The sequence below is a fragment of the Asparagus officinalis genome, chromosome 7, assembly GCF_001876935.1.
Source record: "Asparagus officinalis chromosome 7, Aspof.V1, whole genome shotgun sequence".
NCBI classification, from domain to species: domain Eukaryota; kingdom Viridiplantae; phylum Streptophyta; class Magnoliopsida; order Asparagales; family Asparagaceae; genus Asparagus; species Asparagus officinalis.
In genome coordinates, this window is record NC_033800.1 from 143859365 (window position 1) to 143931453 (window position 72089).

At 36.1% G+C, this 72089-nt stretch overlaps 5 protein-coding genes and 1 long non-coding RNA gene across 6 annotated transcripts; 3 read left to right on the plus strand and 3 right to left on the minus strand.

Moving 5' to 3' along the window:
* Positions 1852-12501, plus strand: LOC109847893 (threonine dehydratase biosynthetic, chloroplastic-like). Its single transcript, XM_020417123.1, has 10 exons — positions 1852-2021; positions 3588-4206; positions 4488-4667; positions 4753-5022; positions 8278-8484; positions 9812-10060; positions 10371-10444; positions 10523-10640; positions 11212-11346; positions 12075-12501. Exons 1-10 carry the CDS (start codon positions 1852-1854, stop codon positions 12213-12215), a joined length of 2163 nt encoding a protein of 720 aa, XP_020272712.1. The 3' UTR covers positions 12216-12501.
* On the plus strand, positions 14320-17728 carry LOC109850177 (GDSL esterase/lipase At5g03810-like). Its single transcript, XM_020420122.1, has 5 exons — positions 14320-14790; positions 15399-15529; positions 15615-15854; positions 16504-16759; positions 17446-17728. The coding sequence occupies exons 1-5, from the start codon at positions 14556-14558 to the stop codon at positions 17637-17639; spliced, it is 1056 nt and encodes a 351-aa protein (XP_020275711.1). The 5' UTR covers positions 14320-14555; the 3' UTR covers positions 17640-17728.
* Positions 19038-29672, plus strand: LOC109847894 (GDSL esterase/lipase At5g03820-like). The gene is given in 10 exon segments (XM_020417124.1): positions 19038-19229; positions 19691-19841; positions 20155-20300; positions 27633-27836; positions 28617-28676; positions 28738-28807; positions 28913-29036; positions 29153-29222; positions 29423-29569; positions 29571-29672. Coding segments are annotated over 10 exon segments (1266 nt in total).
* LOC109849859 lies at positions 43694-53297 on the minus strand. Its single transcript, XR_002249250.1, has 3 exons — positions 53254-53297; positions 49215-49264; positions 43694-44238 (listed from the first exon to the last, which is right to left on the minus strand). It is a non-coding gene; the product is annotated as an uncharacterized LOC109849859 (long non-coding RNA).
* Positions 63652-66388, minus strand: LOC109848431 (protein RDM16-like). Its single transcript, XM_020417912.1, is given in 6 exon segments — positions 63652-64646; positions 64648-65025; positions 65103-65260; positions 65348-65542; positions 65617-66027; positions 66104-66388. Coding segments are annotated over 6 exon segments (1836 nt in total). The 5' UTR covers positions 66347-66388; the 3' UTR covers positions 63652-64195.
* On the minus strand, positions 67909-68686 carry LOC109847895 (splicing factor U2af large subunit A-like). Its single transcript, XM_020417125.1, has one exon. It carries the CDS (start codon positions 68605-68607, stop codon positions 67909-67911), a length of 699 nt encoding a protein of 232 aa, XP_020272714.1. The 5' UTR covers positions 68608-68686.

Genomic DNA, 72089 nt, shown 5'->3' on the forward strand with positions numbered 1-72089 from the left:
CAAATCTCAATGGAGTTGTTCATTGAAAATATTCTAATATCCGGTGTTACCCAAGTTTCATATGCTCCTAGAGAGTTCTCCCGCATGCTTGACTTAGAAAATAACTCGAGCGAATCATTTCATCTCCAAGTGCCTTACACTTAAAAAATGACCCAGGTGCAATGTCAAGTGACGTGTTCCATAACTCTTTGGGTCATGTTTCAGTTAATTTATAATTGGCTCTATTGTAGAAGAGGATGAGGATTCAGATGCATATGATGATTATAAAGATGCTAAAGAGGAGGAACGTCTTGATAGTATGCAATATACAATTGGAGGAACCAATGAGAACACCTGTTGGATGGATGAATATTGTGTAAACAACAATTATGTTGAGTCTGAAGAACCGTTGCAATATGAGTTTCAAAATGAGGAGTGGATAAATGTCTCACAAGCTGAGTTTATTGAGCCTGGTTCTAATTTCAAACGACATGAGGAGTTCATTTTTAAAAAGGAGATATTTTTGAGAATTAAGGAAATTTTAGTTTTCGCTATACGTGAATGGTTAATCAAGAATCAGGTCAAAAATTCAAACCAGTGAAAACTTACAGCCAACTACCATGTAAGTGCTACTTAAACGAGAAAGTTCAAGGAGAGTATGCAAGTGCTCAAGACAATACAAATTCAAAGTGTCCATGAAAGCTTAATGCAGCTGTTAGGAAAAAATCTAATGGGCAATTTATGATTTCTAGTTATTGCAGACTTCATACATGTTGCAATCCGACTATCATTGCTGATCATAAGGCAACAACTTCCTCTTATATCTTGAAGCTAATTATGCCCAAAGTTAGGCGAGAACTTGATCTTACTCCAAGTCAGATAAGTACAAGGGTATGTGATATGAGAAAAATAACTATATCCAAATATAAAGCATATGATGCATAGAGGAAGACGTTGACTAAAATCTTTGGAGATTGGGAGAAATCTTACGAATTACTTCTGCAATATCTTGAAGCAGTTGTGAGTATTTTGGGGTATATTGTCTAAAATCAGGGTATCGAATACGAAATATTGTATAAAGCGATTGCACCGGGAACGAAAAAGTTCATGCTATTTTGGGCATTTGGACCCGCTATCAAAGGGTTCTCTTTTTGTCGTTCGCTCTTGAGCATTGATAGCACACATTATACAACAAGTACAAATGAGTGCTCTTGGTTGCGATCGGTGTAGACAAAAATAATGGTCTATTTCCATCAGCTTTCGCAGTTGTGAAGGTGGATGATACATCAAGTTGGAGTAGTTTTGTAATATATTTATAGATTCATCCTTATTGTTCAAAGTCTTAGAATGATTACTTTTATTTCTGACCGGATGAAAGGAATTCCATGAGCCTTGCACGAGGGGTTTCGAGCACCACATCATCACCGGTATTGCTTGCAGCATATAAGAGAGAATTTTAAGAAAACACGAAGAGGTCAATTTACAATCTATTGTGGCAAGCGGGGTGTGCAGCCGACACACTGGTATATGAGCATTGTAGGGAGAAAATTAAGTGCTTATTAGTTGAAGCACACAATTGGATTGAATAGAACTTGAAGCCGCAATACGAAGATCGATTGACATTATGTAAAGATGGTGGAGTGCGCTATTGTATGATGACAACTTATTGCTTTTGGTTGCTTATATATATAATTATATCTTTTTATATGATTGCAGATAGACTCTATGGATGAGATAGATACGATTACAAATGAAGGCATAACTACCGCCATAGGAGATTCAATACATGTATTGGTATTGCAGTAGATAGTGGGGAGGATTCGTAAAGCTCTTCATTGAACTCACGAGGATCGGCATAATGGTCGCAAGCAAATGGCGCATGAGGAGAGGGTATATGCACGCCGACAAAGACAAGGTGAATCTTGCTCGCACGACAATAAAACTGGTCCATCACAGCAAGCTGGTCCGTTATGCCCCACGCAAAACCGGAGAGCGAGCAAGTACAAGCTCAAATCGAAGGAGGATGCCGATGATCGGAGCGGGTACAAAGAGGGAGACAACGGGGGAAGGACGGACTTTTAGGTTGCATGTGATTGTTTATTAGTTTTTTTGTTTAGACTATATTTTTCATAAAATAGACTTGATATATTTGGATTTGTTTGGACTATTTTGTCTTATGGATATGTATATGACATAACTATTGTGTCGTGATGTTGTGAATTCATTAAATATGTTTTTATCCAATGTTTATTTCTTAAAATTTATAACTATATAAATATTATATTGTATAACAATTGTATGAAGTGGATATTATATTTTTGTAGCCCAAATATGTCTGCCAAGCAATGTATATGAAATGATATAATATGTGCATGTTTTGTGCACATTTGTGGTGTGCCCAGTAAATCCACGGGACTACTAGTCTTATAGATTTGCTTGGTGACATCGCCCAGGTCTCTACTTAACATAGAGACTAGTAGTCCAGTGTGTTTTGTTTGGGAGTTCAGAAAACGCACGGGACTATTCCCCACTGGACTAATAGTCCCGTGGGTTTTCTAAGCTCAGATTAGTGAAAAATTACTGGTCACTAAATATACGGGGCTACTAATCTCGTATGTTCCATCTCTGCGAAACCGACCTCTTTTTGGTACCTAGTCCCATGGGTTTTCTAAGCTCAGATTAGTGGAAAATTACTGGTCACCAAACATACGAGACTACTAAACCGACCTCTTTTTGGCACCGATTTTGCTAAATAATTAACAAAACGATCGGTTTTGCCAATTATTTAGCAAAAAAAACCTCTTTTGGGAAAAAAAAAACACCGACTTGCCAGCGGTTTGGAAATGCCTTAATACTGTAAGTTCAACACTTTAATTTGTTCTCGTCGTTTTTCTCAATGGTTGTAAAAGTTGACGTTACATCAATTTTGGTTGTACGAAAATATGAAGGGGTAATTGCATATAGAATCCTACGGTATGGTATTTGTGCCTCGTGGCACTTACTATACTTCAAATCTGTAATGTGTAATAGAGTGAATTACATTAAACCCCAAAAACGTTTAGCATCTCGGAGTAAACCCCGTTAACTTTCAAAACAGCACTAAACCACCAATAACTTTTGCAAGAAACCCCCCGAATATATTTTAGCGTAAATTATACTAAACTCTCAATAACTTTCAAAATGTCTTTTCATATTGTTTTGTCGACTACTAATGAACATTAGTAGGTGTCACACGGAAAGTAGCATGAGCCTAACTCTTTCTGCAGAGCATGTTTCACGTTCACAAATCCAAAATTAGAATACTATTACATCACTGTTCAATATCACTGTACCTTACCAACGTCCTAATAGGGCTTTCGCATAAATACCTCCTAATCGTTCCTATTTGTAAATAAATCCATTATCTCCGTCGGTAATTTGATAGTGTTAGAATCGGAGGTTTACCATATGTGTAACTTTATTCCCTCCGTCGTTAAATTTGACATGCTTCAGAAAATCAAAGTTTTGTTCACGTGTCAGCGACAGTGCAAGGTTTAACATATTTTTAGGGAGACAGTTTAGGAGAACCTAGGGACAAATAAAGATTATCTTGGAGGGTACATTTGCAGAAAACCCAATCTTTATATTAATATAAAAACCCAAACCCACGACTTCCTTCTGACAAAAACTCCCCACTTCCATCTCCCCTCCACAAATGGAATTGAACACTACCCTCGTCCCCTCTCGCTCTTCCCTCCACCTCCCCTCACCGTCGCCCGCCGCGGACCGCTCGCCCCCCTCACTTCCTCCCCTCGCCCCTCACGGTCTCGCGCGTTCCCGCCGGCGAAGATCCTCCCTCTGCTCGCCGGCGTCGCCGCCTCCTCCTCATCTTCATCAGCAACAATCTCCTCGATCGTAGAGTCGAACGGCACCGCTTCTCCCTCTCCTCCTCCTCCTCCTTCCTCGACTCCATTGGTTAGGGTTTCGTCGGATTCTTTGCAGTACGAGAGCGGGTACCTCGGCGGGATCTCGGAGAAGACTCCGCCCTCGGATGACGGCGAAGGAGGCGGCGACGGAGTGCGATTGACGAAGTATCTGACGAGCATATTGTCTTCTAGAGTGTACGATGTGGCGGCGGAGTCGGATGGATCGGAGTGTTTCCGCTCAGAAGGTGTAGCTGTGGGTGATGAGCAGCTGTCGGAGAGGCTCGGGGTTAATCTCTGGCTCAAGAGGGAGGACTTGCAGCCAGTTTGTTCCCTAACCCACATTCTCTAATTCACTTGTTTCTCACCGCAAAGTCCCAATCTTTTTTCCCTGAACTTTTTGTTTTAAAGGCTAGAAATTTATTTGTTTTATAGCGAATTTTGTTCTTAGTTTGATGTGCAATTAAGACAATTGATGCCATTTGCATTGAGCTATCCGAGCAATTTCTTCTTCTTTTTTCCCCTCCTCCTAAAGTTATTCGAATGCATAATCAAAGTTATGTTGTTGGTCAGAGTCACTACTTAAGCATGTACTACAAAGTGTAGGTCTTTTCATTCAAGCTGCGAGGAGCATATAACATGATGGCAAAGCTTTCGGAGGAGCAATTGGAGAGGGGTGTTATCTGCTCATCCGCCGGCAACCATGCCCAAGGAGTAGCCTTGTCAGCTAAAAGACTAGGATGCAACGCTGTTATCGCAATGCCGCTCACTACTCCAGAGATTAAGGTTTCATATTGTTCACTTCAGGTTCAATTTTCTTACCATTATTTGGCTTCAAATGATGAAGTATATGGTTTCTTGGTTTCTTCAGTGGAGATCGGTTGAGAGATTAGGTGCCAAAGTTGTCCTGGTTGGGGATTCTTATGACGAAGCACAGTCATATGCGAAGCTAACAGCAGAGCAGGAGGGTCGAACGTTCATCCCTCCTTTTGATCATCCAGATGTCATCGTGGGCCAAGGGACGATTGGAATGGAGATAGTTCGCCAATTCAAGGCTCCATTACATGCCATTTTTGTGCCTGTTGGAGGTGGTGGATTGGCTGCGGGTATTGCTACTTATGTCAAACAAGTTTGCCCAGAGGTATTTGTGTTCTTGCATAATTTAATTTTGTTTCAAATTGATAACTTTCCTATTGGTTTATCATCCCCATTCTTTTCAAAGCAAGGATATGATATAGGATGAGATAGCTCTAAATGAATGGAAGGATAATATTCATGGAGCTGACCACATAAAATTGGGATAAAGGTGGTTGTTCTTGTTGATCCATTTCAAAGCAGGGTGTTATTCATTTGGGATTATTTGGTAAGGCTAGGATTGTTGTCCAAGAATCCTATATTCTAGGATTCAAATTAAGACTAGGATATTCTGGACTTTTTGGAATGATTTTTAAACTTCTGAATGGATTATTGGGCTCAGTGTTAAATAATTATTAACAAGGATAACTATTCTTTTATTAAAATTTTGTTATTATTTAATTAAGAAACTTTTATGACTATAATTTAAGATTAAATTTTACTATTAATTTGTATATTTCAATATATAAACATTAAATATAATAGAAAATTTTGTCAATCATTAAATATCAATATCAAATTATTAATTATTTAATTATTTTTTATTTAACATATTAAATATTGTTTAATATTACCTATTTGCCATTAGATATTTAAATAAGTATTAAGTATATAAATATGAAATATAAATTGTGATTAAGATTAAGTATATATTTAATATTTGACAAATTATTTTATATATTTAAAATAGAGCTTTGCTACAGGGACCCAAAATATGGGACCAATAAGGAGGACAAGTGAGGTGTCCCCTTCCTATTGGATAATGAGTTGGCCATCATTAATGATGACCAACTCATTATCCAATAGGAGGGGGACACCTTACCTGCCCCCCTTATTGGACCCATATTTTGGGTCCTTGAGGATTTTTTTTTAAAATATGATAAATCATTAACACATTTAATATCAAATATATTAGACTATTAAATATATCATGCTAATTATTTAAGCAACAAATGATCAAATGATGTTAAATATTAAATAGTATTAAATATTAAAGAATTTTATTTTAATTTATTAAATATATTTTAGGAATCTGATTAAAAAGTATTTAAAGCTTAGCATATTTAATGAAAAATATATTAAATAACTAAAAATAACTATTTAAGCTATTTGATATTTAATATCTAACATTTCCTTAGTTAATTTTTAAATATTACTTACATTTAATATTATTTCTTACTAATGTTTAAATAAATATATATGTTCTATATTAATATTAAATATTTAAATATTTTTATATGTTTAAGGTATGATAAATAATAACTGTATTCAATATTTAAAAATAAATATATTAAATATAAAAATTATTAAATAATATTAATTATTAAATAATATTAATTATTAAATATATTTTATTTTATGTAATTAGTGTATTTATTAAAAATAGTTAAAATTGAATATGTTTAATATTTTATTAAATTATTATATAATATTTAATATTAACTAGAAATGTCTTGTAAATATTAATTAGTAGTGTTTTTTTTATGTGGACTCATTAAATGAAAGGGGAGAGAGAAAATCCTCGGTGGAGATCACAATCCTCTAATTTTAACATGATTTTTTTTCTTGGAATTTTATCACTGGAGTGTATAGAGTTGGGTTGGAATTTGGATTTTGAAATTCTAGTCCTAATCACAATCCTAGACAACCAACAACACCATCAAGTTAAAATCCAAATCCTTATCCTAAACCAATAACACCTTAAAGTTAAATACTTGGAGAAGTTCTAATCCAAATAAAAATTAGTTAAATCCTTGGAGAAGTTCTAGTCCAAATAAAAAATCCACCCCCCCCCCCCCCCCCCCCCAAAAAAAAAAAAAAAAGAAAAAAAAGAAGGGAAGTGAACAAGTTTGTTACTGGTTTCTGTATAATGCTAGTTTCTGCTATTTGCTATCTCTATTTGAATATTAATAGGTTCTTTAAGATACAGTAGCTCATCTTTTTGCAGTTTATAAAGTAACATGTTTTTTAAGCTCATGTTTGCTGGGGAGTTGCATATGCCTATGTTGCATGGGTACATGTACCGATATAGGTATGGGTGCCTGCGTAGGACATGACAAATTTATAAAGGTAGGGGTATAGGGACACAACTATATAAATATTTATATACACATGTTATATATTGGAACTAAAAGTTTACATTAGATAAATATTGTTTTCGTTCATTGTTATGAAAATTTAAATCCCTTATTACATTTCTATAATTTTATTTTTCTTTTATTATGTGGACTATAAATTGAAAATTTGCTAGTTTTAGAAATAGACAACCAAATGTCCTTTAAAATCATAGTTCATAACCCAACCTATCTCCAACGGTTTCAAGAAGTGAGTGCGAAGTGTAGGATATATGTTCAGAAAATGTATAACAAATGTTTTAAATTAAAACATGTATGGCACTCAGATATGCAAGGGGTGTCCATGGAGTTTGGGTACAGGTACAGGTACATGTCAGGTAAATGGGTATGACACTCAGATAGAAGTACCCATGTAGCATAAGTAACAACTAATATGTTTATGGGAATAGAACCACAATTCAAGAAAGAGATGAAAAATCCTTGAACAATCACACTTTGCAAGGGTATTTGCTTATTCTTTGGAGAAGGTCCCTGCCCCCTTGTTTACATGACATTCATTGATGATTACTTAAAGTATTCAGTAAACTGATGAATTGAGACAACTACCGATTCTTTGTTTAGACCATCTCAAGTCATACATTTGCTAGATAAAAGAGAAAGAAAAGGTGAAATCACTCTGGTTTTTCTCTTACCTTGACTTACCAATTTGTAAATGTGTAATCTTTACTATTTTAATTCTTGTTAAAGGACTGGAAGATCTTCATTTATGCTCAAGTGAAATTTTATTAACTCGAGCTGGCCTGGTACAGTGCATGCCTCCAGAAACAAACATTCATTAGGCTGATTTGGCATACAATTTCAAATATTAAAAGACATAAAACATTCGTCTGAATTTAAATCATACATAAACTTTTTTTCTTTCATGAAGTCACACCCACAGGCAGGGGTCCTCTATACTTTTCTGTATTTCCTTCTTTCCCCTAATCAAACATATGGAAAGGGAAATGTTGTACGCTTAACTCTAGGTTGCAGATATTCCTAATTATTATATGCCTGATAAAGGCTTTTGGCAGAAGCCGAATGATTGTCACAATACCTACTTGGTGCTCCTTCTTGTAAATATTGCAAGTAATATAGTGCTTTAGGTTATCATAGGCACCTATTTCTTTCTATCACTGTTAATGCAGGTTAAAGTTATCGGGGTTGAACCAGTTGATGCTAACGCTATGGCATTGTCTTTGCATCATGGACAAAGAATCATGCTCGAACAAGTAGGAGGCTTTGCAGATGGTGTAGCTGTAAAAGTAGTTGGTGAAGAAACTTATCGGTTATGTAGGGAGCTAGTAGATGGTGTAGTTCTCGTCAATCGTGATTCTATTTGTGCGTCCATAAAAGTAAGTTATATTGTTCTTCCTTTCACTCCTGTGATAGTACATTTTCGTGCACATATTTGTTTCTTAGACTTTATGCAGCACATATACATCTCTAATCAGCTCATATACAAATTCATAAGAACAAAGTGTCAATAGCGTTGACTCCTAAGCAACTCTATTGAAATTGGCTCCTGAAACTACTAATACTGTTCATATTTTTATACAAACATATGATAGATGAATTAGCGCTAAGTATAATTAATAGTTGATAAGAAATGCAACCAACAATAGAACTTTTCTCGGGTAGGGATTAAAATCTATCATTACACTCCAAAAGCATCTACAATGCAAAGTGTCATATGCTTGGAAGCATGTCTAAAGTTGGACTTAGCTATTTCCCTCATATTTGCATGTTTATTAAGTTGGCTTCATGGTATGACATCTAATATCTCCAAATTAGTTGAAGTATCTAACATTGTTCACATAAGCTTTTCACTAAGTGTGATACCACCACTCCTCCAAGCAAGATTTGGACGAGAATGTTATGTTTTGCTTTATTCAGCAAGCTGTTTTATGCAAATCTTTGCACTATTGTTGGTAGGAAGTAGGTGAAAAGCGTTTCTATGTTTCACTTCATAGAAGTATCATCACAACCCCAACTTTATGGATATATCAAGTCTAATTACACTTTATGGATGGATCATCTTAATGCAAATCTATGTGCGCACACACTACTGACACCGAGTTTTTAGTGAGAACTATTTTGTGTGCAGAAATTTTGATGTGGAACTGTGTAGCTATTCAATTTCACTCCTACTTTGAGTGATTTTGCTGGCCTTCTTTGGGTAAGAGTTAAATTTCTTCTCTCGTTGCCCTCTCTCTTGCAATATGCTCGGAGATTAGTGCAACTCTCTGCAGAAAATTGTCACCTTTGGCCATTTTCTGAATTCTTTTTGAGTCAAGGAGAAATTTGTGAACTTTTCTTGCTGATTGTACTACAAGATTCTTTTTAAGTCTGGGAGAATTGCGTATAAACACCCTGTACTGTCACCAAATTACAGATTGACCACCTGTAGTTCTACTGTTGTGGGTAGACCCCTTGTATTATTGCCCAATTGCGGATAAACGCCCTGAGTGAAATTTTTTTGACTCTTTTTATCCTCAGAAAGTCTATTTGTCAATTTTCTTCTTCTCTGAGGATAAAAGAGTCAAATATTTCCACTTAGCGAGTCTATCTGCAGAAATAGCACTGCATGAGGTCTATCCACAACTGGGGAAATTCTAACATATCTAGTTGAAGTCAATGTTTCTTGTTGATGTGTAAATATCTGAGTCTAATTACACACAGGATATGTTTGAGGAGAAGAGGAGCATTCTTGAACCTGCTGGTGCTCTTGCCCTGGCTGGGGCTGAGGCTTACTGCAAGTACTATGGTTTGAAAGGGGAATCTGTGGTTGCATTAACCACTGGGGCTAACATGAACTTCGATAGATTGAGGTTAGTAACTGAGCTTGCTGATGTTGGTCGGAAACGAGAAGCTGTTCTCGCAACATTTCTATCGAAAGAGCGAGGTAGCTTTAAACAATTCTGTAAACTGGTAGGCCTCAGTTTTTATCCTCTAAGACTCTAAGTTTCTTTTCTTATGGGTTAATTGCGGATAGATCCCTAGTACCATAGCCAAAAGGTCCTATATTGCAGATAAACACCCTGAAAGAGATCTATTGTTACAGATAGACCCCTAATGAGGTCAACAAGTTTTCACTCAGGGGGTCTATCTGCAACAATAGAACTACACGGGTAGTAAGTTCAAGTGGGATATAGTACAGGGGGTCTATTCGCAATTAACCCTTTTCTTATTTGTATCAAAATTTGCTCTTGGATCTCTAAGAATTTGGACAATATGGCAGGTGGGTCCTGTCAATATAACAGAGTTCAAGTACAGACATGACCCTAGCAAAGAAGAAGCCACAGTTCTTTACAGGCAAGAGCCTGCTTGATTGTAAGATGGTTTCTTGTTCATATGCATCTTGTATTAACTTCTTTTTCTTTAATATGTTAGTGTTGGAGTTCATACTGACAGTGAGCTTAAAGCGATGACAAATCGCATGGAACATTCACAGCTACAAACAGTGAATCTGACCAACAATGACTTGGCGAAGGATCATTTAAGACACTTGGTATGGTTTTTTGCCTATGATATATATTTTTCTTCTGTATTGGTTTCTATTTGTTCAGATCTTCAAACTAAGAATACAGCTTTATGTAGGTATTGAATATAAATATTGTGTTTGTTTGAATTTCTTTCCACAAGCCTACACGGAATATCCCTCTCATGGTTTCTCTAAAGGGGACATTCTGCGTATCTGCATTCACTCTCCTAGTTTTAAATCCTTTCTATATTACCAAAATTACCCCTTCATTACTATCATCAATTGATTGATGTTTATGATAAACAAAGCAAACATGTTCATGGGTCTTCATCTTCAATATTCCTAGTAATTACATCCATAGGTTCTGCAAATAGAGGAGGATTTAATGTCCATCCTTTGTGCAAGTATATGATAATAAGGAATGACTATCTCCCTCTAGTCATTCTCACTTGTTTATTTAGTTTTTACCAACTCCGGATGTTTTTCTTAGTACCACTTGTTCTTTTTCACCAATTTGCATTATGCTGGCTAGAGGTAAATACAGAATATTTTTGCCGCTTTGTCTTAAAATATCTGAATTTTTTTGGGTATATAATAGATGGGAGGCCGTGCAAATGTCCAAAACGAACTTCTTTGCCGATTTGTCTTCCCTGAGAAGCCAGGTGCTCTTATGAAATTCTTGGATGCCTTTAGTCCGAGGTGGAATATCAGCCTGTTCCATTACCGGTCACAGGTCTGTCATTCTCTGATCTATTTTCACAGAAATTGTTTTGAAATTAGGTTATAAATTAGACCAAGCAAAGCATTTACACCTACATGCACAATTACTAGCTCGCTGAGATACAAACACAAAAAGATGACAACAATAACAACAACCAAGCCTTTATCCTAAAATTTTGTGGCTCGCTACATGAATCCTATTTTTCCATTTGCTTATGTTTGGGACTATCATCTCCATTAAGTTAACCACAAGATCTCTTAAGCCTACCTTTATTCATCTTTTCTCTGTTAGTTATGACATTACCGCTGATCGTAATTAGTGCATTTAGTGGACTCCATTTGCATGTTTCGAAACAAATTTCAACAAAGTCTTGTTCATTTTATCCTTGATAGAAGCAATCTCTAATCTTGATGCATTCATTTTGTATCCTATCTCTTAGGGTATACCACAAGTTCAATGCAATATTCTCATTTCTGTACACACTTTTCTTTGGCACATGTTTTTAATTGTCCAAAATCTGATTCATTAAGTACTTTTTGGTATTATAGATGTCACAAAATCCATCCTTCAACTTCATAGATATTCTACAGTCACATTGAGCCTCAGAAGTACTCCTTCGATTTGATGAACCATATCATCCACAATCTGTCAAAGACTTGTTTTCAATTGAACATAATTTTATCAGGCTGATTGTTAGCACTATTACCTTCTCCCTCAGTATTAATGATCTCTCTTTACAGGGCGAAATGGGTGCAAATGTGTTGGTAGGCATCCAAGTCCCTGATGAAGAAATGGAAGAATTTCAGAATCAAGCCAAAGATCTTGGCTATGAGTATGCATTTGAGATGAACAATGAGGCATTTAAGCTTTTAATGCATTGACAAAAAAATGCATTAAAAATTCTAAGTCGCTTTTTCTCCGGTTTCAATAATGCCTGTGCCTCATGTTCACTTATGTATTCCTCCTGTAACCTGTTTTTAGAAAAGATTAATTGGAGGATCCTGATTTGTTTATCTAATTCAGGCAGAGCGAAGAGTTATGTAGTATTTAGTACGAATAATGGAGAGCTGTCTCCTTTTGTAGTGTGTATTTGATCGAATCCAATTTTCTCATGTTATATTGTGGGAATTGCTGAAATGAAGTGAAATCATTTTTCTTTCTTTTTCCTTTGGGAAATGTCAGTTTCTAAACTTTATTGGTAGTAAAGAATAATTGACTTATAAGGATGGGAAACTCAAAGTGGGGTGAGAATCAACAATTGAAAGTTGTGTGAGCTTAGCTGTTTCTATCCAGCAACAGATTATTGAGCCACAAAATCAATTTTATGTTCCTATCTTTTTGTAAATAATACATTAATACCTCTACAATTGATTGAGGCTTCCCTCTTATTTTCTTTTTTTAGGTCCCAAGTCTGTATTATTTATTTATTAATTTATTTAGAATGGATTAGGTCTCACATACTTAATCTCGTATCTGCCTCAAATTGTGATTGTTACACAATGATCTAAGGAGAAGGAAGACTAGAGCTAGTAAAGCACTCCTCCAAGTTTCTTGTTGTCACCTTTTATATTTCTTTTTGGTGTTTAATTGGGTAAAAAAACAGTCCACATAAATCAATTACAGCACAAAAAAGTGTAGGACAAAAAAGAGCATGGAAGAAAATTTTCAAGACTGATAAATCAATCGAAAACTCTCTAAGGTGTGAATTTTACCTGATATAAGTGCATCATGGTCCCCAAATTCAAATAATTATGCCCTCAGTTTTTTTCCCCTGTCTCCACTTTACACTTTCCTAAATTTAAAATAAAAATAGAAAGTTGTTTCTACTAATTTCTAACCGTAGGCGGAGTCAACATTTGATTATAATGAATGATTATGCTGGGCACGCGAACTTTGGAGTGATCCAATGTCAACTTGAACCAATAGAAAATATAACGTCATGATATTAAAAAGATCCCTGCTTCAACTGTCGAAAAATGCACAAAATCCAACTAACACAACACATATTTGCTTTCACCTATTAAATTCATGCGCATGTATTAATCAATCTGGTTTCAGACTAATGAATACCAAAGCACTGAAACTTCTTGACGAAGTTAAGAAACTAAATGGCTTAATGAGAGAGTTACTGGAACGAGGACTTTTGTTTCTCTATCATTTGTCAGTCGAAGATGGGTAAACCAGTAACTAACAATAATTAGGTAAGATAAGTAATAACAACTGATTTAAGTAAAAGAAAAATCATTATGTCTCCCAAACGAGAAGGTATCCACGGTTCATGGCATTTAACGTGTATCAAATATCCATGCACGGATCCCCAAGTTTAATGATCCAAAAGTTGACATTTTTTTAATGCGCATTTAACACCATGAAACGCGAGCCGCTTGATACTTAACAAGTACGTAATTTGAGGCTTAACACTTGTTAAGAATAAGATATCAAATTTGTATTTTAAAAAAAATACCAAAGTTCGGCAAACACTTGTCAAGACTAATGAATACCAAAACATTGCAGTAAGGTGACCATTATAGGTGACGATATTAATGAGAATGGACCAATAATCTCTCATGAGCCAGTTGTTATTCATGAAGTTCATCAAGAGTGGAGATGCAAAACATGCATCAAGCAAGAGTGGAGATGCACAACATGCACGGAAAGAACTTCTCTTTTTTGGAAAGGAAAGAGGCTTTTTGAAGGCTTGGGCCTCCACCCACAACTAATTATTGCACCTGTAAATCTTTAATCATTTGCCTTTTGCACCCAACAATTCTTTGAAGACTAAAGTGCCCCATTGTCTAGTATTCAGTAAAGTAAATCCAGTTCATTGTACTAATAGTGCATAAAAAGACTGTTCATTCTTGAATTAGTGCAATGTGATCCAAAAGAAAAAAAGTATGCAGGAGCTCGATCCATAGCTTAACACCACGCCAAAGATGATATCAGCCATCAGATCACTAGACTTAGGGATCCATGCATTGATCACGGATCGATATCATTTTAATGCATCATTAGTGCAATGGACCTGGGCTACTCAATGCTCTTCTCAACGCAATGACTATTTTCGTGATACACCATTAACAGAATAATTGCACCACTTACTCTCATGCATTAAGAAATCCCTCACTCCCACCACTAATGCCCACATAACATCACTCATCTAGACCTGTCTCCCACTACTAACTCCCTCGATCATCTTCTTCTCCCACTTTCACTTAGGAACCATGACGCTGTCAATGGTAGTTGCTCAAGTATTTCTACTAGGACTTGTAGGAGTTTTAGAAGGTCAAAGCCTTGTTCCTGCGGTTTTCTTCTTTGGTGACTCCATCTTCGATGCCGGCAACAACAACCACCTCCCTACTCTTGTTAAGGCCAACTTCCCTCCATATGGCAGGGATTTCATCAACCACTCCGCAACTGGAAGGTTCTGCAACGGAAAGCTGGCAATTGACTTCATTGGTAAATGATAAAAGTTTATAAGGGTTAATGTATTCATGATAGGCCTCCTGTACTATCGTCCGATTGTGGATGGATCTCTTGTAGTCCCATTGTTACAAATAGACCCCCTGATTGAAATTTCTCTGACTCGTTTACGCTCAGAGAAAGATATAATTGTTTTCGGCAAATAGACCTCATGAGGGCGAACGAGTCAAAAAATTTCAATCGGGGGTTCTATCTGCAATTGGAAGATAGTACAGGGGTCTATCCGCGATTGAACCAAGTTTTTATTAACGCTTACACATTGATCCAAAGACGTTTGATCTGTTGTATGTCCGTGTCTCACTTTGTGTCATGATACACACTGCTCACACCCTCGTAGCACTTTGGAGATCAAGGAGTTTAAGTGCTAATAAAAAGTTTAATAAATCTAACCCCTAATTAAAAAAAGAGAGAAAGTTGTTTTTTGACAAATAGATGTCCTTAGAGTTTTTAAATAAATAAAACATTCGCTCAGGGGGGATCTATCTTGAACAATAGCACTGCTGGGGTCTTTCGCATGGGGGTCTGCCTGCAATTAACCCTTGTCGTAGCTCATTTTTATGTCTTTTGTTCACTTGTGTATTCAGTTGAGATCCTTGGATTCGATGCATACCCACAAGCATACCTCAGCAAACATGCAACTGGAGACAACCTGCTCACGGGAGCCAACTTCGCTTCTGCAGCTTCTGGGTACCTGGACGCAACAGCAGCCTTATATGTGGGTGGTTTCAGCACCCTGCGTCTCTGATACTAGCCATTTTTCTTAAGCTGATGTGGGATTTTTGTGATCATGGATGTTACAGAAATCGATTTCATTGACGCAACAGTTGCGATACTACAAGGAATACCAGTCCAAGCTGAAGATAGTAGCACAGAGTGCAAGTGCCAACGTGACGAATATCATTTCAGGCTCCCTTTACATTATCAGCGCTGGGAACAGTGATTATTTGCAGAACTATTACATCAATCCTCTCGTCTCCTTAGCGTTCACCCCAGATCAGTTTGCTGACTTGCTAGTTCAATCCTGCACAACTTTTGTTCAGGTCTTGTTATTATAACTTCTAGTGCATTGAATGTTAGCAGAGGTAGATAGATAGCCCAATACAAATAACAAGCTCTGAGCAATACAATTAACAAACTCTTAAGCCCTCGTCTAAGCTCATATCATTAATGGTGCACAAAAGGAATTCGAAAGATAGAGACCCATGAACCCTGATTGCAATTCACAGGGAGGAATCTCTCTTGTATCTCGTTGTGCCAATATAGCATGAGATTTGTAGCATAGTTCATGTGTCTCGCAAAAACGTGAAAGAATCTTAATTTTTTAAGGACATCAGCCATATGCTTCTCAGACTGTAAACAAAGGTTAGTTACGAATAGACCTCATGTACTATCGCCTAATTATGTATAAACCCTGTGCAGTTCTACTTTTGCAAATAAACCCCATGTACTATAGGTAAATTGTGAAATTTTTTTGACTCTTTTACTCTCAGGAGGTCTATTTGTCAAGAACAATTCTCTTTCTCTGAGGATAAAAGAGTCAAAAAAATTCGCTCGGTGGGTCTATCTGCAAGAATAGAACTACACAGGCTCTCTCTGCAACTTGGTGATAGTGCAGGCAGTCTAGTCGTGATTAGGTAATGAATCAACAAAAAAAAATAAAATCTAATAGATCCATATTGCATTTCTCAGGACTTGTACAGGTTAGGAGCAAGGAGAATTGGGGTGACATCGCTGCCACCATTGGGTTGTCTACCTGCAGCCATAACAATCTACGGTTTTGGGAGCAATGACTGTGTTTCTCGTCTTAACAATGATTCTCTCAACTTCAACAAGAAGCTAGAAGCAGCTGGGGAAGCCCTGAAGAAGGCACATCCTGACCTTAAGTTGGTTGTCTTCGACATATACAACCCTCTACTTGACCTCATCAAAAACCCCGGCAACAATGGTATATGCTTTGCACATATAAAGCTCATACTATGTAGTCTTTTGGTTTGCTATACTATAATACACTAGGATTAATTGCGGTAGACTCCTCCGCTATCGACCAATTGTGGATAAGGAGTGGATAGGCCCCCTGTTTAATTGCTCAAGTGTGGATAGACACCCTTTTTTTGGGGGGAATCTTAAAAGAATTAAAAAAAGATCACTCACGGGGGTCCATCCGCACCAATAGAACTACAAGAGGTCTGTTTGCAATTGGGCTAAAGTCCAGGGTGTCTATCTGCAATTAACCCGTTGCAATATAAGTGTCAGCAGCATCCAACTGCAGTTACTGCAACTACTGCTTTATGCCACTGTAGTTCCTACTGTTTGAGTCCAGTTGCAGTCACAGGTGTTTTTGAGGTGTTATATTTTGTTTTTTGTACTGGGACTAGTTGCGATTTAAATTGCAACATAATTCCCGTTTGAGCTCACAAAGGTTGCAACTACAAATTGCACCGGAAACTGCGCAAGTCATTGACTGTAATTGCATTTATTCTATTGGCAGTCAAACGTACTACTGCCACTGGTCCAAAATGTGCCAATTAAATGCAAATGCATTTGCAACCTCTGCAGTTATAGTGAATTAAACCGTCTTTATACGAACGCAAGAAAATGCTAATGAAGTTGTCATGCTACTTGATGAAACAGGATTCTTTGAATCGAGGAGGGCATGTTGCGGGACAGGGACAATCGAGACATCCATTTTGTGCAACGAGATAACGCCAGGGACGTGCGCCAACGCCACAGGCTATGTCTTTTGGGACAGTTTCCATCCTTCAGAGGCTGCAAACGAAGTTCTCTTCGAATCACTCTTTCTGCAAGGGATTAGTCTAGTTTTTTAGACTACTACTATTTTCTTCCACAATATCTATGAGCAAAGTTATCCATGGTGAACTCTATCATTGAATAAGAGTGATTCAAGTTCAGCAGAGCATCCTGATTATTCATCTAATTCAGGTGACATAGTGTTCAGTGTGAATGAAGGAGAGCCGTCTCCTTTCGCAGCGTGTATATTGATCGAATCCAGTTTTCTCATTGCGTACTGTGGCAATTCATGTTCCTATTCACTTAAATAGTTCCTGTAAAAATAGTTCATGAATATATCATGATAAGTAGATCAATCAAGAACTATTGACTGGAAATTCTAGTCTGATACTCTCAAGTCCTCCATGGTCCCTTTTAGGAAATAAGCAGAATCCAACATCAAGATCACGTAGAAACAAAGCAACACCTAAACACACATTGTTTTTGTCACACATTTTCTGTGGTCTGAAGCAAGTACCATGTTCACGGGCAGTAACAGATGATTGTTTTGCTCTCTCATATTTCGAAACCCTTTTCCCTGTGATTCTCTCCAAGTGGAATCATGACCTACGCGTACCTGGCGAGCGGAAACAAACCCTACATCTCTAATATATTTTCCAATACAAAATCCACGAAATAACCCTCAACAAGTTCGGTTACAGAATAAATCAGAATTGTTGCCAAAAAATGGACTAGGGAAACATAGTAAGCTATGTTCGCTTCCCCACGAAACTCCGCCGCACTTAGCTCCGCTTGCTTCACTTAATTTCCCAAAATACTCTTCAAACAGTAGTTGGAAACTGGAAATGCAAAACCAGAGATCAACGATTGACAGGTTAGAATTCAAGACCTCTCAACAGTCCTCATGCTCAAATAATTATGTGCCAACTTTCGCTCAACATTGTTTTCAGTCTAATCTTCAAATACTTAATTATGATTCCACAATAGCTATTTTCTAAAACCCATAAGTAGACTCAACCTTTCATTATATTGAATTATCATGGGCGGCACACAAGTCATTATATTAAAAGGATCTTGATTAGAGTCTGGTAAGCCAAAGCGTTGAAACTTCTTGGCGAAGTTAAGAAATTAAATGGCCTAATGAGAGAGTTATTAGAACAACAAGACCACATTGTTTTCTTAATCATGTGTTACTAAAGATGGGCAAACTAATAATCAACAACTCTATAAGCATCGATGCACTATTAGCAAATAACAGATTGATATAGTTAGCGGATGCCTCCCGAATGAGTTCTATAATTAAGCCTTGCAAACAAGTATGTTCTCCTGAGTCTTGATGTCTTCTCAAGAATAAGATGTCGAGTCTAATAAAAATTGCTAAATTCTGTTAAGGTATCTCCAAAAAAAATATATCGTTGCAATGTTGCCGACCAATGTAGTTGTTGATACTGAGGAGAATGGAAGAGTAGTATCTAATGACGTCAGTTGTTACTCAAGAAGTTCACGAAGATCACTTAGCTAGACAATCAGTATTGACTGATACTGAGAGCCTTCAGCGAAACTTACAGGCGCGCGTCTCCTTTTCTCGAGAAAGTATTCAGGGGACACACTGCACTGCATTAACGGGGGCATCAGAAGATCGTCTATCCTTGAACTATTGCAACAAGGTGTAATACACCGATACAATGGGGAGAAGAGTACAATATTCCTAGTCCGTGTCACTAATGGCGCGCGCTAATTTTATATTAGTCCTTGGATAATTAGGCTTAGGAATTTGTACATTAATAGTACACTCGTGCCCCCTTCTCTTCTCAAGAAATCACTCCCTCTCGCTACTTAAATGCCCGTACAACATCACTCATCTCCACCAGGCTCCTATAACTGAATCCCTCTTCATCTTCTTCTCCCTCTTTCACATTTACATCACAACAAAACCTATGATGCGTTTGTTGACAAAGAGAGCTATATTGCTAGCAATGGTTGTACCTCAAGTATTTCTACTAGGAGTTGGAGGCGTCTCACAAGAGCAAAGCCTTGTTCCTGTAGTTTTCTTCTTCAGTTACTCCCTTTTTGAAGTTGGCAGCAACAACAACAATCTCGTCACTGCTTCTTTTTTTTTTCAAATCAGAACAATCTCCTCACTGTTGCAAGGGCTAACTTACCTCCATACGGCAGGAATTTCTTCAATCATACCGCAAGTGGGAGGTTCAGCAATGGAAAGCTGGCTATTGACTACATAGAAAAGGTTAATTGCAGATACAACTCCGACACCACCAAGGGTTTGATATTTGTTGGCCTTAAACTTTTTATTAGCGCTTTGACTCTCTGATCCAAAAAAAAAAAAGTTAACTTGTTATATACACATTCCTCATGGTGTCATGTGACATTAATGTCTTGCGGAGAGACCTTCATTCCCACCCTCATGTTTTCTATTTGAGAGTTAAGGAGTCTAAACGCTAATAAAAAGTATAATAAATGGCTGATGCCTACAGTGCAGGTGTATACGCAGTTATTTCTGAAATAAATCTCCCCCATTTGATAAATTTGAAATGGCATACTATTATCTTTCTCATTTTTATCTATTTTGTTCAGTGTCTGCAGTTAATACCCCTGCATTCACCACATACCAAGCAGCATACCTCTGCCCACTGGCCACTGGAAAAAACCTGCTCATGGGAGCCAACTTTGCTTCTGCAGTTTCTGGATACTTGGACGAAACAGCAAACTTACGTGTGGATGTTTTCATTAGGTTTGGCTGTTGAGTTTAGAGGAGTGGTGGACACTAAAAAATATATTGTTATTATTTCTTTAGTGGTACAAACTCGATACTCTCTAATACAAACACTCTCTACTACAAACTACTACACTCTTTTACAATCACTCATTATTTTTTCCCCTCTCTTTATTTCTTTCTTTGTTTTTCTCTCTCTTTCTCTTTCCTGCTACTTTAAATGATCCTTTGCTACTTGGATGCCTTACAAATCAAACTTAGTGGGGTATATACTATTAGGGGGTTGTTAATTATTATTGCATTGGTGGCTGAGTTAGGTGGGGGGAGAAGAGAGCTGCTGACTTTAACACTCCCCCTCAGCAGTGACTTCTCAATCTATCCACGAGTCCAAACTGACTTCGAAATTCTGTTAACTTTGAAGTACTTAGTGCTTTGGTGAATATATCAGTTATTTGTTCGTTTGTCTCGATTGGTTTCATTACGATCTCCTCCCAAAGAACTTTCTCTCGAAGAAAGTGATGATGTAATTCGATGTGCTTCGTCCTAGTATAAAAATTTGAATTATCTGACAATCATATTGCAGACTGATTATCGGAATGTAAAGCTAGTGAATAGTCTGTGGACTGATGTAGATCTCTTATTAACTGAAAAAGCCACGTGCTTTCCTGAACTGTCATTGCTGTTGATCTGTACTCCACCTCTATAGTTGACAATGACACTGTTGACTGTCTTTTGCTACACCAAGATATAGCCGCCGAACCTAGATTAAACACTTATCTGATAGTAAACCTTCGAGTGTCATGATCTCCAGCATAGTCAGCATCACAATAGTCATAGACCTCACATTCTTCTCCTTTCTTATACATGATACCATAGTTAATTGTACCCTTAATGTACCTTAAGATCCTTCAGATTGCTTATAAGTGAGGTTTCTTTAGCTTCTGCATGTATCGACTCATGACACCAATCGCAAATAAAATATTTGGTCTTATCATCGTTAGATAGATCAAACTTCCAACTAGTTGTTGATACATAGTTGGATTCTTCCAAATCTTTTCCTTCATGTACACACAGTCTCAGATTTGTCTCCATCGGTATTGAGATTGACTTGCAGTTGAACATCATGTACTTGAGCAACATGTCCTTCTGTCAAGTTTCAGGCTCACGGGCTCGTTGGTGCATGCAAGTCGTGGGACCTATCGAGAGCAACTCGATGTTAGCTAAACTCCACTGCCAACATGCTAGCACTAGTTGTTTTTGGGCCTTGAGCTTTTTTATTTAAACCATTAATATTTCTTCACACTAGTCCATGTAGAACTAAAGTAGGGGTATCACAATCACCCCACCTTACAAAGATAACGTCATCGTCATCACGATATGACAATTAGCACATCCCAGTATTGCTGTCAGACGATGTAAACTCTATAGGTGGCTCCTACGGGCTCTAGAGGTGGCTCCCACCTTATTCATACGGTTTAGCACTTAGTCCTGTATAGCACTTAGCTCCACATTTTCGGCTAGTAACTACTCTGATACCATTTTGTCAAGCCTCGGACCTACGAGCCCGTTGGTGCGAGCAAGCCGTGGGACCCACCAAGAGCGACTCGATATTAGCTAAAGCCCACTGCCAAAATGCTAGCACTAGTTTTTTGAATCTTGAGCTTATCTATTTAAGCCACTAATATTTCTTCACACTAATCCATGTGGGACTAAAGTGGGGGTGTCACACCTTCGTATATTTTTCTTGGTAAAGGAATAGTCCGTCCATCCTTTGGTTGACCTCCAATCCGAGGAAATGCTTGAGGTCCCCAAACTCCTTCATTTGAAACCTGACCGAGAGATTTGTCCTCGTTCTCTAGATTTTCGCTTCATCATCTCTAGTTAAGATTATGTCATCCACATAAACCAACATGATTACTAGCCTATTTCCAGTCCATTTGACAAACAAACTAGAATCTACAGGAGAAAGAGAGTATCCACTTTGAATTAAGAACTCACCAATCTTGCTATACCAAGCTCTCGAAGCTTGCTTCAGTCCATAGAGAGCTTTCTTTAGTTTGCAAATATATTTTCCTTTTCCTTGCCCTCAAATCAGATGGATTGCTCCGTGTAAATCTCTCGATTCATCTCACTATGTAGAAATGTGTTCTTCACGTCCATTTGCCAAATCTTCCAACTCCTGCTAGTTGCTAGAGCTAGAAGAACTCGAACTGTTGTTATCTTAGCTTTTGGACTGAATGTTTCATCACAATTCAGTCCATACTGTTGAGAGAATCCTCGAGCCACCAAGCGTGCTTTGTATCTCTTAATTGACCCATCCGGTCGAGTCTTGACTTTGTAAACCCATTTGCAGGAGATAGGTTTGACATCCTTGGGCTTTGGCACTAACTCCCAAGTTTGGTTTTACTGTAGAGCTTGAATTTCTTCCTCCATTGCTCATCTCCATTCAGTAATTTCGTATGCTTTCTCGAAGCTTGATGGCTCCTTCACATCTTTCATAATGGAAACATTAGAATACTTAGGATTTGGTTTTTTGGGTCTCGTTGATCTTTGAAGTTGTTCAGTAGTTCTTATTCTATGTCCTCTATCTAGCTCGGGAGCACTTCTTCTTTCACTGTCATACCCCATAAAAATACACCTGACAGCCTTTTTGTCAAACTTGTTGTGAAGGTGATCAGGCACGAAGACATAACATACACAACCAAAACTCTAAAATGGCTTACGGTTGAGTTGATATTCCACAACTTCTGAAATGGTGATATGAACTCCAATTTTGGTTGTGGTAGCTGATTGATCACATGTGTCGCAGTCTTTATACACTCAGCCCAAAAACATCCAGGCACGTTCTTAGCATGAAGCATACTTCTGCAAATTTTGGCGAGATGACAATTCTTTCTTTCGGCTACGCCATTCTGCTGCGGAGTATTTGGGTACGTTAGTTGTCGTCGAATCTTGTGCTGCTTCAGATAATCGTAAAACTCCTTCGATGTGTACTCTTCCATGTTGTCTGTGCGTAGACAATAAATCTTCTTGCCAAATTCTCCTTCCATTTCTTCTCGGAATTGCTTGAATTTGGAAAGTGTTTTAGACTTTTTCTTTAGGAAATAAACCTAGATATATCTCGAATAATCATCGATAAAGGTGATCATGTACCGCATTCCACTTATCAATTTCTACTTCACTCGGACGAATACATCTAAGTGCACGAGCCCCAAAGGTTCCTTTGCTCTAATTGTGACTCCTGATATGGTAATTGATGCGCTTTACCATACTGATAACCTCCGCATATGGTCCCTCTTCGAATCTCTAAGTGTGGAAGACCCTTCAACATTGACTTTTCCATCATGATCTGGAGCTTATGATAACTTACATGGCCAAGCTGAGCATGCTACAGATCACCCGTCTCATTCTTTCTGGTTTTATCTATGTATGTTGATCCCGCTGACATTACATAGACAAATTCTACCTTCTGTCCCTCCATGGCAGCTTCTCTTGGTGGCTTCAAGTTTCGATAGACTGTTTCGATAGACTTTTACATCTTGTGGCTCAAATGCTATATAGTTTCGAGAAGCTGTTAATTGGGAAACAGATAGAAGATTCTTTTTCATACCCGATACATGGTACACATCTTGTAATTGTCCGATTCAGGTTGTAGCATGGTGTAAACACAGTCTTTCTGATGTGTGTGATATGTAATCTTGAATTATTCTCTATCACAACTTCTCGGCCACATTTATACTCCTTCATGTTGACAAGTTTCTCCTTATCTCTTGTCATGTTGTTGGAACAGCCAGAATTGACGATCCAATCTTTATTATAGTTGATTTCTTCCTGATCTGAAACCGCTACAAATATGGACTCAGAGTATTCTACAATCGAGGCTAGTGCTATACCAACAACCTCGTCTTCATCAATTGCTACATTTTTAATAATGGCTATGGATGCTTGGGCATCCCATTCTTCTTCATCATCTTAACATCTACGCGATGTTGCAGCATTGCCCTCTTCAGGTCTTCTCTTATAGCGGCAGTCTCTGATAAAGTGTCCTTTCTTCCCACAGTTGTAGTAGCTATTATCAAGTCTCCTTGCTTGACAATCAGCTTGCTCCTCACGCTGTAGTGTTCTACCGATGTATGGTCCTCCTGGCTGCCTCCTTGAACCAGCCTTTCCATACTCCTCTTTCCTCGTGCCTCTTAGTTTGCCTCTCTCCTTATTACTGAAGAGTGTTTCATCTTCATTTTTTATTAAAATGTCTGCCATTTGTTTGGCTAGGGTTTCATGTGTAGCGAGTAAACTCTCTAACTCTAATAATGTTGGTTGAGTCGGCCACCCGTGTATAGCAGTAACGAGTCTGTGATATTCTGATCTCAAGTCGTGGATGATTATTATCCTCATCCTCGCATCAGATACTTTAGAATATGAATCTAGTTGAGCAATATATGAACAGAGTGATTTTACTTGCTTGAAGTACTGACTGGTTGTCAGATCCTTCTGTTACAAGGTCATCAATTGATTCTCCGTGAGTTAAAGTCGAGTATCATTCTTTTTCGAGAAGAGTATCGCAAGTGTATCTCATGCCTTCTTCGGAGTTCTAGCATCTCGCATATAGTCTACAAGATCTTCTTCTACTATCATCTTTAGCACATACATAGCTTTGCCGGCTTTGATGTTTACTTTTTTAGTGCTTCACTAGCTTCCCGAGGTGCTATAGTTTTAGCACCCCCGATGACCTCCCAGAGGTCTTGTCCTTGTATATAGGACTTCATACACGTCTCCCAGTTGTTATAGTTATTACCGTTGAGTTTCTTGAGTATAGTAGTCGTATTTGCCAAATCCGTTATCGTGACGTAGTACTGCTTCAATATCTTCACGCAAGTCCAGTCCCTAACCAACCAACTTTACAATTCTGGATTAAACACGAACTTCAGCCTTCAAGAATGCCGATAGGATCCCCGTAGGAGAAAGCAGGTCCCTGACCACCTTACTTCTATCACGAGCTGCAACTTCTATTATTTTACGTAAACAGTAACCGTACTTATAAACAACAACCATATTTGCGAATAGTAACCATACTTATAAATAGTACTATACTCATAAATAGTACCAAGTACCTTCAAAGGGTAAATGATAATCTAACTTATTTTCTGATGTGGAGGATCTACATTTGGTGGCAGCTACAAAGTATATGATAAGCAGATACACGCACCCTAAGCCAAGCTCTAATACCACTTGTGTTGGATCTTGTATGCAATACTCAAAGCACTAGAGGGGGTGAATAGTGCTTTATAAAAATATCTTACGAAATAAAAAATAACTATGCAGCGGAATAAGATTATATCAACAATAAAAACTCAAACCAGAAAAACACAATTGCAAACATGAGGATTTATCCTGGTTCGGTCCTCCAGACCTACATCCAGTCCCCAAGCAACCCGCTTGAGATTTTTCACTATTCTTGAATTTCCTTACAAGAATAATCCTTGCACAAACTTGAAAATCCTCTTGTCAATTTGCACACCCTTTCTCAAACCAGAGAAAGACTTTCCTTCCTTCAAATTAGAGAGAACATTTCCTCTTCCCTCAAACCAAAGAGAACTTTTCTTGATGAAGATTACAACAATCCTATAAGCCTTGATGTGTAGTGATCTTAATTGATCTGTGGCTAATAGGAATTCTTAATATTTTGCCTCACTAAAACTGGAAATTTTGGACAAGAAGACTATAAAGAGAGTTTTTCATTTTCAGTTTTTCAACTCAAGAGTATATCAAAATTTTTGGTTCAAGAACATGTATTTTGAAAATTGAACTCAAGGGTATATATTCAGACCAATAGACATAACTTCTGAGTTCAAATATGTTTTCAAAATCCGATTTTTTAACTACTATAAAATGACTAATTCAATTTGAACATCAAAAGTCAAACAACGATAAACTGCCTGTGTCAATCGACTGGTGGACTCATCAGTCGACTGACCAGAAACTTTTAAAAATAACTGTTACTTGAATCAGTACTGCTATAAAGATAGATCGATTGCTACAGTGACCAGTCGACAGACTAGAAAAATCAAATTCAGCCAAACAAGCTAGTCGGTCGACTGATCAGAATAGAAACATACACTAAAATGGACATAACTTCTTACTATGACATCCGAATTGAGTGATTTTAGATGAGTTGGATGCGTATTTCAAATATCTACATGATGAATCCAAAATCATCCCAATCCAATGCTCGTATGATTTTATAGATATTTTTCAAGTTAATGTATCATTGAAACATGTTATTTTTAATGCAGAAAAACTAAGGTTTCATTAGTTCTTTTATAAGTCGACTAGGGTATCATTAGTCAAATAGGAGACTAAGATTTTTATAAACTAAGTCATGGTTTGTGTGTGTGCACCAAGGCTTTTAACAATCTAAAATAAAGTAAAAGTTACAATATGAAGTCCAACTTTATCTTGATTTCTCTTCAGTCTTGCTTGATCAACTTGAATGATGTAACAGGCCGGATATATATTTTGATACTGTAATAACCAAGTTAGCCAAACACACAATATATTTGTATCATCAAAACATACTTGATCAACAACTTGTTGAGTTGAGAGGAGTGGTGGACACTAAGAAATATATTGATATTGTTTCTTTAGTGGTACAAACTCAATACTCTCTAATACAAGCACTCTCTACTACAAACTACTAAACTCTTTTACAATCACTCACTATTTCCCTCTCTTTATTTCTCTCTTTGTTTTTCTCTCTCTTTCTCTTTCTTGCTACTTGGAATGATCCTTTGCTGCTTGGATGCCTTACAAATCAAACTTAGGGGGGTATATAATTGTTAATTACTATTGCATTGGTGGCTGAGTTAGATGGGGGAGGAAGGAGCTGTTGAGTTCAGCATTTACTGCATGTTCGTTTTTTGTACTATAGGAACTAGCCATTTAGTAAAAAAAATTATTAGTACGTAGAGACTCTGATGTCTATATCATGAAATCTCTTCATCATTTGTATATGTACTTCAGGAGGTGTATGCTCAACACCTACAACAAAATAGAGTGTCTCTCTACGATGCAGTAAAATGTCAAAGTTCTCTTTGAAAGATATTGATGTCATGTGACATGCACGTGTCATACAAAGATTATGGGGGAAATAACTTTATTTTGGGATATCAAGGGAACCAAGTGCTAATGAACAGTTTAGGAAGTAATCAATGGCTAGCCCCTATAGAGGGAGGGTGTATTTACAGTTAATCATATTCAGTAATTTGTATCTTTACTACAAGCTACAGTTCTTAAGCTAATTCGGGTTTTTTGTGATCATGGATATTACAGAATGTGACAGTTCAAATACTACAAGGAATACCAGGCCAAGCTGGAGATAGTAACACAGAGCGCAAATGCCAATTCGACGAAGACCATTTCAGGATCCATATATATTCTCTGCAACAATTATATGCTGACCTACTACATCAGTCCTCTAGTCTTCAGAATTCACACCAGATCAGTTTCTGACTTGATTGTTCAATCCTTCACAACTTTTGTTCAGGTCTTCCCTTGTATTTACTCTTCAGCCTCTACTTATCAAATGCCAGCAGATAGAAAGCCCCACCAAAAAAAAGACCTATTGGCCCCTACTAGCAAAAATTGGAGTACAATTTTTATTATAAGTAAATTCGGATAGATGCCCTACACTATCGCCTGATTGCGGATAGACCACCAATATCATTGTCAGATTGCAGATAGACCCCCTGCAGTTCTATTTGTACAGATAGACAAATTTTTTGGCTCTTAAACAGTCAAAAATGTTTTGAGGAGGCAAATAGACCCCTCATATTTTTACTGCTCAGGATAGAATCCAATTGCCTTTTTTTTTAACTCTTAGAGGAGTCAAAAGAAGTGAGAGCACCAGGAAGAGCAGATAGGTTGTTTGTGAAAGAAGGGCTTGTTCTCGAATAAGCTCTTTGCTTTGACACAGATATTATCTAGGTGCCAAGAACAGAAGCAGATAAGATAGCGGATTAGGCCGACATGGAGGAAGCGTGGCTGCACTTGGGCAAATAATGCAGGGGGGCCATTCGCACAAATAGAGTTACTAGGGATCTATCCGCAACGGGCGAGAGTACATGGGCCAATTCGCAATTATATAACACTAGCATACGAACAGGGTATTCTGAGCCATTCACAAGGAGAATAAGGGACAACAAGCGTTCCGTGGATGGCTCAGAACACCCAGCTTACATACAGTGTATTCGAATTTGTATTCTAGAAATTGTAACCATTATATGTATCAACTAAAAAACTAACAGGTCCATATTGAATTACTCAGAACTTGTACTGGTTAGGAGCAAGAAGAATTAGGGTGACATCATTTTCACCAATGGGCTGCCTACCTGGAGCCAAGATTATCTTTGGTTTTGTGAGCAAGGACTGTTTCTCGCCTTAACAAGGAAGCAATCAACTTCAGCAAGAAGCTGGAAGAAGCCAGGGAGCCCTTAAGAAGGCACGCCCTGGACTCAAGTTGGTTGTCACTGATATATTCAAGCCCCCTACTTGACCTCATCAAAAACCCCAGCAATCATGGTATACACTTATTACATATAACTAACGTTTTACATATTACAGGGTTTTTATTGGTTGGTTGCAACTATAATTGCAAAAACAGGTGTCAGCAGCACGCGACTGCTGCGGTAGTTGCAAGTATTGTTGCATGCAGTTGTGGCTGCCTGGCCTGCAATTGTAGCCGCAGGTATCTATTTTGGGTTATCAGATTTCGTTTGATTTCTATTGAGAATTGGTTGCAGTTGAAGTTAATGCATTAACCAATTTGCCTTAAAAGGTTGTAACTCCAACTTATGTCTAAAGTATAGCAATAACTGTAGTACAAAAGCTATATTACTCTTATACCAATAGACAAAAAGTGGGACCCTTTCCAGTAAGTTGCAAAGAGAAATGACGAGTTTTTATGGACCCCGCTTTTTTTGCCTAGTAGTACAAGAATAGTAACAGTTGCAATTGCATTCATCGGTTGAAGTGAAACAAACATGTGCAATTGGTCAATGATGTCTACTATATGCGACTGTAGTTGCACGCAAGAAAATTTTAATGAACATGTCATGCTACTAAATGAAACAGGGCTCTTCGATGCTACTAAATGAAACAGGGTTCTTTGAAGCGACGAGGGGATGTTACGCAACAGGGACAGTCGAAACAGCTCTCTTGTGCAGCGCGCTTTATACCACGGATATGTGCCAATGCCACAGTGTCTTCTAGGACGGTTTACCATCCTACAGAGGCTGCAAACAAAGTTCTCTCCGAATCATTCGCTATGCAAGGGATCCCACTCATCTTTCAGACTAATGCGATCATCACTCTCAGAATGTAGGTTCCAATACAACAGGAACAATCTAACGTTTTCTAAATGATTGGTCTTCGGAATGCATTTTCTTTTAAATTGATTACGTTTTGTTTACTGAACTGACACAACAATATGTTTCTTCTTCCGCTTTTCCCCTTTGTTTCTGAGAAAACAAAGACGTTAACTTCCTTTAGATTATAACTCATGTAATGAGAAATTTTTGGTCTCTGCGAAAGTATTTATCAATGGGTCAAAACAACTATAACTGGTCAAAGGTCATGGATTATAGCTCGAGAAACCTATAAATTTTGGCCATTGAGAAATTATTTGTCAATGGATTGAAATGGCTAAAAATGACAAAATTTTAGTTATGGTCTATGAAATAGTGAATTTTGGCATTTGTGAAATTATTTGACAACAAGTGAAAATGACTAAAAATAACCAAAAATCAATGGTTATAGCTCATGCGATTTGAATTTTTGTCTTTGCGAAATTATTTGATAATGGACCGAAATGACTAAAAATGGTTCAAAATCATCGCTTATAGCTCGCAAAATCGTGATTTTTTGTCTCCTTAAGATTATTTGGAGATGTGTTGAAATAGCTAATAATGTCTAAAAATCATGAGTTCTAGATCATGGAATACTAAATTTTGGCCACCATGAAACTAACAGATCAAAACTACAAAACATGGCCAAAAATTATGGGTTATAGTTCATGAAATCGTGAAATTTGAATGACTTAAATTGACCAAAAATCATCAGTTATAGCTTAGGAAATTGTGAATTTGAATGACTTAAAATGACCAAAAATCATCGGTTATAGCTTAGGAAATTGTGAATTTTGACCATCGTGAAAATATTTGACAATGGGTCACAATGACTAAATATGATAAAAATTCATACCGTATAACTTATGAAATCGTGAAGTCCAATCTACACAAATTTATTTGCCAATGGGTCAAAATGAAAAAATACCAAAAATCGTGGGCTAGTTCATGAAAATGTGAATTTTGGACTTGACAAAATTAATTACTAATGAGTCAAAATGAATTAGAATAGCTAAAACTCGTGCATTATAGCTCATGAAAATTGTAAACTTTGAACTCTGAAAAAATATTTGTCAATTGGTTAAAATAATTGTGTTAGACCCTAAAGGGGGGTGATTAGGGTCTTATGCTAATCTAATTCCAATTAAAAGCTAATTAAAAATATATAGATCAATATGTTCTTGCAAGAGATGGATATGAACAATAAGAATATGCACAAATAAAATATGAGACAAGCAAAACACAAACACACGATATGTTTACGAGGTTCGGTCCCCACGACCTACGTCCCCGCTCCTCACCTCGAGGAGATATCCACTATCACAATCCGGTTTGGAAGCCGGAACTTCTACACACTCGGTTTACAAGCTCACCGAAAACTCTCACACTACACAATCACTCAACAATCACACTTCACACACTAAGTGTAGGAATCTAGCCCGTGTCCTCCTCCTCAAGTGCTCGATTACAACCTCTCCCTAGGTTCGTCAATCGACGCCACTCCTATTGGATTTGACCCCGTCTCTCTCTCCTCACACTTCTCTCGGTGTACAAGTGTATTACAAGTGATTCTTACAAATAAATGTTAAATACAATGATTTGTTCTCAATTAACAAGTGAGAACACAATGAAGCTCACACTCACTAAATCACACCCCACAACCCACAATATATAATATGGAAATATCAAGCTCAATAAGTGTGTGTGATAACAGTGAATAAAACTCAATAAATAATTTAATGAATATAGCTAATCAAATGAAAGTGAAATAGTAAGCTATATGGAAAGAGTTTAGAAAAACTTCTCAATGAACAAGAGGAGCTGAAGAATATGATCCCAATGGAATATGAGAGCCTCTTCTTGTTGTAGAAAACTTTCTCTTGAAAACAGATTAACGAAACACTTCTTAAACAGCTCTTAAACGTGATTAATATCTTGCTAAACAGTAAACTTGGATTTCTTGATTGATAGAGAAGAAGAGCAGCAATAGGGTATATATAGCACCCAATACAACAGCTAGAAATAGGTGAAAGACCAAAAAACCCATTTGAAAAACTAGCTGTTAGGCTCAGTTTGTCAACTCGTCGGTCGACCGGTACGGTCGACCGATTAGTTCAAAAAACGTGAGAAAACATGTTTTGAAGCTGGCGGTCGACCGACGCAAATTTCGGTCGACCGAATGGAAATTTCGGTCGACCGACGGAAATTCCGGTCGACCGGAAAATACTCAAAGAAATTCTCAGAAAACAGACTACCGTCGGTCGACCGTATCGGTCGACCGAAATCTGACATGGGCAGAAAACAGGTTTTGGGCAGTTTTTGGAAATTCGTTAAAAATATCAATTCATATCCAAAAATAGTGAAACTTTGGGGAAAGTTTATAAATGATGAAATGAACATGTTTGAAAAGGAATTTTTGAAAAAACAAATTTCGTTTGTGAAAACTACCTGGTTTTGAAAAATGCTTGGAAAACCTGTATTATTTTTATGAAAGTGAAAGTTGATATAGGACTTGTAAATATTCATATATATATTGTGCATATATTATATGTATATAATAAAGTATGAGAGAGCTGTAAACAAGAGATAAAGATATTTTAACAACGTTTAATGAAAAATCATCTATATGATAGAAAACGTCAAAAATCGTGTTAAGTGTATATATATTGAGCTTAGATATTATCATACTATATATGTAAGAAAACTGATCATATACCTAAGAAAACCCACGCAGATGAACTTGAATCTTTAACGCTGTGTTGAAATACCTGAAAAGAGAACATAAACACAAAACACTAGAAAACTTATTAGTAATAAATTGTTTGTCAAATCATCATCAAAACTATAGGGTCAACAATCTCCCCCTTTTTGATGATGGCAAACAATTTATACATGAATGTAAAGTATACACTGATAATCCACATATAACCCAAAACAAGAATAAATCATACATGACCATATATATAAAACACACATGATCATATATAACAGAATTAATTTGTAAGCTATTATATGTGGTATTTTCTCCCCCTTTGACAACATCAAAAAGAGGGAAAATGAAAGATAGGAGCAATGCTCCCCCTGCTTATAAGCATAGATAAGAAAAATAAAGAAATTTATGTCAAAAACTCCCCCTGTCAAATAGACTAGATGACATCAATAGAGCATATATACAGGAGCTAAACCGACAACTATCCATCAAACTTATGCATAATAACCATGCAAGAAACAAAACATGGTTATTGTCTTAATCATGCATTGATCATGAAATGATAAACTAGCTTAAGCAAATTACAAATCATCATTTAGGCATCATAGATGTGCATGAAAATACAAAACTTAAACATCATATAGGCAACTTATGATAAGCAACTATTTGCTACACACCAAAAACATGAAAGTTATTTTATATAGGCATTGATTCATAAAAGAAATAACCTGAACATAATAAGCCACAAAGAACATCATATAGGCATTAGAAGCAACATATTTTTGCATAAATATAGGTTTGTTCACGAGATAGCAAGTCATACATAAAACGTCACACAAAACCATACATAGTTGTTCCACAAAGCATCATAGAGTTATTACACTCAAATAAAAACAGAGTTATCAAGTTTTACAATCCAGAAGAAGGCGTCAAAAAACAAAAAATAGAAAACATCACATGAAGAAACTCAATCAGTCATCATCTCCTCCAACATCATCACCATCACCATCTCCACCATCATCACCATCACCGTCATCATCACCACCACCATCACCATCTGAGCCATCAGCAGAATCCTCACCAGAATCAGACTCAGAATTAGAAGGGATCCCGAGAGACTGACGCTGGTATGAAAGAATAGTCCTAACATCCTTCTGAATAGATGTGACACGAGTCTCAAGGCGATCAAGACGGTCACAAATCTCAGAAGTGGAAGAAGTGGAAGAGGTCGAGGCTCTAGAACGGGAGTGAGAAGATAGTTTAGGAGTGGAGTCAAGAGATATTTGCATTCTGGAAAGTGAAACTTTATCAAAGAAATCTCTTGTGGATTCAACCTTAGGTTCATTAGTGAGGTCAACATTGAAATGTTGAAAGATGAGAGTGAAAAAGGAACCAAACGGTAGAAACTTGGTATGTTTTGATGCTATGTTATTGATAAAGATAGTAGCCCAATCAACTTTGATTTTAGCAAAGATGGCATAAACAGCATTAATCTTGTCAGAGGCGAAGTGATCAAAACTTCCAGTCTTAGGAATCAAATTTTGAGCAACAATTCGGGCAATGAGTCTAGCAATAGGATTAAGTGAATTGTTGTTCATAGGATATGAGCATCCGGGCTTAAACATGAGTGGGTTAACATCTGGATTACCAACATCAACAGACATGAGATGAACGTCACTTGTTGGGATATTAAGAATCCCCGCAAGTTCGTTGGCAGAGAAGGTAATTTCAACATTTTTCACTGATGATGTAATGGTTAAACTACCATCAGCAGAAGATGTTGTGGACAGGTTCGCATAAAACAGATAAACAAGAAATGGATAATAAGGAACTTTAAGACTTTCATCAAGCAATTTATCCAACCCAACATTTTGAAGAATAGACTGAGTGTTATAGATGACCAGTTCAGGATATTTGATATACCTAGTTGGGAGAATCTTCAGTTTACACAGTTCCCTATATTTCCTAACAAGAGGTTTAAACAACAGATAATCCTCATAATGTGAGGCTTTTGCAGAGGAGGAACTAGATTCGGGTTTAGACCTCTTTTTGGGGGGCTTGGGAGGCATGATTAGCTAGGGCTTAGATAAGATAGAGGAAATTTGTCAATATTCCTGTAAATACAAACGAAAAATTAACAAATTTCTCTAAAAGATAAACCCTAGAAAAGAGAAGCAGGTACTAGAGCAATGAAATGGAATTAAATGGATAAGTGGGAGATCATTACCTAGCAAACACTTGGTAGAGATCGACTGATGCCAAAACCCAAAAAAAAAAAACGGGCGACCGAATACTGAAACCCTAGGTTGCGATTTCAGAAAGGGAGGAAGAAGAAGGGTCGGGTGTTTTGAGAGAGGAACCAGCGGTAGAGATTTGAGTGGATGATAGATCAAGGGTGATGTAGAGTTCGGGTCAAAACAAATACCCAATAATAAAACCAAAACCCAGTAAATCGAAAACCTTGCTGCTGTAGAGATTCAATTTCGGTCGACCGGCGCGGTCGACCGGAATGCTTACAGATAACCGTCGGTCGACCGGGTCGGTCGACCGAAAGAGAATGTGCAGCAAAGGTGATTTTGGAAATATGTTTTGAGAGTTTTTACAATATAAACCTTTTAGAAATATGTTTTATAGAATATTGAAGGTTTTATAAGGTATATATAAGTGTTTTTAATTATAAAAACATACAAATAATTTATTTTTAACATTAGGAATATAATTTTTCATTCCAAGCCAAAAAAAAATTATTCAAAACAAAAACAAAACAAATCGTTAAAAAATACTATATAAATCTTTTTGGTACCCAAATCATTTTGGTACCACTAGAACTTGGGACATGACCCCTATCATTTAAATCCAAGGCCCTAGGGTTATGAACCCGTTTGGGCGTATTTTGTGCACCAACACGATCAAAGCAAAAATTGTAAACGTGACCCATACGATTGCAATTTGTGCAATGTAGAGGTTTAAATGGTTTACGTTGACCGAAATAGAATGCACGTGGTTCATTTGCAAAAATAGATTTTCCTTTGTAATTATTTTGCAAACGAGAATTTCTTTTCAAATCGAAACAAAACATGGCCAAATGACCAACACGACCACAATAATCACATTTGTACACATAAGCATGTTTATGATTTACACTATGTGTGTGTACATGAGTATGTGATGATGAAGCTTGATGGGATGCACAATCATGCATAGGCTTGTCAATTTTTGGTGCATTATGACAAAATTGAGCTAAATGGCCTTTAAGACCGCAAATAGAACATTTGTGAATTTTGTCATACATATGTGCATAGTGAATAGGTTTCTTGGAAGAATTAACATTAACCTTTGCACATAAGTCCATAAGCTTTTTATTATTAGCAATACAAGTATTTAGTGTTGAATCTAAGGTAGATATTCTTTTTCTCATTTGATTCAACTCATCATTGTGCATACAAGTATTGCTACTAGAAGTAGGATAAACAAGATTACTCATCATAGATTTTAACTTATCTACTTCTAACATAGCATCACGTTTTTCATGAAGCAAACTAGCATTTTCAATTTTCAAATTTTCATTGCATTCTTTAAGAATTATATTTTCATTTGCAATAAAATTAAACTTAGTAGCTAGTGTTTCATGAATAGATTTTATATTAACATACTTACTTTTTACATCAATATAGCTATTGTGTAATTTTTCAAACTCAAGAGCAAGTTCATCAAAAGTAATAGTATCATCGTTATCGCATACCTCACTAGGGTTATTACCTAGTGGTATTGTACATGGGGATGAGGCTTCCTTAGAGCTCAAAGCGGGATTTTCCAACGCTTCTTGAATAGCCTCCAATTTTCCTTCATGTGCTTCAATAAGTTTCCATAAAGCATAAGCACTATCAAAATTAGCAAGTTTGTTAGAAAATGATGAGTGAAAAGCGCTAATCAAAAATCCTAACAAAAGCTTATTCATGTTAAACAATCTTTTGTCATTGTCACACCATTTTGATTTTTCCAAAATATGAACAACATAAGCATCCTCAATAATTTTCCATAGATCAAATTGATTAGATTGAACGAAAAGTTTAAATCTAATACGCCATTGAGCATAGGGAAAAGTATCCAAACGAGGAGAAATACTAATAGCATATCCTGAGCAAGATGAATCATTCATATCCATAGAGAGGAAATGCAAGAGGCACAATAATCAAAATTAGATTAGCACTAATAATATAACTTGGATCTTTAACTCAAGGCGGTTAGTCCTTAAATCAAAGAGCACCAAGCTCTGATACCAATTGTTAGACCCTAAAGGGGGGGTGATTAGGGTCTTATGCTAATCTAATTCCAATTAAAAGCTAATTAAAAATATATAGATCAATATGTTCTTGCAAGAGATGGATATGAACAATAAGAACAATAAAAATATGCACAAATAAAATATGAGACAAGCAAAACACAAACACACGATATGTTTACGAGGTTCGGTCCCCACGACCTACGTCCCCGCTCCTCACCTCGAGGAGATATCCACTATCACAATCCGGTTTGGAAGCCGGAACTTCTACACACTCGGTTTACAAGTTCACCGAAAACTCTCACACTACACAATCACTCAACAATCACACTTTACACACTAAGTGTAGGAATCTAGCCCGTGTCCTCCTCCTCAAGTGCTCGATTACAACCTCTCCCTAGGTTCGTCAATCGACGCCACTCCTATTGGATTTGACCCCGTCTCTCTCTCCTCACACTTCTCTCGGTGTACAAGTGTATTACAAGTGATTCTCACAAATAAAAGTTAAATACAATGATTTGTTCTCAATTAACAAGTGAGAACACAATGAAGCTCACACTCACTAAATCCCACACCACAACCCACAATATAATATGAGAATATAAAGCTCAATAAGTGTGTGTGATAATAGTGAATCAAAACCAATAAATAACTTAATGAATATAGCTAATCAAATGAAAGTGAAATAGTAAGCTATATGGAAAGAGTTTAGAAAAACTTCTCAATGAACAAGAGGAGCTGAAGAATATGATCCCAATGGAATATGAGAGCCTCTTCTTGTTGTAGAAAACTTTCTCTTGAAAACAGATTAACGAAACACTTCTTAAACAGCTCTTAAACGTGATTAATATCTTGCTAAACAGTAAACTTGGATTTTCTTGATTGATTTGAGAAGAAGAGCAGCAATAGGGTATATATAGCACCCAATACAACAGCTAGAAATAGGTGAAAGACCAAAAAGCCCATTTGAAAAACTAGCCGTTAGGCTCAGTTTGTCAACTCGTCGGTCGACCGATACGGTCGACCGATTAGTTCAAAAACCTGAGAAAACAAGTTTTAAAGCTGGCGATCGACCGACGTAAATTTCGGTCGACCGAATGGAAATTTCGGTCGACCGACGGAAATTCCGGTCGACCGGAAAACACTTAAAAATTTCTCAGAAAACAGACGACCGTCGGTCGACCGTATCGGTCGACCGAAAACTGATATGGGTAAAATGACAGGTTTTGGGCAGTTTTGAATCATCTATATGATAGAAAACGTCAAAAATCGTGTTAAGTGTATATATATTGAGCTTAGATATTATCATACAATATATATAAGAAAACTAAACAAATACCTAGGTAAATCCACGCAGATGAACTTGAATCTTTAACGCTTTATTGACGCGTGTTGAAATACCTGAAAAGAGAACATAAACACAAAACACTAGAAAAACTTATTAGTAATAAATTGTTTGTCAAATCATCATCAAAACTATAGGGTCAACAAATTGAACGTGATAAAAAATTATGGGTTATAGCTCATGAAATCAAGAATTTTGATCACCGTGAAATTATTTTTTAATGGCCCACAATGTGAAAAGATGGCCAAAATCATAGGTTATAACTCATGATATCCTAAATTTTGGCCTTCGCAAAATTATTTTCCAATTCGTCAAAAAGACTAGAAATGGCCCAAAATCATGGGTTAGCTCATGCAATTGTAAAACTTGAAATCCATGAAATCATTTGCTAAGGAGTCAAAATGATTAAAAATGACCGAAAATCGTGATTTATAGTTCATAAAATTGTGAATTTTAAACATGATAATTATTTGACCACAAGTCGAAATGACTAAAATTGACAAAAGTTTGTAGGTAATAGCTCATAAATTTATAAATTTTGGCATCTGCAAGATTATTTGACAATTACTGGAAATTGATTGAGAAGTATCAAAAATCATGGGTTATAGATCATCAAATCATTAATTGTGGCTACGTTAAAGTTACTTCCAAATGGGTCAAAACGAATGAAAATGACCAAAACTAATGAGCTATAGCCAATGAAATCATAAATTTTGGCCACTACAAAACAATAGGTCAAAATGACTGAAAATGACCAAAAATTATGGTTTATAGCTGACAAAATCGTAAGTTTTTGGTTTAATAAAATTATTTGCAAAGGGTTAAAATGAAAAAAAATGGTCAAAAATCAAGGGTTACATCTCATGAAATCTTTTATTTTGACTAATGTGAAAATATTTGACAACAGGTCAACTAAACATGACCAAAAAGCATGTGTTATAGTTTACAAAATCTTGAATCTTGGCCTCTGCAGAATTATTTACCATTGGTTAAAAATGACAAAGAGCGAAAAATTGTGGGTCATTGCTCAAAAAATTATGAATTTTGGTCTCCATGAACTTATATGCCAACAAGCCTAAACGACTTAAAATTCTCACAAATTGTGTGTTATAGCTCACGAAATCATCCAATTTGGCCTCTATGTAATTTTATACAAACCAGTCGAGATGACTAAAAATGGCCGCAAATCGTAAGTTATAGCTCACAAAATCGTGAACTTCGCTCTCTACATAATTGTTTATGAATGAGTCAAAATGGATAGAAATGGCCAAAAACCGTGGGCTATAACTCGTGAATTTATTAATTATGGTCTTTATGAAATTATTTTTAAAGGATCGAAACAACTAAAAATAGCTAAAAATCATGGGTTAGTGCTACTAAAATCGTAAAGTATGACTCCGCTAAATTATTTAACACTAGTTCGAAACGAGTAAAACGTCCAATATAATCATGGGTTATGATGAAAATGTAAAGTTTGGCCTCCGTGAAATTATTTGACAAGGATCGATATGACTAAAAATAGTCAAAAATCTTGGGTTATAGTTTGCAGAATCATTAATTTTGGCCACCCTAAATTATTTGACCATAGCTCGAAATGACACAAAATGGCTAAAAATCGTGGATTATAGCTCGTGAAATCATAAATTTTGGCCTCCATGAACATATATGCCATTGGGTTGAAATGACTAAAATTGGCTAAAACTTATGGGTTATATATATCTTATGAAATCGTGAATTGTGACCTCCGTAAAATTATTGCCAACAGCTCAAAATAACTAAAAATTACCAAAAAAAACATAGATTATATAGCTCATGAAATCATGAACTTCTCTCTCCACTAAATTTATTCTCCACGGAATTATGTGTCAATGGGTTGAACAAAAAAGTGTAATCATGGGAAGCTCACGAAAACTTATCCTCCGAAAAATTATTTAACAACAGGTCGAAATGACTAAAAATGACATAAATATTGGGCTATAGCCCATGAAATCATAAATTTTGCCCTACATGAAAGTATATGCTAATGGGTCGTAACAACTAAAAACTACCAAATATCGTGGGTTATAGCTCATGTAATTGAATATTTTGTCCTTCGTGAATATATTTACCGGTGTGTTTAAATGACAAAAAATAGTCAAAAATGTAGCCTAGCTCATGAAACTGTGAATTTTTATCTCAGTGTAGTAATTTTATAATATGTCAAAATGACTAAAAATGGGCAAAATTGATTACTATAACTCATGAATTTGCAAATTTTAGTCTCCATAAAATTATTTGCCATAAAAATGACTAAAAATAGCAAAAAAACATAGGTTATTGTCCATGAATTTATAAATTTTAGCCTCCACAAAATCTTTCGCTAATGGGTTGAAACAACTAAAAATGGCCAAAATTTGTGAGTTATAGCCTATGAAATCATAATTTTTTTCTTCGTGGAATTATGTGTTAATGGGTCAAATAAAAAAATGGCCAAAAATTGCGAGTTATAGATCATAATTGTGAATTTTGGCATCTCAAAACTATTTGCCAATGGGTCAAAACAACTAAAAATTGCCAATAATCATGTGTTATAGCTCATGAATCATACATTTTGTCCACCGAGAAAGTATTTGCCAATGAGTCAAAATGATTAAAAATGGCTAATAATAATGGGTCATGAAAACATAACTTTTGAACTCTATAAAATTATTTTTTAATGGGTCGAGAGGACTAAAATTTGCCAAAAAACTATGGGTTCTAGCTTAGAAAATCGTGAAGTTTAGCTTCTGCAAAATTATTTGCCAATGCGTCAAAATGACTAAAAATGGTTGAAAATCATGGGACATAACCCACAAAATTGTGAAGTTTGGCTTACATGAAATTATTTGACAATTAGCTTGAAATGACTAAAAATAACCAAAAAAATCATGAGTTATTGCTCCCAAAATCGTGTATTTTTGTCTCCACAAATTTTTTTGATAGTAGATCGAAATGACAAAAAATTTCAAAAATAATGGATTATAGCTCATAAAAGCATTAATTTTGTTACCGTGAAATTATTTGTCAATGAGTTAAGATGACTAAACATGACCAAAAATCTTGGGTTGTTGCTCAAGAAATCGTGAATTTTGGCATCCGTAAAGTTTTTTGCCAACGTGCTAAAACAACCAAAAATGGCAAAAAAAAACTTGGGATATAGCTTGTGAATAGTAAATTTTGTCTACCATAAAACTATTTATCAACAGATTAAGATAAATAAAAATGGCTAAAAGTTACGTATTCTAGCTCATGAAATTGTAAATTTTATCATCCACAAAACTATTAAACAATGAGTTAACTTGCCAAAAAGGAAAAAAATCATTAGTCATAGCTCACAAAATCATAAATTTTTCCACCATGAAACTATTTAGCAATTGACCAAAATGATTAAAAATTAAAAAAAAACATGGGTGATAGCTTATGAAATAGTAAAGTTTGATCTCTGCGGAATTATTTACCAAATTATAGAAATGAATAAAAAATGGGAAAATAATACATTGTAGCTCATGAATTCGTAAATTTTGAACTCAACAAATTTACTTGTCAACGAGTCAAAACAACTAAAATGACCAAAAGTTATGAGTTATAGCTTATGAAATCATAAATTTTGAACTCTTAGAACTTATTGGTCATAAGGTTAAAACAACAAAAAAATGGCAAAATATCATGGGTTGTAGCACACAAAGTTTTAAATTTTGGCCACAACAAAATTATTAGCTAATAGGTCAAAATGACTAAAAATGGCCAAAGCCCATGTGTTATAGCTCATGAAATCGTGAAATTTGGCCTTTGTAAAATTATTTCTCTATTGGTCGAAATGACTAAACATGGCAAAAAATCATTGGTTATAGTTGACAAAATCGAGAAGTTTGGCTTCAGCGAATTACTTGACAATACATCGAAATGACCAAAAATAGCCAAAAATTATAGGTTACAGCTCATGAAATCTTTAATTTTGGGCAACATGAAATTATTGGCAACGAGTTGAAATGTCTTAAAATGACCAAAACTTGTGGGTTATATATGGCCTACAAAATCATGAATTTTGTTCTTTGGAATTTATATGCCAAAGGGTCGAATAAAAAAAACAAAAAATTATGGGTCATAGCTCATAAAATCGTGAATTTTGATCGCCATGAAATTTTTTACCAATGAGTTGAAATAACTAAAAACCATAAAATATTATGAGTTCTAACTCATAAAATTGTGAATTTTATCCACCGTGAAACTATTTCCCAATGGGTTGAAACGATTAAAACTAGTTAATAATAGTGAATTATAACTCATGAAATCATGAATTTTAGCTACCACATATTTATTTACCAGTGGGTGAAAATGACTAAAAATGATAAAAATCATGGGTTATAGCTCACAAAATAGTAAATCTTGGCATACATGAAATGTAACACCACATCTAGTTATTCTTCACAAAATAGCACGTTGCGACTCTACATGAATAGCTAGAAGACATATGACCCAAATTAATACTGCAAGAAATTTTTTTATTATAGCCATTATTATTTTACGATAATCTAATATATAACTACAAATAAGGTTCTTTTTATTAAATAAAAAAAAAGAGGATGGTGCAACTCAAAATATCTAGAGGATTGAATGCTTAGCTCACCCAAGTAATTTTTTTACCATGAGGTATCCAGTTGAATCATCATGAGGAATTATGATGATCATGAGGTGTCCAAGGTGAATCATCATGATAAGGATAAAAAAAATATAAAACCAACCAAGGCCATGACTATATATAGGGGTCTCGGTTGGGCTAACTACTACACCAAACAAAAAAAAAGAAAAAAAGGTATATACATATAGAAGTGAAGCTCTAGTAGAGGAGGTACAAGAATTACAAAGAGGGTGAGGTTATCCAATATATTATGGTTATAAAATATGCAACATTTCCCTTCCTTTCATTTCTTTTGTCATTGACTTGTTATGATGATAGTTGAGCAAGCTCCTCTATTATACATTATCCTCCTTCAGTGCATGTCCATAATTCATTTTTTTCTATAAGATAATAGTCAAGTGAGATTATCTTGTATAATATACTTTCAATGCAAAACTTGTTTTCTCTTGTAGTTATTTGGAAATTGTACGTTATATTTTTAGATGCACGTTTTTCTGTTGAAACATGCCCATGCTTCAAAATTTTTGAATCAGTCATTGCAATCTACTCCTAATTAAGAATAATTATTCTATTGGTTTCACTTAGATATGAGTTGTCCGCATTTTCCTAATGTATGTATCATGTCTGACGTTTTATATCTGAGATTGATCCATGTTACTAATATATGTATCATGTGTGAGATTGGTACATGTTTTACTGATATATATATATATATGTGTGTGTGTGTGTGTGTGTGTGTGTGTATCATGCTTGGAAAATGTAGTATATATCCATATGTGTCATGTCTAGGATTTTGTGCTTGCATGTATGGTCATGCTTGGTCTTAGAACATGTCTATGTATGTAGATGAGTAATCAGCAATGTGGTGTACTTTCAAATAGAAACATATAACACGAGTGGAATAGTATACTCCATTATCACTATTCATTTAGGCATTGACAATGAGAGATAACAAGCACTAAGTTTGAAACATTATTCATTACATTCTTTGTTACATCAGTTGGGATTTGCATTTCTCATCAGAATACAAGCCAATATTGCTAACTAATTCAAAGCTACATGATTTGTTTTCTCACCAAGTACAAACACAAATATTACATCTAAAACAACTACAATGGAAGCAAAAAATACAACATGAGAATCTCTTTCTCCTCATTCGGATTTTCCCCTTCAATCTAAGATTTTCCCGCTTCAGTGATTTATTGTTCGTTTCCAACACATCTCTTTCTTCTTCTATCTGCTCAACCTTCTTTCTCACGCAATGAATCTCAACCTTCAATCTCTTATTTTCAGTCATAATCTTGTTCAACAAATCTTCTGCCCTACTATTAATCTCCCCATCATACCATTTGAAAAAATCATACTTTTTAAAGAAATCAGATGGATTAAAATAGTGGCAGCTGAAAAATCTCCTACCTGGGTTAAATTCTGTCCTTGATGTCAATAAAGAAGCTCTCATGTTGCATTTGCAGTGGACCTCCATAGATCTGGCGTGACTATGAGAAGAACCCATAGCAATTTCAGATGAAATGGAGACCTCAGATATTTCTCTACAATTGAGAGGGAAAATCAATGAAACAATAAGTTTCTATTCAATTCAAAGCACCAAAGTTTGTCACCCTCAATGATTCATCTTCATCTATCTTTAGATTTAGGGTTTTTATCAGGTTGAAAGAGGGGAGAAATAAAGAAGAGAACCAACAAACGGCTATTAAAAAAATTTGTTGAGGGGTTAAACCCTAGTTAAGGGTTGGGTTTTGATGGGAAACACGTGCAAGTCACGTGGCAATAATGGGGGCAAATTTGGTAGTTGGGTTATTAATTGAATAGATTTTGACCAAAAGTGGTACTTCGCAAAGCAGTACTACTTACAAGGTGGTTTCTATAAAAATAAAACTTACAAGGTGGTTTCCATATATTTTTTAAACTTATAAGGTAGTTTCCATGAAAATACCCTTTTAGTTATTTCGATTCATTAAAAAATAAATTCGCAGAGATCAAAATTTATGATTTCGTGAGCTATGACCCATGATTTTAGATCTTTTCTAGTCGTTTCGACTCATTGGAAAAAATTTTACCGTATTCAAAATTCACGATTTCATGAGCTATATGACCCATGATTTTTGGTCATTTTTAAGTTCATGATTTCATGGGCTTGTAACTGACAAATTTTTTTCATTTTTAGTCACTTCGACCCATTAACAAATAATTTAACGGAAGCTAAAATTCACGATTTTAAAACCTATAACTCATATGATTTTTGGCCATTTTTAATTGTTTCAACCAGTTGCCAAATAATTTGGTTGAGACTAAAGTTAAAGATATCATGAGATATAACCCACAACTTTTGGCCATTTTTTATTGTTTTGATCCGTTATTAAATAATTTCGTTGTGACTAAAATTCTCAACCCACGATTTTTTTTGTCATTTTAATACTTTCGAGCACTCTCGCTGTTTTCTCCTCAGGCAGGGCGCTCTTGTTCCTCGATAGAGCCCTCTACAACCCTAGGCATCCACACCGGGGGGGAAATGCTGTTCAGATCGACCCGGGTCGGATCTGTCTCGGTCTCGATCTGCTTTACGGCTGAAAAAAAGTCCTCCTCGCTACTGACGACCCATCCGAGCTCAAGGAATTTCAACTGGTAGATTTCGCGAGCGGATTCGAAGAGTTGGTAAATTTCGTTGCCGATTTCGATCGATAGAGCGCTGACGGCGACGAAGAAGTTGGGGTCACCGTCGGGATTTGTGCCGTCGTGGATTGAGGATTCGAGGTATTGCCTTGTTTGGGCGAAGCGTGGGGTGTTGATTAGGTTTGAGATGGAATCGAGTTCGATCGAGAGGGAGACTGCGTGGAGAGAGATGGAGATCGGGTCGCTGGGTGCTCCTAGGGTTTCCATTGGAATTGAGGAAGGGGATTGAGTCGGAGAAGAAGAAAGAGGGGGTTTTCGTTAGGGTTTTGATTTTGGGAGCGAAGGCATATTTATAGAGGGAGAAGGTAGGATCCTTGTGGGAAAAGGAATTCTCATGGGATGTATTTTGATTGAACTAGTTTATATGCACGTGCAATGCACGTGGTAAAATGTTAAAATATTTTTTCTTTTATATTTATTTTATTATTTTAAATAAGTTAGATTCATCTTGAGTTTCAAATATATAAAATTGAATTATTAGATTTATTTGTATTTTATTGGAATATATTAATATTAATAAAAATAAATGTATTGGTTTTTTAAGATAAACTGGAATGAATATACCTAACTGGGATATTGTAATTGTCGTTATAAACTATAGTTATAGCAATAATATTTTCTTACATTAAACATGAGACCTAACACATAGGTGTATTATACTTTTCTAAATGTATAATGCGTTAAACGTGGTCTTGGTATATATTAGGGGAAAAAATAGTAAAGAAATTTCCGGATATCAAAGTAAGGGGGGAGAAATAAAATAAAATGCTAAACTAAGAAATAGTTCATCACAATAATACCAAAGATAATATTGAACACATTGGTAAGTTGATGAAGGGACTACTAATATATCATAAATGCAGGATCATAAAACTTATTAAGATAAAATTCAGTAGTTGTGAGCATATATAAAAACCCTAAAAGGGAAAAAAAACGTTACAAAAATCAATAGGAAGAATGCAAATAGGTGCTATTTATAGAACTAAACTTCACTGAACAATCTCCAACAAAAAATGAACAAATTTCCAAAGAATAATATGCAACATAATTATCTCTATCTAAGCATACCGATCAAGTTGCCTTAACCACATAACACCGAATCAATCCTATTCTATCCCCAATTTAAAAAACCTTTAAGAATTCACACAAAGAAAAAATCCACAAATTTTACCCAGCAGCACTAAATTTTAATAAACGAACTCCTAGCAAAAGTATTCAAAATTATCTCAAGTTATATTAAATGATTAACAATATTCTAACCACAGCACACCAAAACAATCCAATCCTTCAAAGAAATGAATAAGATAATATTCAACACAATGGTAACTTGATGAAAGGACCACAAACATATTATAAATGCATGATCATATCCTTAGACAATAATTAATGATAAGAAACAGTTAAATATGAATGTGTAATTTTATGTGATGAAAGCAATCACATAAGCATACAAAAATAATAATAAGTTTGCATGAAAATCCCTTATAATATATTTTTTTACCAATTCATAATATGAATGTGTAATTTTATGTTCAACACCCCACAAGGTCCGTTTATCACATGTTTTTTAACCAATTCATAGAGGATCGGGTGTTTGGATGGGTATGAAATTTCTGTAGATACATACTTATCATACTGATCTGATAATATGATCTTGTGATCTCCAATAAGAATTATTAAGATATGTGCATATGGTAGACCTCTTTTTTGAAACTCAATCACGTGAACATGTGCGGCAACTTTTCCAAATATCTCCTTTTTAAAGAGTTGATCTTTCAAGTCTTGGAGCTTTGCTCGAAATATCCTTGAGGTCAGATCTGGCCTGTTATTATGGGTCTGACCTGGATATAGTTGCTCAGTGATCTCTTCCCATTCTGGATTACATATCATTGTTATAAAAAGATCTGGCTTTCCAAAGCGTTGTACTAATGACATTGCATCAAGGTATCTACGACACATATCTCTAGGACCACCTATGAATGATGATGGAAGCATTATTCTCTTGCCCACTTGGCATGCATTTGCTTCCCCTGCAGCTACACTGTCAACAATACCTTGGAATAACTCTGCTCTAATTTCTGTTTGTTTATTTCTAAATTAATTAAGTCTTGTTGTTTCAAGCTTTATGAACATATCAATAGCATATTGATGGAATAAATGACCAGCTGATGTAAGTAAAATAGATTGTCGAGAGTCTCTTATCTGGAGCTTATGATATAATAATCTCGGCATGAGACTTTTTCGAGTTTTGGTACCTTGACGCCTGTAAATTTGGACGTTAAGCTATGGTCATATATAATAATATTACTAAGAATTGTGAATTTAAATTTACCTTCACTTTCTCTGTTAAATATGTCTTCTGCAGATGCGAAGGTTGGTGGGACTATTGAAGTCGGTATTATAGTTCTTTGTTGATTGTCAGCTCTGATATCCCTTTTATCCATTTTTTTAATATTTTGATGTCATCCAACCTCTCCATTTGGAAAGAGTAAAGGATATTGCAGCGGATCATAACAGCCAAAATAGTGTTTCACTTGATGTCTTCCTCCTGAGTGTGCATGGACAACTATCTCTCTCAAATGGTGCATTGTCATTATTTCCTCCCAGATTGCAGCCACCTGATCTGCTGTTGGTGAGTTATAAACACATTGATCTAGTGCAACGTGACTATTTATTAGTATCTTAAATATTTCAAAAGATTGATAATCATTCAATTTGCGAAGAAACTTTGAATATGGGTTTTCTTTCAATATATCCATCAAGCTTAGTTGTGATTTCACTCATATTTGCATTGTCTAGTATTCCCAAACGGTTTTGCAACTCATTCTCTGTATTATAGAAGTAAAGCTGAAAGTATGAAGGCTTATTTTCCTTTAGAATTAGAGCAGTGAGATTATGATATATTTGGCCTTGTGCTCTAAATGTGAAAACTCCTTTTCTATTTGATGCTAGCTCTTTATCAAATCTGGCCCCAAATGATGTGAATGAGAAAATACTGTTATACATTCTGGTATGGTTTCGAAACTCAATTACCTCTGGTGATTGCATTGTATAAAGGACATATAATTTATTTGGAATATTCACATCTGCTAGGTGGATTTTACCGTTGTGACAGCAAAATATTGGAGGCACGTGTTCAAACTTTTTGGATCCACAAAAGACACAAGATTTTGGAGTGCGTAGCTTATATAGTAAAGAACATACTGGTTCATGAAGTATTTGTCCTAGCACAAAATATAAATATTTAATAATCTAATTTATAAATTTATATGGCCAATTTAATAAACTATAAAGTATATCTACACCTACCTTCAAGCTCATAGGCATGTAGTACGGCTCCACAAAATAGATCAACTTTACATTGTCGTTTGTCATTAATAGTATTACCAGCAAAGTCATTACTTTGTCGCTTTCTCTTATTATCCGCACTTGTCTGAATGTAATCTTTCTTCTGCTCATCACTCAACCGAGAATATTTGGTTTTTTAATTCTAGGGATTGGAGTGTTCTCTCCTGTTTAAAAAATGTTCATATGGTCTTATAAATACATACACATACACAAATATATATATAATAGTAGTTATGTTATCCAAAAACCAGAGATAAATTTCTACAAAGAAAAATCATATGTCATATTACCATTAATTTATGAATATATATGAGCAATGCAAATAGTTAGACTAAATAAAAGCATGCAAAGAAAAAAAGATGAAGGTATTTATTTTCTATTTCCATTTAATCAAAAAATATATATATATATATAATAAAAAAAAATCTAAATATAAAATATATAATAAAAAATCTAAATTAAAATAATATCAAACATGAAGATTTACCTTGATAGATGGGAGAACATGCAACAATCAAATCCTGAATCCTGTAAATTCTACATTGCAGTGTAAAACAAGTATCACCATGAAATCAAATATACAATATTTAATACAAAATAATAATAATCATGAAAATAAAAAGAAATATACACGTTGAAGGAGATGAAGTTACTATGAAAATTATGAAATTTCTTAGTTTATATATAGGCATGAGGTATTGCATGTGATAGGAAAATATTCATAATTAGAGTTTTATTAGGATTTAAATAGTGTTACAATTATTTAAACAGTAAATCTCACGGGTTTGTTGGGGATATTGTGTATAAAGTTTTCAAGAGTCTACAGATAAGAATCTTGTTAATAGTGTTATCTGCATAAAGTTTTTAAAGTTATTATAATTAAAGTATTATAATTAATCGGGTGTATAAAGTTTATTGGGGAGTATACAGATAAGAAATTTGTTGGAAGTGTTATCAATCGGATAGTTCAAACTTTTTTCAATTCACTGAAAGCAAGAAATTTGTGAAATTATGCCAAAACATAGACCAGGGATAAACAAACAAAAACAAATAAACTTATGAATAAAATATCCATACATGCATGGATGCATGAGAAGGAGCCCTCTCAAGTTAAGAGATATCAATAGTAGGAACCTGCAAATGCAGGCGGTAAGCATGAGATGGAGCCCTCTCAAGTTACATGGAGATACCAATAGTAGTTAGCTGACCTTGTTAAAGCTGTAGTGGAAGGTTGGTAGCTTTCTGGGTGAACTTTTTTTTACAACGTAATAAGGAACATTCCAGTTTGAGCTTGTGACAGAACATTGTTTTGTTCTTGCATCTTGTTTGCAATGCAATAGTTGGGGGGTGGGGGGATAGAAGGTTGCAGCTATTAGTTAGTAGGGTGGTATGAACTACAAAGCATATACATATATGTCTATGTTACTAAACAGTATGTCTAACAACCCCCGTACAAGACATTTAGTATAGTATTTATACCAACTCAACCCAGGAGAGCCTCTCTTCACCTCAGGCTCAAAACCCTAGCCCCCATCTCTCAAATCTCAAACCCTAGCTGGATTTGGTGCTTAGGAGGAGATCTGGAGAATTTTTTAGCGGGATTTTGGATTGGGAGTGTAGAGAATCAACCTCCTGCAGATCTAGGGCTTTCGTCAACACCCAAGGCGAGTAACTTCTCGCCCAACCCCCACCCCCTTTTGTTTTCATGTCAAGAATTGAGTTTTATTGGGTTTCATTGAGCCAAATTCGTATTTTGGATAGCTAATAGATCATTGTGACATAAAGTATGAATTTGGTTTTTAAAACTCACCAATGATTTTCTGTTTAAAGATCTAGATCTGAAAATATCTAAAAAGGAGTAAAAAAAACCTTGTTTTTATTGCTAACGATGGGTAAATCATGTTTATATATATATGGGATCTTTGTGACAAGTTTTAAAGGTTTAAATTCGCGATTTACTACTTCATGACACTTCCATAAGTTGGGTTTTTGTTTAAAAATCGTTGTTTTAGTTTTCAGCGGACAGAAAACCCAGATCTGGGTTCTGTCAGTCTCGCGGTCGACCGCATCGGTCGACCGCTGGGCGCGTAGAAGGTCAGAATGCACCTGACCTCTGCGCGGTCGACCGCGGCGGTCGACCGCGATGTCTTGGCGGTCGACCGACCCGGTCGACCGAGTATATCTCTGCTGAACAGTGAGGCTTGTGTCCGTATGCGGTCGACCGGGTCGGTCGACCGTCGCCCAGTTTCCTGCACTAATTGTTTTGCTGTATGTTTTTCAAGTGTTCGGGGGTTTTGCCTCGATTATAATACTAAATTTTATTTTTTGCCATACATCTGTGTATGATAGATGACTTGAGAGTACTAAGTTTATAATCACGCACTGAGGGACGTGTGTGATTTGCCTATATGTATTCTTTTCTCATATCTTATCGATATTCACTATTTGGTTCCAAGTATCAGGCAAAACTACATTATCTCAGTCCTCGTGTTGGACTATAATCCCTTAAAGTCCTCGTGTTGGACTATAATCCACCTCAGTCCTCGTGTTGGACTATAATCCATTTTAGCCCTCGCATTGGATATTTACCGCTTAAACCATTTGTTGACCAGTTATTAAGCTATGAGTATGTCACCTATTTGGTTATGACAGGACACAGTAGTTTATGTTCTGAGACGGATTTGTTTTCTCTTTATTATTGTTTCTGTATTAAACTTTGGGTTTGGTATTTAGGGATTTACAAATTTGAGATATAAGGTATATACATGAGGGTTTCCATGTTTGGATTATTTCGCTCGACGTACCTATGCTCGTGTTGTAAATTTCTAAATACTAAAACCCTCTATAGTAAGATCAATGCTTTTAGATCTCTTATATAATAACTGTATTTTCTTATACAACGAGCCATGTTCCCTTGGGGTTGGTTGTGATGTTACTCGCTAGCGCTTTGACGCTCGTTGTCCCTCCCCCTTTCAGGTAACTAGCCAGGAGCCCGGAGAGTCGCAGGTTGATGGCGAGGCATTTTAGCTTCAGCTGTTTACTTGGATATATTTTCTTTTGGAGTTCCACAGTAGACTTTTGTTTAGGTATTTTAGAGTCTTATTCTAGAAGTTGTAAAGGCGGTGTGCCTTATTTCCTCTTGTCGGACATTTGTATTTGAGACTTGTAAAGTATTCTAGTTTATTTACTCAGATCTTGACTATGTATTTCTGTATGTTGGATGATGAGATATTTATGTGATTATTATCATTCCATTAGTATGTCTTGTATTATCTTTTGCCTGTTTTGTACCCACACCAGTTGTTGACTCTACTAGACAGATGTTAATTGTGATGGTGAAATATGTTATTGCACGGTGTGGTGCATGGCAGGTTTGATATTCTTGGTTTCACCTTGGACTGCAGCCTTGTGTGAACCCAGGGGCGTCACAGTCGCCAAAGAGTATGTCTAAAGATTTTATTAATCTCGGTAATATGTGGATTAAAAAATCTGCAAATATATAGCCGTGTTATTGTGTCTTCTTGGAGAATGACTGTTTCTTAACTGTAACTTTGTTAGAGTATGACATTTGTTCCTGCCTGCAGATCACGGATATAAGGAAAGATGAATTTGGAGCTAAAGGACGTGGTAAATTAATTCTCTCAAACATACAGTACTTAATAGTGCTCCCCCCTTGTACATCCACCTTCCTATGGAAATCCACCTTCCTGTGGAAATCAAGGATGAAAGAAAGTATAATAGTTTTGGGCCCTTTTTGTTTAGCTACATGGTCTTATCACAGAATGCTTGCATGTATTATCGAGAGATTGAAACTTCTCATTCATTGGTCAAGATCAGCATCTTAAATTATTGAAGTTGCTAGTTAGTTTCCCCATTCATATAAGTTAGGGTAAATTAGTTCCCGTGGTAAGTTGTCATGAGGATTGTATAAAATATTACGTTAAACTCTTTAACTGAAAACTAATAGACTAATTTAGAGTGACTTATAAGACTAACTAATAATTGCATGATTAAACAGGCTAATTAAAACTATGAAAGATTTAAGCGGAACCAGGTGTGCACTACAGAAATTCCCACTATTATTATTGCCTTAAAGAAATAATTTTTCGTTAATTCTAAGATTAAATAAGCAAATATTTTGATAAATTGCAGAGTAAATTAGCGGTGTGTTATTTTTCCAAGTGCCAGAGCTCGAGGGGCTGAAGGCCCCTCTCTGTTGCATATTGTATCGCTCAATCGAAAGCTGGAGCATCCTCATGTTATTCCGTTATTGGTGACCATTAATTGATTCTTTTGCGTGACTGTTTTTGAAAAATTAAAAAATGATATGCAACCACGTGATTGAGTTTCAAAAACAATCATGAGTATGAATGTGTTGTAATCTATGCAAAAACAGAAACTGATTAAAAGCATGCATAGAAGAAAAAAAGAAGAGGAAAGGTATCTATTTTCTATTTCGGTTTAATCAAATAAAATATATAATCAAATATATCTAAATTAAATTAATATTAAACATGAAGATTTACCTTGATAGATGGGAGAACCTGCAACAATCAAATCTTTGATCCTCTACATTCTGCATGAAAATTGAAAAAATTTTAAAATAATTTAAAGTGCCATAAAAAGTAATTGTAGTGTAAAACAAATATCACCATTAAATCAAATACACAATATTTCTAAAGAATAATCATCATGAAAATAAAAAAGAAACATACATGTTGAAGGAGATAAAGTTACTATAAAAATTGTGTAATTTCTTGGTTTATATATAGGCATGAGGTATTGCATGTGATAGGATAATAGTCACAATTAGAGTTTTATTAGGATTAGGATTTGAATTAAAAAATACTTTCTAATCAATCGGATCTAGACAATGATAAAAAAGTCTCTTAGACAATTTAATCTATTTTTAAATTGTGTTACGGGTGCTTCAATTAATCGGGAGTCTACAGTAGAGTCTAGAGATAAGAATATTAAAGTATACATATAAAGTTGTTAAGAGTCTTGAGAAGTTATTACGTACGGGTGCTTCAAATGAGTTATTCGGGAATTTAATCAAATAAGAAATATAACCACCATAACAAACCCATAGAATAAATCATTAAATTAAATTTAAAAATTAGAATTTGATTATAGATAGGATAGTTCAAACTTTATAAGGGTATTTTTGTCTACAGAAAGATTTTCCCGAACTCGTGCTTTTAAAGGGAGTATGATTTAGAGGTAAGTTAGAATTCTAAGCGGAGTGGATTTGTATCAAAGTTCAAAAAACTAAGGATGCGATTTATAGTTTTAATTTAATTTTGAATTAAATTATGCTAGAAGATTGCTTTTCTTAGATATGATATCTTTTTTTCTTGGGTTTTCTTAGTCTCAGAATGTCATATATTTTAAACAAACCACACCAATCTATAATTCCTATTAAGCAAGTCTTATCATGTGAAAACCTATTTTCATGTGAAATAAAAGAGTTTAGTGGAAATTAAATTTGAAATAAAAGAGAACAAATTAAATTGAGAGAATACTTATCACATGATTTTCATGTGACATTTATATATATATATATATATAAATGAATAAAAGAGTTTAGTGGAAATAAGTACGTAGAACCTCATATTACATCATCTATTTTGATGAGTCATCCTCCGGTATGGAAGATGATGAGAAAATGGTCTCTGATAAATCGTGACTTGATGAATGAGTGATGTAGGATGTATAATGAGTAAATTCATAGAAAAGTTGGACCTTCACAAGTCAAATGCGGATACAGATGAATTATTGACTGGTCGTAGAGAAACAACCATATCTCCCAATCCGGAAGGCGGATTCTAACATATTATCTATGAAAATCATCTATCTCGACGAGACGGAATCAATCAGTTTGGCAGAATCTCACAATCTCATCAGTAACACCCGTTTCTAGTAGGATTTTAGAAACAATCAGCCTTTAGTTTATTTTTATTAATAAAATTAGAATCAATTTAGATTAGGAAACAAAATTAATTTTGATTTAATTGGGACTAATTTGTTTCCTTTATTATAAAGAGACTTTTAGGTAGTTTTAAATTATTTCTTTCTTGTAGGAATTCTGATCTTGTTAGGAGTAGACTTTCTTTTTCTATATAAGAAGCAATATTGTAAACATCATGGATCAGATCACTTTTATCAATAAAATTCTCTTTTATATTGCTTCGTGGATTTGAGATTGTCTCTTTGTGGATTTGAAGATTGTTCTTTCTGGATTCAGAGAACACCCTTTGGTGGATTCTAAGTTTTATCAAATTCACTCTGCGTTAATTGGTATCAGAGCCCTGTTTCTCCAATCTGATGACAGACGAAGAAGACTCTATTTTCCTAACTCAGATTAAGACTTGCATAGACCGACTTACGTTGGCAGTGGAGCATCTGAACTAGGGACGAGTTTGAGATCACGTTGATGGTCACCAAAGAAGAGATCCGACTCTGCTAGACAAATCCTACGTCGATGATCGTAGAGGCTATCGAAGAAAGGTAAACTATGATGTTGGAGGATTAAATATACCATCCTTCAATGAAAAGCTTCATGCTGATGATTTCCTTGATTGGATTGATGAAATGAATAGATATTTTGATTATGAGATAATTCTAGAATATTGAAAAGTTAAATTAGTGGTTTATAGACTTAAAGGAAAAACATATGCATGGTGGGATGAAGTATTGATAAATCGATACCATCAAGGAAAGGATCTGGTTCGAACGTGGGCAAAGATGAAGAAGTTATTGACAGCTCATTTCATTCCTACCTATTATTATATGTTCAATCGATATTCGAGTGTAGATTCTAACTATGATCATGCAGAGATTAAACAAGCCCCGTTTGTCTCTAAGCAATACCTTGGAGTTATGAAGAGGACTGGAGATGTAATAAAGAGAGAAGAACCACCTCAAAAGTGTTAGCCTCATGGTTATGAGCCTACTCCCTAATCTTGTTTTGATGATTACAAACAATTCCTAGTATTATGCGTCGAGTGTTTTCATTTGTTTTGTTAGGTAATCTACACAAACATTTTTGTCAGAGGTTGGATGGATTGCGCCATAACGATCATATAAAATGGAGGTTGGCAGAAATAGTGGAGTGAAGCCATTGCACATTCAAGTCTAATTCAAGATCAAACTTCATCCATGTTACCAAGATCGAGCGTCACGAAGATCATTGCTTGGTATATTTAGTTTTTAGGAGTTTATACCTTGTGTGTTGGTACATAAAGCTCATATATACACACATACACGTTTTGGGTTTTATAGATTTCAAGTTTATATAAATATGAAACAAATAGTTATTTTTATATACTTACATATTTTTCATATTTATTGTTTTTGTTTTTGGTTTAGCTATACAAATATGAAACAATAGATATATTCATATACATACTTATATGTTTCATATTTATCACTTTTGGCTTTGGTAAATAATGTGTTTAGCCACATATACATAAAAACTCAATACATATATATAAATATATTTTCATGTTTATATGTGCTTAAGATGATTTCATTAATCAACAAGTTTAAAATAAATAAAATCATGTTTATTTGCAAAAATATGTATTTATGGATTAAAGACTAAATTACACCATTTTATATATTTTCCTAAATCCTTTAATCCATTTAAAATGAATATGAAAGTTTGTTTGTCAAAACATGTGTTGTTAAGTTTTCATGTTTTTGGACTATTTTGCAAAAATAAAGAGTTTTCAAAATTAGGAGATGCAATTTGAAAAATTATTTTTGTAACATGTTCATTTTTATGTTTATAATCATTTCTCAAAGTTTTATATTTTTTGGAATTTATTTACTATTTTTAAGGCACTTCAAAACTCAGTTTTTAAACATGAACAATGCTTGTACATGTTTATAAGTCGACTTATGTACTGTAGCAAGTCGACTTATGAACTATTCTGGAAATTGTAAATTTTATCTGCTAAGTCGACTTATAATTTTTGCAAGTTGACTTATAAGTTGACTTATGAACTATTTTCCTGTTTGTTGTTTTTGTCTGCTGAGTCGACTTACAACTGAAACAAGTCGACTCATAAGACATAAGTCGACTTATAAGTCGACTTATGAACTAGTCGTTGCACGGTAACGGGTAGTTTCTAGTTTTTGTTTATTTTATTATTTTTATGGGTTTTTGGTGTTTTCTTGGGCTGGTTTCTTCCACCCTATATATACCCCTTTGTCATAACTATTTCTAATCACTAAGAATGTTTTTAAACAAGTTTTAAGGGTGTTTAAGTTTGGTTTAAGTTTGTTTTCAAGTTTGTGTTTTTGTGTGAAGAAGTTTTCACAAAGAGGAGGTTTACATTTTCGGTTTAAGGAATTCAACCTCATCCATTCATCTACATCTCTTTATGTTATTAGAGAAGTTTTCTAAATTCAATCTCTAGCTATTTATACGTTTGATTATTATTTCCATAAGCTAATTGAGTTTATATTTGATTTTACTCATTGAACACACACATAGCTTTTAGTATTTCACATTAAGTATAATTTGGGTTGTAGTGAGTGGTTCTTGAGTGTGAGTGTCACGTCTCGCTTCCCAAAATACCCGGGAATCGGAACGTGAACAAGCTCGCGACGTATTAGATTGAGAAGAAATATACACTACCATTTTTTTTCATCATTTCCTCTCAATCCAATACGCTAAGCGTCTAGAAATAAATACAATGCGAAATCACAGGTCCCCGATCACAATCAGCAAGAATATAATGAACAACACAGAATAAAATAATACATATCACAAATGAATATTCATCCCAGACATAATATTCGGGTCAACATGCCCTTATACAAAACTATCTGAATGAAATACTGGAGAATATAAAAATACACTGATCAAATGGAAATAAAAGGTAGTGCAAAAAAAAACTGAGGACCAATAACTAAACTTTAGCTTCTTCTTCTGCTCCATCCGCTAGGCACTCCTGCTGAGAATCCTCTGGCTCCTGATGATCTCCCAGCTGAACCTGTTCTTCCTCTAAGTTTGACGTACACCAGAGAAAATAGGTGTACGTCAGGGTGCATGGCACACGGTAAGACCCCACAAAACAAATAGAGCAAACGAAAACCCAATGCGAAAACGATATAACAACAGAAATGATAAAAAAACATGCAACGGGAAAAAATCAATCAAGTAACAAGACGATCATGCAGCTAGCGATCAGAAATCATCCAAATTACAAGGTCATACAACTAGATGGAATTAATACTTAAAAATCTACAACTCGAGACGTAGTACGTCGAGCGAAATAATCCAAATAAGGAAACCCTCATGTATATACCATATGTCTCAAATTGTAGATAATTAAATATTAACAGCGATCTATGTATGAAAAGAAACACAACTGGAATACATCTCACAAGAACTCATACTTAGCCAAGAAACGAGGTCATGTAACTAGCCATCTTATAACAGGTCACTGGTTCACATCTCACACAGAGTCAAAGTTCACATTATCGGATATCTGGTTAACAACCACATCTCACTAGTACCTCAGACCCGCCCCAGTGCAAAACGATTCACTGGTGCGTGCCTGGAAATAATCAATAATCACAATATCATCGCTCCTCAGACCTACCCCGGTACGAAACGATTCACTGGTGCGAGCCTGGAAATAACAATAAACATATCCGATCACTGCTCCTCAGACCCACCCCAGTGCAAAACGATTCACTGGTGCGAGCCTGGAAATAAACAACATATCCGATAACATGAACCCAGACCTTCCCATCTCAACTCTTCTTGTTTTCTAAGTCAACAATACACAGGTATCATGGTCTTGTACACGACACGCTAGGCAACTAAGGACATGAACTACTAACGGTTCTCAACAAAACAAGAAATAATAAATAAATACAACTAATCTTATGCAAATCATATGATGAACATGACTATATAAGCTAGCGATGAAATCAGGTGTGCATATATGACATGAGTGAGTATAAATAACAGTATCAACATGTTAGTGTCAATGTACATGAAACGTCGTGTTCTTCAACTATCAATCACACGATCATAATACAAAAATAATCTTTTTCCAAAATAACTTCTTTAAAAGCATTTATCATTCTAAAATAATTTCCTTCCACGACAAAGATTCTAAAAATATTATAATTAATCTAAAATAATTCTATTACCCAAAATAAATTCTTTAATTTATTATATTTGTCCTAAAATACTATTTATCACACAACTATGATTTAATCAATATTATTCAACAAACAACCCACACAGATAATCATATTACAACTAATCTACACATATAATTAATAATTATTGAAATAACAAGGAGATGCGGGATCTTGCAAGCAACTAATTAATTCACAACAAATCTAAGAATTGAATGACAAGTCAAGAGAGTATCTGGATCTTGCCTTGGGGTTTCATCGAACGAATCGATACTGACGTGTGAGACTACGGCCCGCGGATGAGGCGACGGTGTCGGTGGTGCATGACGGTGAGGAGGGCTCGGACTGCAGCGACGACGGCGGTCGGTTGGATGCACGCCGACGTGGCGTGGTCCAGGAGGAGGGGCTGCAAGGCTTTGTAAAGCAACGACGGCGACGGCCGGTGGCGTCATACCGAGGCCCGTTATGCGAAAATGAGACTAAACGGCAGTCGACATGAGGCACGGATCAGGCGGTTGCGAGGTCCGGACACGCGCACCGAGATGGTGTCTCTCGAAACCGGGCAAGCGACTGGCGGAAGCTCGTATAAAGTTCAACCTCGGTGGGTGACTATCAGCGAGATCAAGATGAACACGTGAACGAGCGAAAAGGCGGTGAGGAGCAGGGATCGCATTGGTAGGAGGGGTTGTTCGACACGCAACCACGCATGGATAACACTCCGCTGCTCGTCCGTGGTCGCGTCGCTGACCGGCCACACAGGGAAGGCGGGGGAAGGCCGCGCTGTGAGGCGTCAAAACGAAAGGGCATGTTGTGTGCCGGTGGCGCGGAGGAGAACTGGCTGGAGCGATGGAGCTTGACTGGCAATGTTGTAGGCCGGTCGGCCTGCGCGGCAACGTGGCGAGTTGGGGTCGACAGAGGGCGTCGGAGGCGGCTGACGAGGGGCTGGAGCCGGCTGAGGGGTTTGGGGTGAAAACGAGAAGAGTCAGGGGCGGGTGTTTTTGGGGAAGAAGAGAGGGAGAGAGAGAAAAAGATGTATATATATATATATAATTAGGGTTTGGGTTAGGGTTTAAAACAAAAATAATTATAATAAATAATTTCGGGCACTTAAAAATTAAACTAATTACATAATAATTATTTACAAATAAATACGTACATGTTGAGCTAATACAACAGTTGATACGAAATAGTCGAAATATACCCATATTGTACAATTAAACGGAAATAATTAATAATAATAATATATTTACTTACATTTAAAATCATATAATTATGGGATAATTATATACACAGTAAAACGTATCAGTTGTACTAATACGACCGATAATACGCAACAATAGAAATAATACAAGAAATTATACAAATAATACGTAATTAATAATACAACGTATTATACAAAAATATACGTAATAATAATAATACCACATATTATTCAAAATGATATGTAATAGTATCGGTAACACAAAGGATAAATTTCATAAATATTTACTGCCCTAAATAAATTTATAAATATTTAAATCATTTAAATAAATATAAAACTTAGACTTTAAATCATAGAAAATTATAGAAATTCAAGAAAAATATAAATACTCTTTTAAAAATCATAATTAAATATTTTAAAATACTAAAAAATTATTTTAACTAGTATTAAAATTCATGGTCCTTACAGTGAGCTAAATTGAGTTCTCATCTATTATAGAGAACAAAACTTTGTAATTGAGCATTCATTGTGAGATCATTTTGTAATATATTTATACACCAAGAGAAGTGTGTGGTGAGAGACGAGGTCAATTCCAAGAGGAGTGACGTTGGTAGTAAAGCCTAAAGAGATGTTGTAAATCCGAGCACTTGAGGAAGACGACACGGGCTAGAGACCAACACTTAGAGGTTATAAAGTGTGATTGCAAGAGTGTGAGTTGTGAAAGTTTTCGGTGAGCTAGAAAATCGAAATTGTGTGAAGTTGTAAACGTTTTGGGTGAACGTTAAAATCCCGATTGTGATAGTGGATTCTCCTCGGGAGTGGGGAGCGGAGACGTAAGTCAAGAGTGGCCGAACTCCGTGATCATATCGTGTGTTTGCATTGCCTATCTTGTTTTATCTTATTTATGTTTATTTTCATACTTAGTCTAATATCCTTGCATATAATCTTTTGTATATCTCTCTTGTTAGGATATTTTGTTAATAAGTTTTTAATTTGCATTAAATCGGATTAGATTAGCATATTACCCTAGCCACCCCCTCTAGGGTATTTTCAAAAAGCATAATAGTTTCGGCTAGAGATGCACCGTGATGTAGAAGATATGTGATGTCATTATTAACAGTGATAGAAGAAAGATCTTATCTCTCAGCGTTTGGTGGAGAAGTTAGGCTTGAAGACAGAGAAACACCACACCCCGTGTTCGATCAACTGGATTTGCAAGGGCAATGAAGTGCAGAACGATATGATATGTCGAGTACCTTTTTCTATAGGCTATTATGTTGATGAGGTATTTTGTGATGTGGTTAAGATAGATGTTTGTGCCACCCATAGAAGTAGAGACAATGTTTATGTCTTCAAGAAGGATGGACATGGAATTATACTCATGTCTTTTCAAGAAAAGGAATCATTCATGATAGAGACTACTGAGAAGAAGAAATTTATAGTGGTAGACAACAAGACTTTAGCCGAAGACTTGAAGCAATCTGAAGAGGTATATGCCTTGGTTGTAATTGGAAAAGGAAAAACCTGCCCCTGCTGAAATTCCTCCTAATGTACAAACACTCGTTATGCATGAGATTCATGATACTGATGGTGATATAATAGTGAAGGTAGCTATTATGCATGATATTTTTAAAGAGGTTGTGAGCGATATTGCACATATTGATATTGTCCTGATGTGGAAAAATGATAAAATAGAAAGTACGACAATTAATGATATGTATGAACTACTTAGGGGAGGGCCCAAAACAAAGGAGATGGAGTGCAAGAAATTTTTTTTTCTGAATATAAGGATTGCCAATGATTTTAACAAGATTGAGATGAAACTGAAGGCACAAGAATATAAAAATTAACAATGAACTAAATTGGGGGATTTTTTCAAGTTATCTTTAGATTCACATGCTGTAAGTCACATTAAAATAATGTGGAAAAAATTCATTTAAAAGTTTGATTCTGAAGAAGCCCTAGCTAAGAAGGTAAAAGAACAGATAGAAAAAAAATCAATGCTAAGTATAAGGCGGACGATGATCGATGCAAGGAGAAGGAAAGTGTTTATCAAGGAAGCTGCTATTCAAATAAATATAAGCTCAGGGTCAAGCTTCTTTCAACAAAGGGAGACTGATGTAGGATGCATAACAAGTAAATTTATGAAAAAGTGGGACATTCACGAGTCAGATGTAGATACAGATGAATTATTGACTAGTCGTAGAGAAACAACCGTATCTCCCAGTCTGGAAGGCGAATTCTAACATATTATATATGAAAATCGCCTATCTCGACGAGACATAATCAATAAGTTTGGCAGAATCCCACAGTCCCATCATTAACACCCGTTTTTCCACGATTTTAGAAACAATCAGTCGTTAGTTTATTTTTAGTAATAAAATTAGAGTCAATTTAGATTTAAAAATAAAATCAATTTTTATTTAATTAGGATTGATTTATTTCTTTTATTATTAGGAGTCTTTTAAGTAGTTTTAAATTATTTATTTCTCTTAGGAATTTTATTTTTGTTAGGAGTAGACTTTGTTTTTCTATTTAAGAAGAAGAATTGTAAACATCATGGACGAGATCATTTTTATCAATAAAATTCTCTTTTATATTTTTTCTTGGATTCGATGTTATCTCTTCGTGGATTCGAAGATTGTTTTTTTTTTATCCAGAAAACACCAATTGGTGGATTCTAAGATTTATCACTTCCGCGCTGCGTTAACGAGCACCTTCTCCAACCTCTCGCTTACACAATAGAACAACGGGGTCTCATAAAAATTGTTGGGTTCAGTTAGAGAAATGTTACCATGGGACCTCTGTGTATAACACTTTGTACTTACCACGTAACCTGCTCTCCTTAACTTCTGGAAGATATACGGATCACATGTGACCTAGTAAGAGAATCTCACGAAATCGCAACAGATTGTGACGGCAGGTTAACCGAGCTCGATTAAAGTTGGTCGAGTTCTAGTCATAGTCACCACTTGGAGGATAAAACAATTTTTCACTTATTATCAACCAAATCAACTTAAGCTAATTGATATGAAAAGAAAATATCCTCAATTAACATCGAACAAAAAGGCACCGGTAAAGAAAACGAACACATCTATATATAATACGAGCTCTCTACCTTCCACTGCCAGAATCTTTCCGGTTCTTTTCTTCATCAGTACTGATCCCTATCCCTTCCAAAGCAAGCACCAAGCTCTCTTCCGTCGCTCTCGCCCTCCTTCGGGCTTCCCGACTGTCTCTCAGCAGCAGCATTCTGCGTCTCTGCAGTCCCACCTTAAAGTACTCCGCATCCCTCACAACAGATATCCTATTCCGAGAATTTAGCGTAAAAGTCACAGTAAATCACACTTTTTTTCCCCAAATTGAGTTGCATGAGCTTAGCGTCAGACTCATAACCAATCGTGTTTTTTTCATCATAAGAGAGAATTCTATTAAATATCCATTTAGTAAAGCTACAACTCAAGTCGATGACCAGAGCTCTTCACAAGGCAATATCACATTGCGGGCAGTAGAGAAGCCAAAAGAATGATAAAAGACGGTAAAGAAAACACAGAAATGAAGCATTCAATTTCCTCTTACCAACAAAAATGAAACTCGGTTGATCAACAGAACACAAACAAAAACATAACACATAGCAATCGATAACAGGCCTTTAACCTCGACTACAGCTTGCCTCGTTACATACTGGCACCGCAGCAAATACAATACAGGCTTATCACTACTAAATACGCTATACAACGAACTAAGGATTGACAGTTCGAAAGCTTATAAGTTGAGCGTACATGAGACAGGCAGTAATTTCTGAATGTAGCAAGTTATCTCCAACCAGGTCCTTTAATATAAGCCCAAGCAATAGTCATCATAAAACCAGTACACCTTGTCCATCCTCAACTACACTTAATTGATCAGGATCTGCGGTAAGTGCCTTTCGAAACAATAAGCTAACAAAAATCTCATACCCGAGAATAGCGAGGCAAAGAAACGTAGAAAATTAGTTTTATGCATCACAGTGGATCAATGTCTTAAGGATATAGCTCTTGAGATACTTATTCTCCATGCAGTGCAAAAAATAAAAGATAGTCCAGCAATATTGCAAGCTTTTAAGCGTCAAGATCATCAGAAAAATTAATTGCAAGATCCCAATAGTGTGGAACTCCAGCATCTGCAAAAATTTTCCTAGCAGCAGCTTCACTTCTACACTGATGAACAAGAAATCTATGAAAGCTAGGCTTCGCAACACTCCCTTGCCAAACCAAAGAGCAACTATTGACTACAGAATCAGCATTCTCATCTCCATCATCATCATTGCTCACAGCAGCTGCCCAGTTTATCCTCTTCAGCATCAGCTTTCCATACCTCTTAACAGATTTCTTACCACCTTCAACAACAACAACACTGATGCCATCAGATATCACAGCACATCCACTGAGGCGATTCTCTTGAGCATTCACATCGACCTTGAAGCGTGTTTGAGGATGAGAGAGGTCATTAATTTTGTAAACAGAAACTAGGGTTTCCAAAGTGTTTGGATCCTCAAAGAGTTTCCTTTCGAGCAATGTTTCTATCGACGTGAGCTTGCTCACGCTCAGCAGCAGCACTGCGAATTTCCATTTCCAACCTTGTTGGATCTTGAGTTGCTTCGGAGCCAAGGACTTTCATGAGATTACTCATTTTGACTTTAGGCTTGGGAGGCTCTAGTAGACCTTGCCTAATCATCTCCTGCCTGTCCTTTTCCTTTGCAAGGCGGCGTTGAGTCCTCAGTTTCTTCTGCTCCTTTTTTGTAAGCTTGAGGGGTTGTGGTGGTGGCGGGGCTGGCTCTGCTGGTGGCTCAATAGGACGAGGATGCTCTACGTATATCGTGATCTTTTCCATGTTCAGTTTTTCTTCAGCATCGTCAGTGTAAGATCCAGAAGGTAAGAGAGGTTTGTCCCTGTTTGCAGTTATATGACATCAGAAAAAACAGTAATGGAAACACAAAAAGGATTATGATAAATAGTTGGGACTTACCACCACTCAATTTCGGGTATCTCATCCTTCTTTTTTTCTTTGAAAACCCTCTCACCAATGGCAATTAAATTTGGGTTATCATCAGGCTCGGCCTTTGCCTTAGCAAGCTGTGATTGCTTCACCTTCAGCTCCTTGGATTGTGCTTCACCAAATTGATTCTGACATCGAAAGGTTGTGGTATAAATAAAAAGGTATATGAGATAACATTTCAATGTCAGAACAGATAATTTTAGTAATGGCTGTACCTTAATTTTGGTGATCTCTGCCTGTTTAGCCCATTTACCTTCCTCCACAAATTGAAAAGACATCCTTTTCGGCCTTAATAGTTTGGTTTTGTTAAGACCCATTCTCTCATCAAAATGAGGATTTGATTGTATGTCAGCATCAAGTTCTGGTCGCAATATTTGAAATGCTTCCTTCTTCTGTTTGTTGATGTTTACCTGGTTTTTTCCACAAAAATTATAAGTGAATTGAAGTATTCAGTTATAAAGAGCGTTAGCAAGAAATATAATACCTTCAACGTGCTGAGATTTGTCAACTTAGGCATATTAATGACATTCCCATGTTCATCTATTTCTCTACCCTGAGCATCTAATCGCAGTACAGGAACTTTGGAAGGTCGAGGTGCTGCCATCTCAGGTACTGTTGATGATCCAGGAAACATATTTATAAGAGGGGCAAACTCTGGATCCTGACGATATCCCATCTTTGCCGCGAGCTCTTGAGCACGCTTCACTGCTTCAATTGCTGGTTGGTTTGCAAGCCCAGAAAGGGTACCTGTGCCAGTGGTAGTAGCACCAACAGGTAAACCTGCAGAGCTTGACGTTAACTGAACTGAGGTCATGGAAGTCGTTGCTGGAGTAACATTCTTCCCTTCTCTATTAGATGCTACCTGCGAGTTGCTTGTACTAGCAAGCTTATTTAGCTGTGAAGCAAACAATGAAGATTAATTGGTTATAAAAAAACAAAACTAAAGAGTTATTTTCTTAGACTATATTTACCGTAGGAATCTTCTTTAGCTTCTCAGACAATTCCTTCTGCATCTGTAAAGCTTTCTTAGCTTTGGCTAAAGCATCAAGAGACAGACTGCCGCTTTTGCCAGCAACTGAAGTAGTAGTCCCATCTGTACTAGATTTTCCAGTAACCTCATCAGATCTGATAATACTAACTCCCTCATTTTCATTGGTGGTAGTAATTGAAGATACCTTAGTACGAAGGGGATGACTAGCAGCTGCAGGGGTCATGGAGACCTCTGATGCCACAGTAAGCGGTTCCTGAGCAACAACCTGGAAGGCCCACAAAGAAATGCAAAAGTTAATAAAAGAAAACAACGTCACATTTGTCGAACACGTAAGTTATTTTACTGAAAAGATGTCATAAACTAAACAGGCTATACTCTCACAGAAAGCTATTTTAAATTGACATCAGGTTAGCTACTAGAGGTTGTATGCAGGATCAGTATCATCATCGTCCTGTGAGCCTTTTCCTATCAAAATGAAAGCATGGCCATATGGAGAGAAGTTACCGATTAAAACTTTGCCACATAAAATATTACGCTAAACACAAAAGTTACTGAGATACATAAATTCTTTAAAAGAACTGCTGATCACAACATGAAACCAACCAACTTAAATACCAGGCCAATAAAATGTGCACTACTTCTATAAATGCGAAGAAACAATCAAACATTCATGACAAACCACTAGCATTCAACAAGTACCTCAAACAGGTGGACATGAAAGAGAACAGGAATATGGCAAACAATGAACTTAGATTTGAAGTGATCTGATACATATTCCACCAATGAAGGAAATACAATTTTCTCAGACATGATTACAAATAATGACATAAAAAATCATATTCCTAGATTGGACCAAAAAGTTAACACTTCTTTAAAAAATCTCTAAGCTTTACTAGGTTGCCCTCTTTCTTCATGCTTGTTTTGGCACATCTAACATTATCTGATAAAAATATCTATAAGAGTTTGGTTTAATTAACCAATAGACAAAATTAATACATGTTTTCTACAAAGCGCATCGTAAAATTCGGATTTGGCTTCCATAAAGTGAGATACGACAAAGGATGCAAGGCGCATGCTTCATGAAATATCAAAGAGTATTAGAATGTGATAAAAGCTTGAAACCAATATCTCAAGAAGATGATACAGAACAAACTCTATTACATATAACATAATAGGGTCTGGCACTTGCTAAATGATAGATAACCTTTTCTTTCATACTTAAGTCTTGCCACACTCCTACAGCTTTCATCATGTAGAATTACATAGGCATGAATTAGATCCTACTGTGTTTGGCAACTCCTAAGAACTAGTTTTAGTGGATATAAGCATGGTCCAAAAGCTAGTTTTTAGTCTGGCAGAACTCAGGACAAATGTGATCTAGTTTTTTTAAGTTCAATTTCTAGCCCTTATATTTTGGACCAGCCCCTACATAAGACCAAATCTAGCCTAGTTAAGCAAAAACTAGTCCTAGACCAATCTTGTTTTGGAATTGCCAAGCTGCCTAGATCACATTTAACCCAATCTTGTTTTGGATGTCGATGTAATGTCAAGCACACTTCTCAACTCACCAATGAGCCTCATCTCTTTTCTTGATGTAGTACTACAAATATTATACACATGCATAAGGGATAAAAGTAAACAAACTACTTTGTTGGCACTTTAGCAGATGGTGTTTTTTTATTTCCCTCGGCAATTCCAAGTTTTGAATTTCTTTTGTATGATATAGAAATTGACATGTAAAATATATAACTAAACGCATTACAAATATCACAAGTTTATTTTTTTTTAAATGAGAAAGGACACTCTCCTGTCACCATTAATCAAATTATCCTTTGCCTTCTTCCCTTCTTCTTCACCTCCAAAATCCTCTTCTTTCACCCTATCCTTAAACCTCCTCTCCACTCTACTCTCCTTCCTACCTACACTCTTCGCTTCGTCTCGGCCCTCTTTCTCTTCTTTAACTTTAACACTGTCACTAAACCTCCTCCCCTCTCTCTTCCTCTTCCTACTACCTTCAACATCGCTCAATTCCTCATCCTTCACCTTGTAATCCCCATTCTCCTCCTCAAACCTCCGCCTCTCCTTTCGATCATCCGAAGCCCTAGCCCGCTTCTTATCCCCATTCTCTTCATCACCGTCACAGTAATCATAATCGTGATCTTTCCTCTTCCTCGACGAGTGCGAAACCCTCTCTCTTTCTACAGAATCCCTAACCCTATCCCTTTCTACAGAATCCCTGACCCTCTCCCTTTCAACCGAATCCCTAACTCTATCGAGGGACCGCTCGCGCTTGGATCCGTTCCGGCGATCCTCGTCGTGATCATCGCCATGGTGGTGGCGGTGCTTGTGCTCTCGCTCGCGCTCGCGCTCGCGATGGCGGTGGTGATCTCTGGCGTCGGATCTGCTGCTGTCTCGCTCTCTATCGCGATCATCTCGGGATCTGTGGCTTGATTTGTCGCGATCTCTCTCTGGAACCCTATCCATCTTCTTCTTCTCCCGTTCTCTCTTTGCCCTTTTGCTTCTGGTTTTAGGGTTTTCGGATGATGCCTTGAGAAAGTGCGAGAGAGAGAAATTGGGATTTTATCGATGGCGTCGAGATCAAAACTGGGCTGGGCCCGGGTCAGGTCCAGAGATGACCCGGAACCACACCCAAAACAAATAGTGGACAATTTTATTTTATTTTTATTATTTTTTTTTTTTTTACCAGCTGGGAAGGAAAAAAACAGGGGGGTGAATTGTTTGCAGTCCTAAATCAAGTAACCGTTCTTGATATTATCACGCTGACCGTTTTTGGATTAACCGGATTGTCAAAAGGAAACTATTAGCGGATTTCCCTTGCATAAAAAATTGAAATCATAGAGCAATGCGGGTGTCCCGGATGGTTGGGGAGTTTCAGTATGGCTCCCACAATCTTGGATTCGGTTGCCGGTAGCTTTATTATCTGAAAAAAAAGGACTGAAATCATATATTAATTTCTTCACTCTTTTTAGCTTGGTCTCCGTTTTCCTCGAAACTTTGATGAAAAAAACCGGTGATTGGCAAATGAAAGCTTGATTGCATTTATTTGCCATGATAGGCACATCATAATTGGAAACGTTTGGCATTGGTGCGCTTCTGTTTGCTGAGTGTAATATTTTTGCATGATTTTAAAGCTTGCCAACTAAATTTGCCCACACTGAATCATACCGTGCACATAAATCTCCACGAAACAATTGATGCATGGTAACATAAGCATTAAACTCTACAAAGCCCTGGTTATCCAAATGGCACTAAAGCGAAAGGTGTTCACGGACTCCAATCTACTAACACAGTTTTGAACAGTAAAGTTTTTTGGCCAGCACTAAATCTCGCACTAAATCGACACCTCTCTCATATCTAGCCCTTCCAGAGCATTGCTTTCTCTTAGCCTATGTTTGGTAAAGGGCTAAAGAAGAGAGATCAAGGAGAAGGTTAACGTAACTAGCCCATTCGATAACCCGAAAGACTAAATAATTAACTCACTAAATAAGTTTTATTTTAGCATTGTGATTAATTCTAGTGTTTGGGAGTAACGTTATCTTTATAAACAATGGGATAACTCTTAATCCTTCTAAAAAGAGTATTAATAAACCGTCATTTTTATCTGTCTTGAGGGGTTAGCTTAACACTTATGTAATGACGTGATTCAAAATGCATTGGAAAGTCAGAGAAGAGACCTACAACTTCCTATGGACAAAACACACAAAGAGTGCACGATACATGAGTAGTTCTCCATCTTTTTGGGCAAAACATAGCACCCGATCGAGTCGTTTCTTTGTTATTTCGTTGTCCCGTTGATTTGCATGCTATGCCAACTCACTTCATGTGCTCGTTAGCTTTTGTATGATAACAGATAATCCTCCTCAACTTGGATGATTATGTTTATCACCTTCTCTCTATCAAGAGCTACGTATGGGAACCTATAGGTAATTTTTTACGCCTACAACTTCATGTATTTTTTTTATCTTGGGACAATCCCTTACTATATGTATCGGCTCATGGCACTCAAAGTATTTACCTACATGAGAGGGGAAATTGTTAGAATAGTTGTTTTTAAAAATTTTATTCATTCTTACCAATCTTGATATTCTCCATGAGAGATGTGCCACTTCTTTGGAGACATCAATCTCACTATCGAATGAGGAGGAGTCACTTTTAATTACTCCTTTGAGAGCTATTGACTTCATCTTTTAGGAAGGATCTTCATTTGTTCATTGGGGTTCTTCCTCCTACTCCTTGATCTTCTTCTCGTGAACTTTGAGTTTGCCAATAGGCAATCAAGTTTAAGCGTTGTAAGATCATTGGCTTCCTCAATAGCCGTAGCTTTGGGCTCCCACGCCGGCATTAGAGAGCGAAGGATTTTATAGTTCTTCTCTTGGTTCTCCAACACCTTGTCAAGGCCATGTAATTCATTAACAATATTAGTAAAATCGACAAAACATGGCATCAATTGACTCATTTAGAAGCATCTTAAATAACTCATATTCATGCATGAGGCTACTAATTTTGAACTCCTTGACTTGAGGAGTTTCTTCATGAGTGATACATAGTTTCTCCCAAGTTTTGTGTGCGGTTTCATACGTGGAGACTCTATTATAATCATTTGGAGTGAGTCCACAAATCAAGGCATTCATGGATTAACATTAAAGTTAGCTAAATATCGTCATGCTCGGTCATGTCTTTGCTAGGCTTTTCAGCATATTTCCTCTCTACTATTTCTAGGATGTCAAGATCAATGCATCGCAAATAAATTCTCATCCTAGCTTTCCAATAGGCAAAATTATTGTCGGTAAATAAAGGGGGTCTAGTAGTTGATTGACCTTCAAGCATATGCATATTTATGTTTGAATCCATTTGGATCTTTACTCTAAGGTGGTTCGACCTAATTAAATGTAGAGACCTTGCTATGATACCAAATGAAATTACTCTAGAGGGGGGTGAATAAGGTAATCAAACAATAAATGTGTAATTAATGAAATTTAGTCTAACACCATAAACAAATTTAAACTATGGTAATAAATAAGAGAGAGATATGTTCACGAGGTTCGGTCCTCACGACTTACGTCCTCGACCACCTCTCCCGATGGTAATCCACTAATCACACCCGGTTTGGAAGCTAAAATTTTTTCACAATGATCTCCTCGAGATCTCGCAATCCACACAATGATCTCCTCGAGATCAAGCTCTCCACATAATACAATAAGATGAAGAGATCTCTCTTACAGCAATCCTATAGCAAGGATTAAGAGATGACAAATGAAGCTTGGGGTTATATATTTGAAAGTGTAAAACTAAAATTGAGTAAGATGAAAGATTAAGCTCAAAACACACAAAAACACAAACTCAAGGATCTTTTCTTGCTTGCTTAGTTACTGAACAAATGGGGGCTGGAAGATATATATAGGCACATAAAACAATAGCCTAAAACCCAAGAAAATCACCAAAACCAACAAAATCCCCAAAATCCCATAGTCTGAAAATTTGACTGTTACAGTACTTTCAATCGACCGATAGACCATGGTTAGTCGACTGACTAGATGACTATTGGCAGACTAGAAAATCTTGAGCTCGTTCGGTCGACCGACAATGTTATATCGGTCGACTGAACCTACGCAATCGGTCTACCGAACATTGTGTTATGGTCGACTGATGACCGATTGTCTGCAAGGTCTGTAAACAGACCTCCTGACCTATCAACCAACGAGTATGACCCGGTCGATCGGAAATAGATACTTCCAGACACAGGTTTTAAGTTGGAAATCAGATTTTGTAAATTCATAATAAAATAACAAATAAACTCTAAAAAAAGTAAAATTTTGGGGAATGGTTATAAACATGAAAACAAACATGTTTGAGAAGAAATTTTTAAAATCTCAATTACCATTTGTAAAAACTCACTATTTTGTAAAATGTTTAAAAACACAAGTGTGTGTGAATGATCCCTAAGT

Coding starts and splice junctions, on each gene's coding strand:
- LOC109847893 (XM_020417123.1), top strand. CDS start 1,852: ATGGCGCATGAGGAGAGGGTATATGCACGCCGACAAAGACAAGGTGAA. Junction 2,022..3,587: donor GATGCCGATGATCGGAGCGG/GTACAAAGAGGG, acceptor GTACATTTGCAG/AAAACCCAATCTTTATATTA. Junction 8,485..9,811: donor CTATTTGTGCGTCCATAAAA/GTAAGTTATATT, acceptor AATTACACACAG/GATATGTTTGAGGAGAAGAG.
- LOC109850177 (XM_020420122.1), top strand. CDS start 14,556: ATGACGCTGTCAATGGTAGTTGCTCAAGTATTTCTACTAGGACTTGTA. Junction 15,530..15,614: donor ACGCAACAGCAGCCTTATAT/GTGGGTGGTTTC, acceptor TGGATGTTACAG/AAATCGATTTCATTGACGCA. Junction 15,855..16,503: donor CCTGCACAACTTTTGTTCAG/GTCTTGTTATTA, acceptor TGCATTTCTCAG/GACTTGTACAGGTTAGGAGC.
- LOC109847895 (XM_020417125.1), bottom strand. CDS start 68,607: ATGGATAGGGTTCCAGAGAGAGATCGCGACAAATCAAGCCACAGATCC.